This window comes from Callospermophilus lateralis, chromosome 1 (genome assembly GCF_048772815.1).
Source record: "Callospermophilus lateralis isolate mCalLat2 chromosome 1, mCalLat2.hap1, whole genome shotgun sequence".
In the NCBI taxonomy this organism is placed as follows: Eukaryota; Metazoa; Chordata; class Mammalia; order Rodentia; family Sciuridae; genus Callospermophilus; species Callospermophilus lateralis.
The window spans coordinates 102,613,780-102,685,312 of NC_135305.1; the positions used below are offsets into that span (position 1 = coordinate 102,613,780).

General features: G+C 42.0%; 2 protein-coding genes and 2 pseudogenes across 9 annotated transcripts; 2 read left to right on the forward strand and 2 right to left on the reverse strand.

Annotated features, from left to right (window-relative positions):
* The first annotated feature begins 1,127 nt into the window (after positions 1-1,127).
* Upp1 (uridine phosphorylase 1) lies at positions 1,128-26,346 on the forward strand. Of its 8 annotated transcripts, none has more exons than XM_076836880.2 (9): positions 1,128-1,386; positions 2,196-2,328; positions 11,160-11,226; positions 14,933-15,050; positions 17,421-17,579; positions 19,159-19,273; positions 22,718-22,927; positions 23,202-23,348; positions 24,070-26,346. In XM_076836880.2, the coding sequence occupies exons 3-9, from the start codon at positions 11,180-11,182 to the stop codon at positions 24,207-24,209; spliced, it is 936 nt and encodes a 311-aa protein (XP_076692995.1). In that variant the 5' UTR covers positions 1,128-1,386; positions 2,196-2,328; positions 11,160-11,179; the 3' UTR covers positions 24,210-26,346. The 8 variants fall into 8 exon arrangements, with proteins under 8 accessions (XP_076692995.1, XP_076693017.1, XP_076692997.1 ...); XM_076836902.2 differs by having other exon boundaries at positions 2,196-2,306; XM_076836882.2 differs by having other exon boundaries at positions 2,269-2,328.
* Positions 26,347-34,986: 8,640 nt separating this feature from the next.
* Positions 34,987-35,626, reverse strand: LOC143397776 (HUWE1-associated protein modifying stress responses 1 pseudogene; annotated as a pseudogene).
* A 4,197-nt stretch (positions 35,627-39,823) lies between these two features.
* LOC143397778 (tubulin beta-4B chain-like) lies at positions 39,824-43,310 on the reverse strand. The gene is made up of 4 exons (XM_076854266.2): positions 43,254-43,310; positions 42,426-42,534; positions 41,984-42,094; positions 39,824-40,887 (listed from the first exon to the last, which is right to left on the reverse strand). The coding sequence occupies exons 1-4, from the start codon at positions 43,308-43,310 to the stop codon at positions 39,824-39,826; spliced, it is 1,341 nt and encodes a 446-aa protein (XP_076710381.1).
* A 1,123-nt stretch (positions 43,311-44,433) lies between these two features.
* Positions 44,434-46,275, forward strand: LOC143397782 (trifunctional enzyme subunit alpha, mitochondrial pseudogene; annotated as a pseudogene).
* Positions 46,276-71,533: the final 25,258 nt, after the last annotated feature.

A 71,533-nucleotide genomic window follows, 5' to 3' on the forward strand; every position in this document is an offset into this window, starting at 1 on the left:
CAATAAAACTGCTGGGTGTGAACCACTCAGTGGTTTCATGATCTACTACTGAGGCCAGCAGGCTGTTTAAAAATAACTATTCTTTAGTCTGTACTCAAGGAGGAATGTTCTAGAAACCTTGGGGGTTTCTGCCCTCTCTGGGATGCAGAGGCCTTCTGGTAAACTAGGTTTGCTCTCTGCTATATGTGGCTGACATGGGGTTTTTGGGTGAGGCTTGGAAATGCTCAGATCTCGTCTACAAAGTTTTAACTTGGCAAACAAGTCTTCAGTACTTCTTTGATTTCTGAGTTCCTTGCAGCCTCTTGGAAATGAAATTAAAAAGAGCCCTTCATCTCGCCAAGAGGAAACTTTCAGATTCCAAGAAAATAATGGATGTGCTGGGCTGCTCTCAGCCCCTCTTCTTCCCCAGGCTCTTCATCCTCTTGCCTGTTAAGGAAGCAGATAAGGAAGTCGCCCAGTCTCTCTTTCTCTCTGTGTATGTGTGTTGGTGGAGGGTGTGTGTGTAGAGGGGCAGGCTGGCTTCCAGGGCAGGATAGAGTTTGAAGTACAACTTTGCCAGATTAGTTTGTTACTCTGAATCAATGAATCACTTCTCTTTTTGGACAAACTCTTTCCTGGCTTGCCCCCAACTACTGGGGAACTCTCAGGATCAGGAAAACTCCAGGGGGGCGGGGGGACGGGTATGAGTGTGTACACATAGCTAAAAATGACCCAGCCACACATTCCTGACCGCCAACCCAAGGCAGTTTCACACAGACATTTCTCTCTGGCATCTTCTCTCCGCTAGTACCGGCTGGAGGGGGGTCACCTCTGGATAGATAAGGTCCCTGGCACTAGCCTGTGACAATAGGTAAGCACAGAGCCAATTCCAGCCAAGTTTCCTACAGGCTGCAAAACAAGTAGAACAGCAGTTGGTAAGATTGTATCTGTAGTACATAAGTGACTTAATGAGTAATAAGAATGGCTCCTGGTTACCTAAAACTGCCCAAACGCCCCCTTCTTTGAAACAATAGCGGGCCGAGGTGCCAGAACAAACTTTCCGGTCCTGGCACGGGAGATGGGGAAGTCACTTAAGGTCCGGGCGGGGCATGTTTTGTAAGGCGGGCTCAGGGGCGCGGTCAGCCTAGCCCGCTGTCTGCAGGGGCGGACTGGGTCAGAACCCTACCGTGACCTCCAGGCGTCACTTGTGGGTGACTGCCGCGAAGAGGGGCTCTCGTGGGCTGTGAGCTGAGATTCATCTCGCTCATCATTCCCTCCTTTAAGGAGTCCGGCGCATAGCCTCTAGACCACCGTCTGAGAGCCTTAGTGCCATTGGAGCGAGGTCCTTGTCGCTCAAGTTGCTGTGCAAGGACAGCGCAGCTTGCGTAGCGGACCCAGGACAGACCCGTGAGTAGTCCGCCACTGGGTTCTGCATTCTGTTGCGGCTTTACCAGATACTTTCTTGTCCCCAGTCTTGGTAACGTTCCATTTACCTGTAGGCGAGGTGACTGAGGCTCGCGACGATTCCGGCGATCAGTTGCAAAGAATGTGAAGGGAGCCGGGCTGCTGGGGAGGGTGCACCGTCCCAATGTGCAGATGGGTGAGCGCGCGCAGAAGAGGGCGCGCCCAGTCCACCCTCTGTCTCTCTCGCGTCTGGGCCACCCGCCGCTCGATCAGAGCGTGTGAGTCTCCTGGCGAGGATTCCACCTGGTGTGGCCGCTGAGTGGGTGGACGCAGCGCTCGCAGGTTTGGGTCCCGGAGGGTGCCAAGAGGTGATTCTCCACAAACTGGAACATAGGCGGGAAGGGAGAGCGAGAAACCCCCAAACGGGGTTTCTTCCGGGCAGAAGAAAAAATGTTGGTGATTTCAGTCACGAAGTGATGTTTTGTTCCCCAACTGCCTTTTCGTGGGAAACAAAAGATAACTTTTCATTTTGTAGATTGAACCTTCATCGTTCAAATGGATTCAAGTATACATTTTTTTTCAACATTTACTAGCATGTCAACGCATAAATGTTGACATCGAGTTGTCTGGCGGCTCCACAGAGAAATTTTAGCCATACTTGTTAAATGACACCAATTAATTTGCATAGAGGAGTGCGTCCCTTTATAATTCTTTTACATGGCAACCTTTTCTAAGACCTGGCAGGGCCCAGAGTGGGGGAAAGGGTTCCACAAACCGGCTGGCCGTTAGCAGAGCTCCTCTTTCCACTTCAGGGTTTGATCTTGGGTAACGCATCCGAAGCCTTCCGCCTGGACCTGACCACCTGTTTCCTGCCTTCCATTACAGAGCTCCGTCTGCATCGAGCTGCTTGCTCCCTTCTAAAGGTGAGTTACAGAGAAACACCCTGTAAGTGTGTGGAAGGGGGCATTTCCCTTGAAGGCAGTGGAGGCTATCTTCAGGAGTCTGAATGACATTCATCTCTTCTCTCCTTTTGTTTCCTTTTTTCCACCTTCCCCCTTTCATCCTTTCCTCAGTTTCCTCTTGCTGATGCCTTCTGTATTATAAAGATCATTGGTCCCATTCTTAGGCTGTGACCTTGTCTTTTAAAAAACTTGGTGACTTCTTAAATAGAAGGAATGCCTTAAGCTGGGTATTTGCAAGCCCTGCTGGGTCATTCCCAGGGGGTGCCATTCTCTGTCCTGACTTTCAATTTGTTCAATTTGTGCTCCAACTGTGTTTTGGCCCAAGCCTCCCCCACTTCTCAGCCAATTTTCCATTATTTCTTTCCCTTCTTTTCTTCCACATAAGTCTCATTATTTCAGATATCTTTAGTTCGTTGCACATTTATTGATCTCAAATTGTATCCTTGGTTCTGGTACTTTCAGCTTTGGTGGGCATTAAAGTAATGTTTTAGCTAAACATAAATTCATTTTTGTATACATTGGCTTTTTGTCAAAGTGCACATTTTGGTTGGACTTACTGAACATGAATTAATACAACCTTATTGTAAAAAGAATAAAAACAAAACCTAAATGTGAAACTGAAAGTAAAACTTGGAATTTTCCTACTCCCTAGAAATAAACACTGAACACTTCTGCTTTTCTTTCCTCCCTCCCTCCTTCATTTCCTCCTCCTTCTCTTGCTCCTTTCTCTCTTTCTCACATACACTTTTAAAGTAAATCCATTTCAAAGAAGTATTATAAGTGTTTATGTACTAAGCTATTTACACAAATAGCCTACCAATCTGATCTTTGTTTAACGGATTAAAATTAAAAAGAACCTAAAAAAAAAAAAGTTTAATAAGTTGGGCCTGGCCACCAGTAGGGAAGTCCAGGTGGTCAAGGGGAAGGGTCCTCCCTGGGGAGACCAAGAGCCATGTGATTGAGTCTTTTACCTAAAGCTCCATCCTTGTTCCACATGCCAATCCAATAACGAGGACATGGTTTTGAGAAAAAGAAAAAGGAAGTTTTATTGCTTTGCTAGCAAAGGATAAGCACAGGGGGACAGGGGGACTTCTGACCCAGAAGCTGTGATTCTGCCATGAGGGAGAAGGGGAGGGGGCTTTTGAAGAGGTGATTCAGAGGGTACATTCCACGTGTTCTGTCTGAAGTTGTTAATTTGGGAGATAGTTGTTTATGAGATCTTTTGGTGCCATCTCCAAATTTCCTTCCTATAGTGAATGTGTGCTCAAGGACAGATAAGTGTGCATAGGATGGGAAAGAAAGGTAATCCTGTTTCCCCTGAGAATAGGGAGGAGCAGGTGGAAAAGAAGAGAAAGAAACATGTCTGTTCTTAAAATAAGTGGCAGTGGCAGAGCAGCAAAGCATAAAGTGGACCAACTGTGTTACAAGTCCTCTGGGGCCAGATTCTACAGGTCCAGTGAAATTGGCATAGGCTCTGCTTGTGTGGAGAACACATCTGGGGCCTGGATGGCTACAGACTTGTCTAGAAGAAATGGGAGGTTTCCCTCCCTCTGTGAAGTGGAAGTTGAGAGTATCGTGACATAATGTTAGAAGAAATGTTTCTGAAGTCCACCCAATGTGACATCTTCTTGAAGCACTAAGGTTAAATTTACCTACTGAGCAGTTTTGGGGTCTTTGGAGAAGTGACAGTTCTCTAGGTGTTTTGGATGAAGGATGGAGGTGCTGTCCGGACCTCGGATCAGATGACCTCGGACTGCTGTCAAGTTAGACTATATTTTTAAAATTGTTGCTCTGTGGTGTCAGGACTGTGCTCTGACCATTCTCTTCCCTTGGTGATCCTTTGTCCTGCCTTTCAATTTGTCCAACTTAGCCCTGGGCTTTCCTTAATTGTAGATTCCCTGGATCCATAATTTCTACCTGCACTGTTAATTGTAATCTAACAAATGCTTGCTGCCTGATATGCATTGAAGCCTCTACTATGACCTGGGTTTCTGTGAAAAGAAAAAATCTTTTTCACATGGTGACTGGCAAGGAGATCCATGATCAACCTCCTCCATGGGTTGATAATGGGGGAATTTATCTAAACGGAAGGAGGAAGGCTGCTTTTGGTTAGGCAAAAAGAGGGGTGCATATTTATTTTAGGTGCCCTTGTGTTCTATGCAGGGAATTTTGAGCTTGTGTCATCATTGACTGGAAGACCTGACGTCCACGGAAGACCTTCATGTCTATTCAAGAAAATTGGGGTCCAGTTTGTAAACATTATTAGTAAAAGACTGGAGGCTCTTCTGGAAGTGGGGCTGGGGGGACTTAATTTAAGGAATTTATATCTGGGTATGTCCAGACCTTAGCTGATTTCATGTTTTCCCATGGCCAAATTCTCTTCTGTTTCAAACCTACTTTTGTTAATTCCCCAGGCTTCAGTTCCTCCATGGGGTGATGCCCATAGGTACTTGTTCTAGAATCCTGGCACTTCAAATGAAGTTCTATGAGCATTTTACCTCAAAAGCAGCACTGTCCTTTTCAATCATCCCAACTAGGAATGAAAGTGACCTCCTCCTAATGCCTCCTCCATTCATCCCTCAGGATTTCGTCCCCTACCCCCCTGTCCTATTTGGATTTTCACTTCTCCTTTCAGCTGTTGGTCATTTTGACATCTCTGCTTATGCTCTGTGCCCCTCAAGTCCGATTGTGCTTTAATTATTTGTGGGGAAGAAAAGAACTTTCTGTACCCTCTAATATTCTGTTCCTAGAGGCCTGCAAATTAAACTGACAAAAAACAGATTAGCAGGAAAAAAAAACAGATTTTTATTTCACATTGGTATGCAGAGTTCATAGAAAAGAAGTGACTCATGGACGTGGTTAGAATTTGGGGCTCATGTACTATCTTAGTAGTGAAGAAGGTCGGAGGAGCACTTCTGGGAGAATAAATGACTTCTGAGTTGAAGAGAAGAGTGCTTTTAGAAAAACAAAAGGATTTTTTTTTGAGAAATAAAAGGGAACTCAGGAAAATAGATGGGAGATATTTTTCTGATAGGTTTTTTTTTTTTTCAATGTATGTTTGGACATTGTGTGAATTTTCTCTTAGAATTTCCCCCATGACAATTAAATTGGTTTTTTTTTGGAGGGGGGGGAGGTTGTTTTTAGGCAAATAAAGAGATTTTCAGAAACTCAGGTTTCTGCTGAAAATAATTTCTGTACCCTGTGTTAATAAGCTTTCTGTCACTGTGACAAATACCTTAGATAAATCAAGTTGAGAGAGAAAAGGTTTATTTCTGTCTGGTGTGTCAGAAGCTCCAGTCCATATGTTTCTTTGGGGCATAGCACACCATGGCTGGTGAGCCAGATGGAGGGGGCATGTTCACCTCATTGTATCTGGGGAGAAAAAAGAGAAAGAAAGGAGGGGTCCAGGATATCAATATTCCCTTCCAGAGCGTGCCCCGAGGATCCAATTGCCTTCCACTAAGCCCTGCCTCTTAAAAATTCCATTGCTTCCCTGTAGTGAGTGCCACAGGCCAGTGATCAAGTCCTCAACACGTAGGTCTTTGAGGGACATTTCCCAATTATAGCAGCCACAGTGGTTTACTCTGGACCCCTTCATATGGATCTAACATGCGAATCTTTGACTGTCATTTTCTGTTTAAAAATTTTCAGGGACCCACCATCACCTGAAGGGCAATGTTCAGGATTTTTATGGGGCTACACAACTTCCTGGGGACTTGGCCTTTGACCGTCTCTTGTTGCTTCTCTCCAAGCTGAGCTGTTGCTAGAGGATTTCTTTCCTCCCATCTCTTGCGTTCCCTGTCCTTGTGCCAATGTTGACACTCTTTTTCCCTGTCTGGGAGCATACTGACTCCCAGTCAGGAATCATTAAGAACTCTTGGCTGCCTCCTGGGAGCACACTGGGTTTGTGTTTGTTCTTTTCTGCTCTTTCCTTCATGGATAAAGTATGAACCTCTCATGGTGTTGGCACCTTCACTTGGCTCTCCCTCAAGTGGCCCTGTGTTGGAGTTAACTCCTGGCTTGCTGGGATTGTCAGACACACAGAGCACCAGATTTCGTGTCCTAGGTCTTTCTCATCCCTCTGTAGGTCACACATATTGTAACAGTGAAGGGAAATCTCCCTTAACACCTCTCAGCATTCACTGTAATAATTTAATTTTCACTGCTGAAAATTAAATAGGAGAAGTGCATTTCAAATGCCTCAAAGAAAGTACAGAACGGGGGAGTGATCCCAGGGGTGTATTTATACCTGCTTAACATTATTCACAAACATATACTCCTTTTTCTATGGGAGGGGCAGGAAGAAGGAGAATGTAGACAGTTTTGAGGGCTTATAAATGATTATTAGGGGAATGGATGGTCCTGGGAAGTCTCTTTGGAATTGGAATGAGCTCAAGAAACAGACATTATCTTGTAGAGGGAGTCGCTCCAGGTGTGGTTACATTTCTCAATTTCCTTAGCTAATGATGCAATCTCACTGTGGGTTTGGAAGGTAGCTCTGTTTCCTTTGCATTCCAGTCTTTATGTACTAAGGAAACTCCATAGAGCCTTTGCCTGCACTTGGGGTCAGAGGAGAAAGACCTTCTAATTTTGTCTAGAGCAAAATTGCCCATGCTAAAAAACACCTCTGAGAAACCTAACAGTATCAAAGGAGATGATTTTTTTAAAAAAAAAATTTTATATTTATTTTTTAGTTCTAGGTGGACTCAATATCTTTATTTTTATGTGGTGCTGAGGATGGACCCAGGGCCTCATGCGTGCTAGGCAAGCACTCTACCACTGAGTCACAACCCCATCCCAAAGGAGATGCTTTTATACCAGATATATCCTAAACGCTGCAGATACACAACAGGGGCCCAGGGCATGACCTGTCAACCTGTCAATCTCTCATTTATTTCGTAGGAGTTTTCAGATTCCTTCAGTGACTTCCCAAAGCAAGCAGGCAATGCTTAGTGCTTTCTGGTGTCTTACACTTAATAATGCCATTTCTAGTTATGCTACCAAAAGCACATGGTCACATGAAGTGGGCTGCCTATTCTGATCAGCACATATTATTCACTGCGAGAAGCTAGATTTGGGGGTCAGAGATTCAGAATCTTACCGGAATTCACTCTTGCTGGAATTTACACTGCTATTGAAATAATAGCTATAGCTTTTAGCAGAGTCAGGCAGAAAGCAGCAGAGCCAAATCACACTTTTCCTGTGCTTCAGGAAAGTAGCTGCAGCAGGCTAATTCAGTGAGGAGATTTGGCAAGATGGCTTTTGTCAGCCAAGCAACAAACAGGAAGTAGAAGATGGCCCAGGGATTAGCTCTGGGACAAGGAAGAAACTGAAAGTCTGTACTGTAAATGCTGACATAGCTCTTTGGGGAATAAATCATCCATATTATCTGTTGTTATCTGTTGGGGGATGAATGTCCAGGATACACAATAATTGTAATACAGTGAAACAATTTAAAAACAATTGTTAGAAATATTCCCCCAAATTGTGTAAATAAATTAAAACAAGATGCCAAGTTAATTCGTATAGAAGGTAGTACATGAAAACGCCTGTCAGCATATCCCCAGCTTGCAGAAGCCAGGCCATTTCCAGCCTGGATGGAGGTGTGATTGAAGCAAATTCCCAAAGGGTTTCTTCCTATTTCCCTAATTTGTCATTGCCTCATTTTCACTCAGCACAAAGGTCTCCTTGTGCCAAAGTATACCCTCTCCACCACTCACTGGGTGGCCTCTGGGACCAGAGGTGTAGTGTGTGCCCCTAAGGGCGTGTCAGCTCTTGGTTCTTGTCCTGTGCTGCTCCTGCTGGTCTAAGGGGAGACTAGGACTTCTTCCCTCACCTCCTCTGGTCTTTAACCTTTCCATGGATGGTGGGGTGACCATAGAGTCTTTCTTTCACACCTAGGACCTTTGGTGGTGAAACGGACATCTGATAACTAAGCTGGGTAAACCCTAACGCCCCCAGCAGACCTGCATTGTGGTCACCCAACCTCAGTTACTTAGCAGAGAACTTTCCAGGAGAGCATTGTAGAGACTTGCAGCTCTCCACCTGTGCAGCTCCTAAACAAAGCCTCCCTGAGCCACTGGGCTAAGGGGTGAGGAGATTAGTCTTTGGGGGAGTCAGAAGGAGGAGGCTGCAAATGCCAGGGTCTCCAAGGGATGCAAGAGGGCAGACAGCAGGTGCAGGAAAGAGCAGAGGCAAGAACTGGGTAAGGGAACTGACTCTTAGGCTGATTTGTTTTGTCTGAGAGAAACCGGCCCTGGGGATTCTGAATCTCTGCAGGACCTCCAAACCCAGCTTCTCTCAGTGAATAATATGGGCTGATCAGAATATTCAGCCCACTTCATGTGACCATGAATGGAGCCGTAGATTCCAGGGAGACGTCCAGGCCATCTGGCTGCTGTTGATGATTCCATTCCAATGGTGCTCTTTTCCAGAAGCCAGACAACTATGGAAGTCTGGTTGTTGGAAAATCTGTTTAATGGATGCTGCAGAAACTCTGAAATCATGACTAGACTTCTGTGACCCAGGATCTTATTCTGAGGGGCAGCCTGGTGGACCATTGCCGTCACTATACATGATATGGAAAGCCACCTATTCCTCACTTCTGATCATTCATAATGGTCCTTTCCTGCGCTGTGCTGGACCTTTGGTTCCTGGTGATACAGGGTGAGAGGTGGTACCTTTTTAAATACTCATTCCTGGGCTGGGGATGTAATTAGTGGTAGTGTTTGCCTAGCATGTTCAAGAGCAGAGCAGGGGTTTTATCCCCAGCAACACAAAAACAAATAATCAAAACCAAAAACATAAGAGAGAAGGAAAGAAAATCCAAACCCTGAACAACACATTCCTTTTTTTTTTAAGCTTCCCTTAGCTGGACTGCAGTAAGGTTGGAATTTCCAAAGAAGAGTTTGGCAAATGCCAAGGTAGAACAAAGCTAGATGGAGAAAAAAGACAGGTGGCAATTGCAGGGACTTGTTGTTGTTGTTGTTCCAGATTCAGCTACTAGAATTTTCTCATTTTTAAAATTTACTGAAAATGGTCAGTATCAATTGGGTCCTTTTGGGTTTTAGTTGGGGATAAGAAACTGGTGAGAATCAAGGGTTAGAACCATGTTGTGGGAACATCAGCCCTGGGCATAGGAAAATGGTTTTGCCCTGCAGACTTCTACTGGCCATCTTTATGAACCATGGCTCATTGAGGGCTTCGGTTTCCTTGTCTCTGAAGCAATCTGCCTTTCCTGCAAGGTTGTTGCAGGAGTTGAAGGGTATGGCAGGTGCAAGGCACTCAGATTTATTGCTTTGTGAGCTGAGTTCAACATGTGAGCCTCACCGTTCTCCAGAGTGCTCTGGCAAAACTGCCCTTGTCCACACAGTGAAATGTTTTGGGAGTGTTTCATACCTAGTGTGCTCCAGTAAAACAACTGCAATTCTGCATGTGCAACCCTCTCCTTTAGGCTTTGCAGGGGAGGCAGGCCAGTGCACTGAGGCACATCAGCTCAGGCCCCTTGCTCTCAGGGGGCCTTCGCTTGCTAATCACTTTTTTTTAATTGCTTTTATTTTTTAAATACATGACAATGTAATGCATCACAATTCTTATTACACATGTAGAACACAATTTTTCATATCTCTGTATATAAAGTATGTTCACACCAATTCATGTCTTCATACATGTAGTTTGGACAATAATGTCCATCACATTCCACCATCATTGCTAATCCCATGCCCCCTCCTTTACCCTCCCACCCCTCTGCCCTATCTAGAGTTTGTCTATTTCTCCCAAGCTCCCTCTCCCTACCCCACTATGAGTCAGTCACCTTATATCAAAGAAAACATTCACCATTTGTTTTTTGGGGTTTGGCTAACTTCACTTAGCATTATCTTCTCCAACTGCATCCATTTACCTGCAAATGTCATGATTTTATTCTCTTTTATTGCTGAGTAATATTCCATTGTGTATATATGCCACATTTTTAATCCATTCATCTACTGAGGGGCATCTAGGTTGGTTCCACGGTTTAGCTATTGTGAATTGTGCTGCTATAAACATTGATGTGGCTGTGTCCCTCTAGTATGCTGTTTTTAAGTCCTTTGGATATAGACCGAGGAGAGGGATAGCTGGGTCAAATGGTGGTTCCATTCCAGGTTTTCCAAGGGATATCCATACTGCTTTCCATATTGGCTGCACCAATTTGCAGTCCTACCAGCAATGTATGAGTGTGCCTTTTTCACCCACATCCTCGCCAACACTTATTGTTGTTTGTCTTCATAATAGCTGCCATTCTGACTGGAGTGAGATGGTATCTTAGAGTATTTGATTTGCATTTCTCTAATTGCTAGAGATGATGAACATTTTTTTTCATATATTTCTTGATTGATTGAATATCCTCTTCTGCAAAGTGTCTGTTTATGTCCTTGACTTGCCGATTACTTGATCCTTCTCTTCCCCCTGCTGCCTGTAAAACTTGGAAGAGGATAATAAGTGTTATAGAAGGGTAAGGCAGAGGGGTGTGGTCTGTAGTGCCAATGACTTTCTAACTACACCTGGGCTGGGAAAGCAGGAAGTGGGGACAGACTCTCTAAAAAGTGTGAGATCCATCTTTGGCCTGTTGGAACCTTTTTTGCCATCTCCTTTCTGAAATGAGTAACCCTTTAAACACACACACACAGGCACTGTACACATTTGCACCATCTACATGGTGTAAATGCATGAGGACATCCACTTCTTGGCACTGACTTTCCACATTCCAGAAATCTGCTCATGACCTTAATTCCTGTTGGGTACATTCACTTGTTTTGTGCAATGTTTTGTCCTTAGGGTCCTGCCACAGTGACAGCATGGCGGCTGCAAGGGCTGAAGCAAAGGAACATGAAAACTCTCACAAGTAAGGCTGACCCATGCAGGGTTGGGAAGGGTTGGGCTGGTTTTATCGTATGCTCTGAGCCACTCATCTTTCTAAGAGCTTGGCATATGTGAATGCATTTGATTCTCATGACACAGACTGAGAGCTGAGAGATTAAGGGCTTGAAAGTTTCTTAATTCAGATGATCAAGACCTTCAGCGTAGGTGCTGGGGTTTCTGCTATTAACCCTCTGGACATGTGGTCTCAGAAGTCCAGGCAGTTCAATGTTAACATTTGTGAATTTTGTTCTATATGCAGCCACTTTTCTTAAACAAAATTTCCTGCTCATCTCCTAGCTGTGGGATCTTAAATGTTTTCCTAATTTCCTTCTAATTTTTCATCTTTCTATCATATGCTTTTTCTTCTATGGATATTGGGGATTGAACTCAGGGGCACTAGACCACTGAGCAACATCCCCAGTCCTAAGTTGTATTTTATTTAGAGACAGGGTCTCACTGAGTTAATTAGTGCCTTGCTTTTGCTGAGGCTGGATTTGAACTCTTGATCCTTCTGCCTCAGCCTCCTGAGCTGCTGGGATCATAGGCGGGCACCGGGTGCTTGGCTATCCTGTGCTTTTAATGACACCTCTTTTAAGCCTTTAAGTTTGGGCATTGCTAACAAAGCAAAAATTTCTTATCTTTGCCTGATTTCTACATGGACTTTGTGTGTGTGTGTTTGGCATTGAACCAGGACCTTGAGCTTGCTAACAAGCACACATGCAGTCACTGAAATGTAACCCCAGGTCCTATTACGTGGACTTTAAATCAACTGACTTTCCTATTTTCCTCACCACCTGATTGTCTATTACTTTTGCTTGGGTTGCCTGGGGTGGCCTCCTGTCCTGCTTTTGTGGGCTCAATAGTAGGTTCTCAATTAATATTTTTTTCAATGAATAAAATAATAGAATAAATCAAGATAAATTCCCTTGGAGTTGCATATAGAGTAGAGAAATATCTTTTTAATTCTATGGCTCTGACATGTTACTTTAAAAATTCTTTAAAAAGTAAATTAGAGAATGTCCAATTCATTAAGGTACATGCCAAAAGTTATATATTTTTAAATCATTGGTAGTCTTTCAAAGTTACACCCTGTTTCCTTTTCCTGCTCTTTCTGGAACCAAGAATAAAAGAACATTTTCTATTTTGAAATAGGTGGCCAAGTTGTTATCATCACATCCTGTTGTGTCAAAGTTTGTGCTTTGTCCTTCTATTTTATGTACTGTGTTCATAACATCCTGAGGGAGAAAGGAACCATGGTTACATTAAACATAATTATCACTGAAAAAGTATGGAGACTCCTGTGATGGTCAGAAGTTTAGATTGCCCTATAGAAAAGAAAGGCTTTTGGGGGAAATCTAGGAATACTCTTGGATTTGGTTCCTTGAAAAATACCCGTTTCCCCAAGTAAAGTAAAACCTGTGTCTGAAGAAGCAGGAAGCCTTGTCAGGAAGAGGTGGACTCAGGGCAGGTGGATCTTGCATGCCCTTTCTGAGCAAGGTTCCCAGCACTTGTGCCCAGAGTGCCATCAGCACAGTCTCTGCATATGGTTGGCACATCAGGGGGGATCGACAGCTGAGATATCTACTCGCCATGGCTCTCTGATGTATTTCCTAACACTTGCCCATGAGACGGTCAACCATCCCCCATTCCCTTTATAAAGATCTTCCTCTCTCTTTAGTCTTTTATACTATCTTTTCTCTGTTAGCCTTTCAAAAATGTTCATGTGTTGAATTAAGCTGGACAGCACTCTCGGGGAATGGACAGGAGGGGAAATTTGAGAACATGAAAACAAGAAGCAAACTGATGTAGGTAGAGGTAGATGTGGGAACCCTTGGGGTTGTCGTTGATGCTGACTGCCAGAAAGAAATGGAACCAACAGGTAGAGAAAACAGAGAAGGTCTTTCAGCCTTGTTTTGCGTGTCTGCTCGAGCTATTGGGGATTCAGATAAGTAGGACATGGTCAGGGCCTCCAGAAGTTTTTGTTACTGGAGATAATTATAGTTCTTATGTTAAATATAAAAATATTTTTTTAAATAATGAAATATAGGTCAGGTACAATGGGCATCCTCTGGAGAGAGGGAGGATGGATGAGGTCTCAGGGGGGCCCCCCATGTTTAATGGTAAAGGTGTTCCTTGACTTACAATGGGTAATGACCTTTCAACCATTGTAGGCTGAAAATACTGCAAATTGAAAGACATTTAATACACATCACCTCCAGCTTAGTAACACAGCACACCATAGAGCATGGCTGACCAGGAGGAGAGGAAGCTGCCGCTGACCATTACAAGAGAGGATTGTGCTGTGTATTGTTACCTTGGGAAAAGACCCAAATTCATAACTCAAAGTGTGGTTTTACTGAATGTGTACCACTTTCACACCATCATAAAGTCAAACCATCTGCCTGTGATTTAGCAATATGAACCCCATCGTTCATATTGCCAAATCACAGGCCTGAGAACATTGCTCTCTCTTGCATCCTTTTTCTTTTCTCTTGAGTTAGATTGAAAATGAAACATATCAGTAAGGTCTGGGCAGGAAGTCAGATACAGAAGGGGGGAAAAAAAAACAGAAGGCCTGATTGCTCTGAGTTCAGAGCACCTTGGTTTCCTTCAGTCTCAGCACTAGCACATACGATTTCCCAGCTATGTTTGGGGATGTGATGGTAAAAAGCCAGGCTTTAAATTCTAGAATTTGTCATAGGATCAGACTATGACAGACTATCACAGATGCTAGAGAGGTGATGGTGACAGGCTCATGATATTATGTGTTTATCAAATTTTTGCAAAGGTGTTGCTTTTGAAGTGTATTCCCATGCCATCTCTGGGAATCAGAGGCAGGCATTGTGAAGGAGTCATATTGAAGGTTGGCTCTGAGGGACTTTGGCAGACAGTAGGTGGAGCTGTCGAGACCTGGGACACCTGTTTCTGTATGTAAAGCTTCACTGGAACACAAAGACACTCATTTGTGTGTTGTCCGTCTTGCTTTCACGAGACAGTGGCAGACTTGAGTCATGACAGAAACTTAGTGATCTGTAAAATTATATTTACCATCTGGCCAAAAAAGCTTGCTGACTCCTGTTCTACAGCAGCAGTGTACTGTCACAAAGAAATGTAATGTGAATCAACATACGTGTTCTCTAGAATGGCTTGTAAGCCATTCTGAAAATAAATAAATAAATAAAATGGATGGAAGTCTTCTCTCACTACTCGTAATAGGCACTACATGGGTGACGTGGTAGCTAGTGCATAAGAAAATGAAATTCAAGGCATTATCTTTGGGTGGTAAAAATAGAACTTCTTTTTTCTATCTCTGACAATCTTTCTTATGGTGAACATATTACTTTTAAAATAAAGTTATATTTATGTATCAATGAACTGTATTGGGATAGCAACTGGCTATACTCTTTGTATGGGGTGACTTAACATTTTGATCTTTATGCTATTGTGTATTTTTCTGAATTTTCCTCACTGTCTTCTAATAGTGGCCCTGGGAACAAAGAGGAATTATGAGGAAGGAGATAGGGAAGTGGGAACTTTGACAGTGTAGTGTTGTCTTATCCCCAGGGTCTGCCTGTGCTCCTTCCCCAACATGTGCCTCACACATCGCACTCACATGTGGCACTTCTGTGATGATGCGGGTCATTGGAACTGGTATTATATAAACCCTCTATTTTCTTGTTTTCTAACAGCAACCACCTCATCCAACTTGCAAATCCACATGTAGCAGCAATGAAGGAAGATATTCTCTATCATTTCAATCTCAGCACTAGCACATGTGATTTCCCAGCTATGTTTGGAGATGTGAAGGTAAAAAGCCAGGCTTTTAATTCTAAGAATTTGTCTTAAGATCAGCCTTCTCCTGTACGATATGCAGACTTATGTTGTACACAATGCACTCATGGGGGTGTTTCTTCTATGGTTACAGTTCGTGTATGTTGGTGGGAGCCCCTCCTGGATGAAGAACTTTATCAGATACATTGCCGTAGAGCTGGGCTACTCATAGGTGATTGAGAAGTGACTGGTCACAGGCTCATGATGTTATATTTTTCTCAAATTTTTACAAAGTGTGATTTCTCAATCACCATACAAATAGCAAGTGAAAAAGAAAACTAAATACTTTCATACTGGCTTTTAATTCATCTCTTAGAATATAATTGAAACAGTATATAAAATAAACTTAATGCCTGTGGTTCCAGGTACTTGGGAGGCTGAGATGGGAGGATCACTCAAGCCCAGGAGTTCAGAGCCAGCCTGAACACCATAGTGAGAACCCACATCAAAAAATAAGTAAATAGCTGGGTGTGATGGTGCATGCCTGTAATCCCAGTGGTTGGGGAGGCTGAGACGGTAGGGACACAAGTTCAACGACAGCTTCAGCAATTTAGGCCCTAAGCAACTTGGCGAGACCCTGTCTCAAAATAAATATTAAAAAAAAAAAAAACCTGGGGGATATGGTTCAGTGGTAGAGTCTTGCCTAGCATGTGTGAGGCACTGAATTCAATTCTCAGCACCACATATAAAATAAAGGTCCATCAACAACTAAAAATTTTTAAATAAACCACTTAAAACTTATTTATTTAATCTTCCTAATCCTTAAAACTGGCTTATTTGCTTTTTGTTTTTTTCAAAACAAATATTTTCTTTTTTCTTTTATTTTTAGTCCTGTTCTTTTATTTCTTTATTTATTGCTTCCTTTTAGTTATACATGATAGCATAATCCATGTTGATATAGTTATACAAGCATGGAATATATCTTATTCTAGTTAGGACCCAATTCTTGTGCATGGACATGATGGTGGAATTTATTTTGAAGTTTTCATAGATAACACAGAAAAATTATATCAAACTCATTCCACTGTCTTCCCTTTCTCTATCCCCCCTGCTATTCTCTTCCCTCCATTCCCCATTGTCTAATATACTGAACTTCCACTCCACCTGTTATTATGGGTAAGCTTCCACATATTAGAGTAAACATTCTATCTTTGGCTTTTGGGGACTGGTTTATTTTACTTAGCATAATAGTCTTCAGATCCATCTATTTGCTGGCAAATGTCATAAAGTCATTTTTCTTTATGGTTGAATAATACTCCATTGTGTGTGTGTGTGTGTGTGTGTGTGTGTGTGTGTGTGTGTATAACATTTTTCTCTTATCCATTCATCTGTCTCAGGACACGTAGGTTGCCTCCGTAGTTTAGCTATTGTGAATTGAACTGCTATAAATTTTGATGTGGTTGAGTCACTGCAGTATGCTGATTTTAAATCCTTCAGAGAGATAACTAGATCAAATGGTGGTTCCATTTCTACTTTTTTGAGGACCCTCCATATGCTTCCCTGAGTGGTTGCACCAATTTTTAATCCCACTTGTATTAGGATGCCTTTTTCCTGCATGTACACCAACATTTCTTGTTACTTGTATTCTTGATAATTGGCATTCTGACTGAAGTGAGATGAAATCTCAGTGTACTTGCTAGAGATGTTGAACATTTTTCATATATTTGTTAACCATTCATGTTTCTCCTGTGAAATGCCTGTTCAATTTCTTTAACCATTTATTGATTGGGTTTTTTTTTTCTGAAAAAAATAATAGATACAGCATTAACTTCCATGAGATATATATTAACTTCCATGAGTTAATGCTGTAACAAATATTTTCTTATGTGACAAAATAAAGTTTTTACTTCTCTGATACCAACCAACAATAGCTAAAGCTTCCTAAGTTCCTACAAGATCCCTGGCTCTTCATGCATTAGCCATTTGACTTTCAGGGGACCAGGTGAGAGGGAGTAATTTGTAGCCTATTTTCCAGGTGAGTTGTGGGACTCTGGTCACACGAAGAGGTGGAGGGACAGTGAGGAACTCACACCGTCTTAATCCAGCTCATTCCACACCTGGACTGCCTTCCACAGTGCAGGGAGCCTGAGCATGCATGATGTCTAGAATTGCCCTATCAAAGAGCAAGAGTCTGGGCCCTGCATTTGTGGATTAACTGTTTTGTGCTACAGGGCTGCCTGTGCTTAGACCCATACCATTGCTTGGATTTCTAAGTTCATGCATGGTTTGTTGGTGCTATCCTGGGTTTCTTGGATTTCTTGGGTTTCTAAGTTCCTAGATGACACCAACTTTGAGGACTTAGGTTGTACACAGTGCACTCATGGGGTCTTTCTTCTATGGTTACAGTTTGTGTGTGTTGGTGGGAGCCCCTCCCGGATGAAGAAATTTATCAGATACATTGCCGTAGAGCTGGGCCTTGACCATCCAGGAGAAGAGTACCCCAATATCTGTGTAGGCACTGACCGCTTCGCCATGTACAAAGTTGGACCGGTGCTGTCTGTGAGTGTGAGTATCTGGGGACTTAGTCACCTGAGTGAAATTTGGACTTTGTGCCTAGGCTCTGCAAGGCCTTGCCTCTGTGTACACATAGCAAGCTGGTCCCTAATACCTGCTTAGTGTAAAAGCTGGGAGCAAATTGAATCCTTAGCAGCTGGGATACACAGATAAACAGAAGGAATTCAGGCTCCTGCTCTTGAGGCTCAGTCCCTTGGAGAGATTATGTACGTAAATGTAAATATAAATGCAAATACACACAGCTGTCCATACAGTGTGTGGGTGGCAGGTGCAGGGAGTGTATGAGCAGAGTGTAGAAGGGGTATCCAGTCCTAACCAGGGTAGTAAGGAGAGCTACAAACACCAGGCCTTCTTATAGTGAGTTACTTTATAACAAATTTTTGCTTATCAATAAGAATGAACACAGAAATCTCTAGTATTCTACCAAAGAAATCTTCTCACTTTTCAGTTTTGATTTCCTTTGTCAGCGGCAATGTAAATGAAGAGCTACATAGTTAGCAAATGATAGCCCTCCTGTTGAGACATGCATTCCTAATGTTCTGGTTAGATGAGACCTCTAGCAATATCCTCTGTCTGGAACATATCATAGAGGCAAGACATCATTTAATTATAGAGAGTTTAGGAAAGCATTTCTTGTGTGTAGACACTGATAAATTCTCAAAGGGACCCTTCTCCCATAGGGCTGTGTCAGAGGAACAGCATCTGCTCCTGTGCTAAGTGCATCCCAGGGAGGGGTAGAAGGTATGGCTGTAGGAGTGTCTTGAAAAGTCGGGGGGAGGTATGCAGAGAGACCCTTAGAGGAGGAAACAACACCGTGCAGATTCAGCAAGTGATCTGATGTTGGGGACTGAGGCATCAGCCAGTTACCTAATCTGGCTGAAACAGAGAGGCTAAGGAGAAAAGCAAAAAGGTAAAACTTTTAACTGGTGTGTGGGTGGTAGGCAACTGTGCAGGCTTCAAATGCCAGAAGGAGCTATTTGTTACTCAGCAGTAGCAACTGTTATTTTCTGCTGAGCTTCTGGTTCTTCTACTGCTCCTGCTTAACAGGTTTTTACAGATCACTGGGCTCACATATAAAGAACTCTCTGTACACTTTAAGTTTCTTGAAGTGTTAATAGTGTTCATCTTATTGTCACTATGATGAGTTTATTAGATTGAAGTACCGAGACACAAAAGGTCAACCAGAATAAAGTAGTTCCCCCTAACTCACAGGAGATAAGTTTTAAGAGCTCCAACCCCAGCGGATGTCTAAAACCCAGGATAGCACCAACAAACCATGCATGTACTGTGTTTTCCTATGCATACACACCTATGATAAAATTTAGCTTATAAATTAGGTGCAGTAAGAGATTAACAACAATCACTAATAAAATAGGAAAATTATGATAATATTTTATAATAGAAGTTTCATCAATGTGGTCTCTGTTTCTCCAAATATCTCATAATACTCTACTTTTCTTGTCCTCTGAAACTGAAACTATGGAGTGCAAACCCTCCAATGGGGCGGGGGTGCTGCTGCAATAAGAAAAGTGCAGTCTGGCATTCATCTTTGGCTTCTCTCTGATTCCAGCATGGGATGGGCGTTCCTTCCATTGCAATCATGTTGCATGAGCTCATCAAGTTGCTGTACCATGCCAAGTGTTCCAACGTCAGTGTCATCCGTATCGGCACTTCTGGTGGCATAGGTAAGGGCTGTGGAGGGTCCTCTTGCTCTGTGAAGAGCAAGAGGCCAGAGCCCCTGTAGCAGCTCCAGCATGTGTGAGGTTTGGTACAACCTATCTGAGAATTGTTCAAGAATAGATTAATAGGAGGCAAAGGAAACTTTTTTTTTTGGTCTCACCCATTCTCCCAGCCTGAACCCCAGAGATCACAGCTGGGAGTCACCATGCCAGGAACCTGCAGAAGCTTGTCCTTCTGAAGCTACATAATTCCTGTATTTTTATTTGCTTGATTCTCTTTATTCTTTCTAATCCTTCCTCTCTGCCTCTCTCCTCTCCTGTGCTCACTCTTCCTCCTCCTATTCCTGAAAGAATTTGAAATACCTTATGAGAAAACCAGCAAAAACCCAAAGAGGGAAGGAAAAGTAGAATGCAAACCTCAGGTAAAAGTCCTTAAACTAGCCCCCAAAATTCTCAGTTCTTAACCTGTTTTAAAAAAACAAAAACAGGATTTAATGAGAAACCAAAATGACAAAATTGTTAAATTGTCTCTTAGTTCCTTTCTGTTGCTAATAACCGCACCACAGACTGGGCGGATTGTAAAGAGAAGTGATTAATTTGGGCTCATGGTTATTGTCCAAGGTAGTTGGTGATGCCTTCTTCTTTCAGAGTCCCAACATGGTGCAGGGCATCATCATGAGGTGAGACACAGGATAGGAGAGAGACCTAGCCAAACTAGGCCATGAGATGACTCATTGGTTTATTAATTGCCGTGAAGGAATCAATCTTTCATGAGGGCAGAGCACTAATCACCTCTTAAAGGCCCCACCTGAACCCATCTCTTAGTATCTCATAATGGGGTGTACATTTCAACATGAGTTTTGGAGTTTGGGAGGGGATACGACATACTCAAAGCAGAAGTCCATTAGGCTTTAAGTAAGCTGTCCCACTTTCTCAGGTCCCAACACTGTGCCAGTCTTCCTACTTTCTGGCACTTACCACTCCCAGTAAGGAGATAGAGCTAGTGGAAAGAAGCTGAATTCACTGCAAGGCAAGTTTAGTTCTTAGGTTAGCAACTAGGCCCCTGCAGATTGTTCCTGACTGTCTAGCTCTGGTTTCTCTTGGGTTTAATTTTTTTTTTTTTACTTAGATAAGAGACTTATTTTAGACCCTAGACCTTCTGAATATATAATTGTTTCTTGGTACATGAAAAAGATTGATTCCAGGATCCCTGACATATACCCAAATCTCCAGATGCGTCTCTTAAGTAAAATTTGCATATAATATAATCTACATTTATCCTCTCACATACTTTTTATCATCTCAGGTTACTTATACTACTGAATACAGTGTAAATGCTATGTAAATAGTTGTTTACGCTGTGCTATCTAGGGAATAATGACAAGAAAAAAGTCTGTAGGTGCTCAGTACAGGTGCAGTATTTTTTTCAAATATTTTTGATCTGCAGTTGATTGAATCCAAAGGTGTGGAACCTAGGGATATGGAGGGCTGATTGTGTTATTTTTTCTTTTCCTCAGATAAAGATATATGCAAAAATCTGTGTTTGCGTGGTTATAATTCCAAGTTTAAAGAAAAGCATACCAATGGCCGTGAGCCATCTCTGTCTTACAAACTTAATTTCTGGTACCACCAACCAGATATTTGGGACCATGCATCTCATAACAAACATCTACTAAGAGATTGTGCAAGTTATTTTTGAGTTTCTAATACAGAGGGACTGTTAAAGTTTATGACCAGAAATTTTTCTGTGGGAAGTAGTATAGAATGTTCCCTTAATTATCCCATAAAAATGGAAAATGCAATGAGAGAACAAGACCCAAAAGTATTGGACATCATTGATGATAAAATGTGAGGTGGTATTTTCACAAATCTCAAAATATGAATGGGTGGGGACAAATATCATCACCTGTTTAGGAAGAATCTCAGGGCTACAGACAACTGAAAAACCTGAGCACAGAGAAATTTCAAGACAGCCAACAGGAATATCTAGGAAAAATGTGGGTCTGATTGAAAAAAACTGCTGATAGAAGCTCAGCACTGACCACCATACATAGGAGGGGCAAAGGGAAGTTCTGATACCTACCATGGGGAAGCAGAACAGCCAGAGTTGGCCACATTTTAAATGTTTCACAAAAACAACCAGTGTGGGAGCTTGAGAAAAGTTATCCTGGTTCATTGATGCTTCCAGTGTCACTTCAAAATAAATATCAGGAAAGGATCATGTTTGTCTTAGTCCATTGTTACTATAACAAAAAATAACCAGAGTTGCATGGTTTAGACAAAAGAAATTTATTTCTCACAATTCTGAAGGCTAGAAGTCTAAGATCAAGGTTCTGGCAGGCTGACTGTCTGGTGAGGGCCTGCCTTCTTTTTCATAGATGGTGTGTCCTGTATGTGTCCTAACATGGTGGAAGGGCTGAGGCATCTCTCCAGGATCTCTTTTCTAAGAGTGCTAATCCCATTAATTAGGGCTTCACAGCCATGACCTAATCACTTCCCCAAAACCCTGCCTCCTAAGACCATTATTGCCTTGGGGGTGAGGATTTCATTATACAGATCATGGAGGGAGACAAACATTCACTCCACAACAGTGATCAGATCCCATGGAAAGCTAAATATGGTGGTGCACACTCGTAATCCTGGTGGCTTGGGAAGCTGAGGCAGTAGGAATGTAAGTTCAAAGCCAGCCTTAGCAACTTAACAAGGCCCTAAGCAACTTAGCGAGACCCTGTCTCAAAATTTAAGAAAAGGCGGGGGTGTGCTGGGGATATGGATCAATGGTCAAGGGCCTCTGGGTTCAACTTCTGGCACCTAAATAAATAAATAATCACATGGAAAGCTATTATAGGCCAAAAGAATAATGAGCAGAATATTGTTCTTACAAACAAGAAAATTTTCCAGGAAGGTATGCCCAGAAACAGACACAAAAATAGGACCTAATAATGCATCAATCACTGAGGAAAATCAAGTCGGTCAGGGACTGGTTATTACTGAAGCTAGGGATGTATGGAGAGGGGCGTCTCATACTATTATTTGCTTTTGTATTTCTTGAAAGCTTATATAATAAAATACTACAGAACATTAAGTTGTTAATGTTAAACATTCATTCATTAATTTAGGAATTAAATATATCACAATCACCTATATTATAGAGCCCAGACAATGGTAAAAAATAGCAATGTCTGGAAGATACAAATATTTGACAAAGGGCGTGGAGGTTCCTGGCAATGTCTATATTTTATTTTGTGCTTCTCCATATGATTATGTGTTAATTACTTATGTAGTCAGAAAAAAGCTTTTAGTGGGAAGCTGGTTGTAGTGTATTTTTGAGGACAGTTCCAGATCCTTTAGTACTTTCATGTGCCAATGGATCATATTCTTTTCTCCACATTTCTGCTGAGCACTGTCCCATCTGCCATGCGCAGCCATGTCATCTGCTTCTGTCCTTAGGTTTGGAGCCTGGCTCTGTGGTCATCACCCGGCAGGCAGTGGATGCCTGCTTCAAGCCAGAGTTTGAGCAGATTGTCCTGGGGAAGCGGGTTGTTCGAAACACGGACATGGATGAGCAGTTGGTGCAGGAATTGATGCAGTGTTCTGCAGACCTGAAGGAATTCACCACAGTGGTGGGGAACACCATATGTTCCTTGGACTTCTATGAGGGTAAGACGATGGGTGAGGTACCTCTGGTCCAGATAGCCCTAGTCTGTTCCCTGATCCTACCCTGGATGGTGGGCTGCTCTCTGGGTGAGGATGTCCATACGTGAGCTACTGTTCCAGCTGCAACCTTTTCATGTTGGCTACCATGGTTGATTTGAGTGGGCACATAGGTGGGCGATGGGTGGGCCCCATTCCCTATGTACTGGAGGTGGCACACTGCAAGAATGCAGTAGGAGCTAACACCTATATGTGGTTCTCATGTCTCTGTGTGCTGCAGGGCAAGGCCGTCTGGACGGCGCCATCTGTTTCTATACGGAGAAGGACAAGCAGGCCTATCTACAAGCGGCCCAGGCTGCAGGCATCCGGAACATCGAGATGGAATCTTCAGTCTTTGCCTCCATGTGCAGAACATGTGGTCTCCGAGGTAGGAGGGCAGGTTATGGCCTTGGTCTCTTCCTCTGTCTCTGCTCTGCTGGCTCATCCAGAAGCCCCACTAGGGCCCCTCCTCCCAAGACTCCCCAATACTACTTTCTGACTTCTTCTAACCTTGCCGCAAGGTAATTTCTCACCTAGGTGGCATTCCTGGACCCCTGTGTACAGTGTCCTTTGATTGTCACACACAGAATGCAAGGTTCCTCAGTGTATCTGCAGCAACTCCCCACATTACTGAGAGGGATAAGAAAGAGACCTGCCTTAGCTCAGACTGTGTTGCCATATAATATGATCCCTCCATGCCTACCAAGAGCTTGGCTCTTGAAACTCTTTAGCTTTCTGATTGTGGCTAATCCACCCTCACATTCCTAGTCATCTTCAAGTCCAACTCCACCTTCCAGAATGCCCTATATCCCTTTCACCTGAGATAACATGTGCTCTTTGGGGTGGTATAGGGCAGCCAGGATCTGGTCCTAGGATTGGACTGGGAATGCCTTTTGGAAACAATGGGAAGAGGCAGGAGGAGCACTTAAGGATCTTTACCCTCTCCTGCTGCATCTGCCAACACATCACTGTAGCTGGTGCTAGAATAGACCCAGCTTCTTGGCGGGTAGCACAGTCAGCTCCTCTGAGTTCCCTGGTCCTTCCTTCATGTCAGTGAACTAACCCAGAGAGTTGGTGCTCTGCCTTAATGTTACCTTTGCTCTTTGCAGCGGCCGTGGTGTGTGTCACCTACCTGGACCGCCTGAAAGGGGACCAGATCACCAGCCCCCACGAGGTGCTTGCTGAGTACGAGCAGAGGCCGCAGCGACTGGTGAGCCACTTCATCAAGAAAAGGCTGGGAAAGGTCTAAGGTCCTTCCCTTCCCCTCGAAGCACAAGCTCCTGCAATTATTGGACAATAAAACCGTTGTCCAAAATCCTCTTCTAACTTGGAGTATGCTTTACATAAGGATTAGGGAATTGGACTGCAGTTAGGAGGTAAGGAATCATGGATTAACTACACACAGATTTTATTAAAATTTTGTAACAGCATTTTTAAAGACGTTTTCCTGCTCTGGAGTTTCCCCCCACCCCCATTCTCATGAATGTTTGAGTTCTTTCTGGGGAACATTTTTAGACTTGTTAAAGTTTTTTATAATTGTAGATGGACAGAATGCCTTTATTTCATTTGTTATTTTTTATGTGGTGCTGAAGATTGAACCCCGTGCCTCACGCATGCTAGGCAAGTGCTTTGCCACTGAGCTACAGCTACAGCCCCTCTTATGTATTTTTAAACTTCAGTTCAGTTGTCTCTTGATACCTCATACCAAAATCCATGGATGCTCAAGTGCCTTATATAAAATGGTGTAGCATTTGCCTATAACCTGTGCAAACCTTCCATATACTTTAAATCATCTCTAGGTTACTACAACATAAATGCTATGTAAATAGTTATATTGTGTTGCTTAGGAAGTAATACCAGAAAATCATTTTCATTACAAAAATGTTTTTTCCTAAATTATTTTCCGTTCTTTGTTGGTTGAATCCTGGGGTGCAGAAGCAGGGATATGGAGGGGGGGGGTTGACTGCTCACCACTTGTAAGGAGAGACTACTGAAAACCAAAGAACAGATGCAAGGGGTTAAGAAATAAATGCATATATACATGTGTATAGATGCAGTTTCCAAGTTCCATTTAGGCAGATTTCTGGAAGCTTCTACATTGGCCTGGGCTGTGTCTGCTCCAGTGAAGGCTGATGCTCTCAACTTCCCACCCCAGCACAAGCCCAGGAGCTAGATTTACATCCTTTGTTCTCAGGCCACCCTCATGTGCTCCCCTGTCTTCCAATTACTAAGTGCCCCCAGATTTCAACTCGATATCACAATGCCCTTTGGGTGCAGAACAATGTGGCCAGAAAGCCAGGTAATGTCCACGTGGTGGCTCCCTGCAGTCTCAAATCACACTGACCCATTCTACTATGTAGCTCCTGCCACCTGCTGTCTGGGCTAGATTCCAGTGTCCTATAGATGGCCCTTATTCCTTTGTATTTCACCAGCCACCCTGGGCTGGGCTGAAGATGCAGATGGGGTAGAAACACCCCAACACTTAGGGGACCTGCAGGCTAGTCTTTTCACACCTCAGTCCATGCAGGTGTAGCCAGAGATCCCCTTTCCCATCTTCCACCACTTCCTGAGAGAATATCTTTGATAAAGCAGAAAAAAAAAATCTAAAAAAACAACAACAAAAAAATGCAAACAACTTGTTAATAGAGGTGATTTAAGACAAAAGAGGAAGTATTAGAAAGGGAAGGATTGGGGAGTCATTGAAGAACATGTTGACTGAGCACTTTCCTCTGGGATGGGGCCGATTTACAGTGACTTCTGTAATGAGGTTTCCTTCCTGGGTCAGCATGTCTCCCATTCCTAATATGTGTTAATGGCCCAAGGCAGAATGCTGAGATAGGGAGCCAACTCCCAGCACAGGGGAAAAGGCCACTGCACACCCTATCACTTGCTTTTATTCTTGTTTTGAAGATTCATTTCTTTTCTTTTCTTTTCTTTTTTGCATTGAAGATTCATTTCTAATAGTAGAAACAGTATTGAAAAATTGAAGTAGGTGCATTAACACAATACTATTTCAGCTTATCATGCTAAATGAAATAAGCCAATCCCACAAAACCAAAGGCCAAATGTTTTTCTCTAATATGCAGATGATAATTTACAATAAGGGGTCAGAGGCATTAGGGAAGAATAGCATTACCTTAGATTAAGTAGAGGAAAGTGATGGGAGAGGAGGTGAGGGGACTTGGCGTTAGGAAAGATAGTAGAATGAAACAGATATTATTACTATCTATATATATGTGACTGAATGACCAATATGATTCTGCAACATGTACACTCAGAAAAATGAGAAATTATATCCTATCTATGTATATCAAAGTACATAAATGCATTCTATTGTCATGTATAAGTAATTAAAATAAACAAATAAATATATTATTTATACCAAAGCTGGAACTTGTTACAAACTTTCTTTGTGGCTTCCATAGAGGTAAACTCATTAACAAAACCTTTTCTTTAGTTGATAATCTTACAGTTTCATTGGTAGTATGTTTGGGAGGGTACACAAAATACCATCCGATGTGTGAACATTGACATCTTGCATTAGATGCAATACCTCAATTATATCAAGTTTGGACATTTGTTATACTATAAAATGAATTGAAAAGTCTCCTTTTTTTTTTTTTCCTAGATCTTGACCATTTATATAAAATCAGAATTTGTTAAAGGCCCATCTATACCCAATTGTGAACTCCCAGAGTTCTGGGCTCTTTTTCAATAGGAGATCTCTAAGCATCATTTGGAGCTTTTCTACGCTGATTGGTCTATTTATGGTTTTCTTATTTTGTTAATGTGTATTTTTAATCAGGAACTATTCATTTCTTCTAGGTATCCAGTTTAGTTCAATAAGTTTCTACTGTTTCACTTTTAATTTCTTTTCCCTTTCTAGTTTTCTACAGATTTTTTTCTTTTCTTTTTTATTTTTTTTGGTACCAGGGATTGAACTGGAGGGCACTCGCTATTTTTTATTTTATTTAGAGACAGGGTCTCACTGAGTTTTTTAGTGACTTGCTTTTGCTGAGGCTGGCTTTGAACTCTTGATCCTCTAGCCTCTGCCTTCAGAGCCACTGGGATTCCAGGCACGTACGCCACCTCGGCCAGCCTCTACATAATTTTTATCACATGTACTTCAGCTATTTTTCATTAAGAAATTAAAAAAAATACTTCTTAGCTGATCTTTTTGATTGAGAGAAGTCATGTTGAGGATTTCTCATAATTTTAAATGATTCTATTTTGAAGATTCAACTCAGGGCCTCTTGCATGCCAGGCAAGTGCTCTACCATTGAGAGACACCCCCAGCCCTTTAAATGATTTTAACTTAGTTTATTTTAATAAGATATCTTTGGAGACTGGGGTTTTACCTCAGTGATGGAGTGCTTGCCTAGCATGCATGAGGTCCTGGGCTCAGTCTTCAGAATTGCTAAATAAATAAATGATAAAAATTTAAGGAGATGTCTTAGGAAGGAGCCAACTGTCAGTGGTATTGTTTAAAATAGATCATATGCACACACACACACACACACACACACACACACACACACAAATTTTTCAAATTTGATGAGATTGTTCTTTGCAAAATATGTGGATCAGTTTTAGAAGATAGAAAAAAGATGGTGATTTTTTAAAAAAATGTCAAGTATTGATATTTCATGATGCCTAAAACCATTTAAAATGAAATTTCATCAGGACTTAAATTATTAGAACACAAAAGAGACAAGTCAAAAGCTGTCTTTTGTAAATCATATATTACTAAGAATAAATTTTCTCTGTGTTAAAAAGACAGTCTTCCTTTTTTTGTCTTTCCAAATTTAGAAAGCATATTCATGTGTCTTATTAAAATTTGATATAGAAAGGTATTTGCTGTCCTTTCTTGCAAGTAAGAGTCTGGGCCTTTTAGTAAGCAGGATGCTTTATAAATTGTTAGGAATTGTTGGTGAACTCTATTAAAAAATTTCTTCTGTTCAAAATATCATTTTAAAAAGTACCAAAATGTTTCTTATTTATTATTTTAACAATTTGAATTTCTTCTTTTGAACTTGAATGTCATGTTATTATGGTTTGGATGTGAGGTGTCCCTCAATAGCTCACATGTGAGACAATGTAAGAAGGTTCAGAGGAGAAATGATGGGGTTGTAAGAGTGTTAACCCAATAAGTGAATTAATCCCTTGATAGGGATTAACTGAGTGGTAACTGAAGTGGTAAGGTGTGAATGGAGGTGGGATTTGGAGCATGGTTTGGAGGTATATATTTGTATCTGGTAAGTAGAGTCTCTCTGTGTCTTTCTGCTGCCTGATCACCATATGAAGGGCTTCCCTTCACCACACTCTTTGGGCATGATGTCCTGCCTCACCTTGAGACACGAGGAATGGAGCTGGCTGTTCATGGACCTCTGGGACTGGGAGCCCCTTTTCCACATGAGCAATCTAGCACAATCTAGCACAAGACCCTATTCTCTTCCTCAGGGCTGCTTCCATGTCCTCTAACTCACCAAATGTGAAGGACTATCGCTCTGAGAGGTGACTTAATTTAAATTACACTTTAAAGTCATTTCCAGAAGGCACTTCTATTTTTTGCAGGAGGGTTATGGACTTTACTTGTTATTGTGGGACCAAGTGAGGTCTCTGGAACTGACACAAAGTGGTCATCCAGGGCCCTGACCTGCCAGCCCATGTCTCACATGTGGCCGAGCTTTGGGGCATCCACTTGCTTTATGGGGCATTCCAAGGCCCAATGGCCTCTGGTACTGCCACCACCAAAAGGCGCCACGTCCTCAGCAGTAGCTTTGACCTAGTGGGACGAGACTGGGCAGTGGCAGCTTGTGGGGTCTGATGAGGTTGTCCAAGTGGTGTGAGAGATTTGCAGGTCCTTCCCAGCTGGTCCGGTCAGCAGGTGACATGCTGTTATAACACTGAGACAGCGGCCTTTCATACCAATGGAATATTCACATACTGGAATGTCAAATTCATATAATAATCACACAGTGACTTAATCTTAATATAACATCCACACAATGGCCTCTAGTGACTTTCAGATTCTTCTTAAGAGGTGTGATGGTTTCACAGTTTTGACTGAACTGAATTTGGGACTGTTAGCCTTTGTAATGAAGTTTGATGTTGTCTCCTTGTTTTCTGGCATGGTATTGACAAGGAGGTTTTAAAAAGTAATTCATTTTGTGATAGTTCCAAATTCAGAGGAAATCTGCACTAGTGGTATGAAGTACTCTTGATCCTTTCTCTCCCATTCCCCAGTGGTTATTGCCTTTCTAGATTTGCAACTTTGCATCAAATACTGCAGTGTATTTTACTCACAGCGGAAAAACACTCACAGGTGTCACCCCTAACCCCCAAATCATGAAAATATGATTATTTTTACTTTATATTCTGATCTGCAGGCCTGCTTCACTTTTACCACCTTCTGCAATGGAGGAAAATTATTTTTCATTCTGATCCAGTTTTCTTTTTCTGGAAGTCTTTTTGAGCCTGTCCTTCAGTTTCATGACCCTGACTGATGGCACAAACATTTCTGTTTTCAGTGCTTTGGGACACGTACCTAGGAATGGCATTGTTGCATGGTATGTTAAATCTTTTTTGGGGAGGAGAGTTAAATCTATTTTTTTAAAATTTTGAAGAAACACCAAACCATTCTAAACACAGACTGCACCGTTATATAATGTCACAGCAGTTTTTAAGAGTTTCAATTTCTCCATGTGCTTACCAACACTTGTTATATTTAATTATTTTGATGATTGCTCTTTTAGAGAAGCGGAGGTGAATCTCACTGTGGTTTCAATTTGCATTTTCATAATGACTGAGCTATTAATCATCTTTTCATGTATTTGTTGGTGTATTCAAGATCTTTGTTAATTTTTAATTGGGTTCTTTTGTCTTTCGTTGTTGAGTTATAAAACTGTTCATATATTCCAGATAACAAGCTGTTTTCAAGAGATATAAAGTATATATTTTTTCCATTTTGTGTATTGTCATTCCATAATAAGAAATACATACTTACATATCACCAGAAGAAAAAAGACAGAAAACTGTATGTAAAAATATGAGTCTGTCAAAGATCTACATGACAAAACAAGAATTTCTCATGAAAGGGATGGGGATGTAGCTTTGAAGCAGACTACTTACCTAGCATACATGAGGTCCTGGGTTCAATGCCGCAGTCTGGCTGGGCACAATTCAGGAGCCATTTGTCAAAAGAAACTAACTTTATTTTTAGAACCACGCAAGATAAACAAAAAGCTCCTCAGGAAAAAACCCTCAGAGCCCAACTGCCACCACCGGCTTCCCACAAGCCACACACCCCAACCCAGCCTCTTCCTCCCACAATCCTCCTGCTCTTGAGGCCGATTGGCTGGGTTGCATGGGAGGAGCCAAAAAAGTCCCCCAATGAGCAGCTCCGTGGTCTGAAAGGGCAGGGAAACAGCCCAATGAGCATCACCGCAGAGGAGCCAATCAGCTAGATGTTGCTGGGGCCGCTGTGAGCCAATCATCAGCTGGCAGTCTGAAAGTTTGCTGGGGCCCCTTCAGCTCATCAGCTGGCAGTCTGAAAGTTTGCTGGGGCCCCTTCGGCTGTGGCTCTCAACAGTTCAATCCCTGCCCCGCCCCAAAAAACATTCTGGTGAAAGATGGAAGAATATGTAAATAAATGAGATAATTCATATTTATGCATAAGAATCATCAAAGTTATTAAGATGTCAGTTCTTCCCAGTTTTAATAACTAGATTCAACACAATCCTGATTAAAAACCCTAGTAGTTGTTTTATCAATACCAAAGATTGAGTCTAATTTTTACATAGTGAGGCAAAAGACCCAAAATGGTCAACACAATACTGAAGAATAAATTCACAGGAATGACAGTATAAACTTTATGTTTTACTATAAAGCCATAATAATCAACACAAATTTGACCAATTATAGACAATTAGATCAATGGAATGGAACTTAAAAGCTAGAGATAAACTCACACAAATAGTTTGCTGATTATTCAAAAAGGAACAAAGGAAATTCAGTGGAAAATGTGTAGTCTTTTCAACAAATGTTGGAACTGATGGACATCCATAGGTAAAGAAATGAAATGAAGTAGATAAAGAACTTACAACTTTCTCAACATCAATTCAAAATGGATCACCAACCTGAATAGAAAATGCAAAATTTAGAACTTTTATAAGAAAACGTGACAAACTCAAGATAACTTTGTGTTTGGCCATGATGCTTCAGATGCAAAACCAAAAGCAGAATCAGTGAATGAGAACCTGAATAAACTGGACTTATTAAAATGAACTTTATGTTTTGTGAAATATAGTGGTAATTTAATGAAAAAGATAAGCAAAAGACTGGGATATTAGTTCTAAAATGTACTGTTACTGTTGACTTTATTGAAACCTGAGTGGCCTTGATTTCATTTTCAGTCTTTTTGTTGCTATATGGACATAAAATGTGTTTTCTGTATTGATAGCTTGCTTGTAACTTTGCTCAATTTGTTGAGTATCACTAATAATGATTTAAGGATGCCTCAGGATTTTTTTCTACACATTATGAGGTAACCTGTGACACATGAGCAGACAGATCTAGTCATCCTGTTTGTGTGTGTGTGTGATGCCTTTTATTTCTTTGTCTTGCCCAAGTGCTCTGGATAGAACTGTCAGTACACTGTTGGACACAGTGTGAAAGTGCACATCTGGGCCTGTTTTCATCTCAAGGGTAAAGCTTTCAGTGAGGACCATGGAGTATGATGTTTACTCTGGTATTGGCAGAAATGCTTTTTATCATGTTGAGGAAATTGCCTACTATTCCTGGTGTATAGGGTGTTTTGTCACGGAAAGGTATTGGGTTTTGTGTAAAGCTCTTTCTGTATTGAATGAAATGATCATGTGGTGTTTTCCTTCATTGTATTAATATGGTGTGTTGATGACATAACTGGCTTTTTAAATGATAAGCCCTCCTTTATTTGGGGGCATAAATCTTGTGGTCACTGCATATAATGCTTTCGGTATGCTGCCAGTTTCATTTTGCTATATCATTGCAAAAATGATTGTCCATTTATATTTAAAGGAGTCATATTCTGCAGTTTTTTGTTCTTGTGATATCATGTCTGGCTTGGTATTAGATTGGGGTTGGTTTGGGGGTGGAATTAGTATTAGGGGGACTGAGATATTAGGAATTTAGGGATGAGCACTTTAGGGATTGAAAAGTAGAGACAAGGGATTAGAATGTAGAAGATAGGACCTGAGTTAGGGTTAGGTCAGGGCTATGACTAGGGTTACAGTTAGGGATCAGAGCTGACAGTCAGAGGTTAACTTTAGGGCTGGAAGGAGTGTTAGAGTTAGGGTCACTGTTATTTTCTAATGCATAATGGTTAGAGTTAGGTTTGGGTTTGTTTTGGGATTATGATTAGGGTTGTGGGTTGGTGTTGGGGTTAGACTAGTGTTAAATATTAGGAATCATGTGAAGACGAGGGTTTAGTATACCATTGTTTTTTGTTATAAAACATACACTGTTGGTTAGGATTAGTGATTAGAGGTTATGGTTATAGTGCCGAGAATGGGTTCAGTTTTGGGTGAAGCTGCAGTCATGGTCATTGTTAACATTAGGAGTTAGTGGTTGGGTTGGGGTTTCTTTGGATTTAGGGGTTAAGGTCAGGGTTTGATTGGGGTTGAGTTACATTTATGTTTATAGTTAGGGGTTAGGTTTAGGTTAGGGTTAGTGTTAGGGTTACAGGTAGGGCCCTGGCTTGCTCTCAGAGAATTCATGTTGAACAGAATTGGCACCCACTGGATTCTGGGGTTAGGATAGATAGGGCATGGGAAGCTGCAGTGGTGGGATAGGATCCTGAGAGCTAAATTCCTAAAAGCTGAATGTATGTTTAAAGAAAGAGAAAGCAAAAGCAAAATGTACACAGAGTGGCTGATTCTGTAGATGGCAATGTCATTGATGATTCAAGTGCATGTACTGGGGCCAGGTCAGAAAGTCAGACCAGATAGGAGAGAAACAAGGAGTAAAGTGTATGTATGCAGTTGACACTCTGGGTTCATGTCAATGAAAAGGAGATGTGGGAAATGGAGCCTTGGCTGATGGCTAGAGTTGGTATTTTGGACTGCTGAGTGACATTCATGGCAATGGGAGCTAGGAGCAATAGCAGGGTACTCAGATGGACCCGGGTTTGTTTGCTGGCCTGGTCATTAACTGTGTGCGCTTGGCACTGCACATAACATTTCTATTCCTCTTTCCTTTTAAAATGAGATGATGAGACCTAGCATCACAAAATATTTTGGAGGGATTGTGTGTGTGTGTGTATGCGCGCGCGCACGCATTACATTACAAATTTATTGTAGGGAAAAATTACTTTCCTACACACAGTTTTACATTTCAGCTTTGTAAAACTCTAACAAGTTCCACATAGGTCAAAATTATGAACAGTCCTTTCTACAACCTTATCATCACTAAAAATTCCTAAAGTTCCCAAAGTAGTAAACCATAGGATGTGTGTAATGGGAGCAGGAGCATAGCATCTTTTCAAGGATGGCTAAGCTCATCCTTTGTGCCATGCACACTGATGCATTAAGGTTCTATAGCAAGAGTGGCTTATTTTTGTTAAAACTATCTTCTACAGGACAGTAGTATAATACAGAAAAGCATCCTTTAAGAATGAAATGAGTCATCAATCCACTTGATGAAAATCAGAATGCCAGGAGAGACAACTCCATCACATAGTATCTCATGCAATAAAATAAATCTGACAAACTATGTACAACTCAGTGCTGTTTTTTTTCCCAAACTTAAGGGGAAGTGTGAAACTAATTCTGTAGGAACAGGTCCATCTCATTTTTGCCTGAACTCTAAATGTTCTGAACAGCCTAACTGATCTAATATGTAAGCAATAGTGTCTGGTCTTAAGACTGCATCCATATGACATGGGATTTCCTGCAAGAAGTGGTTTTGATTTTAACTTACCATAAAGAAACTTGCAATCAGGAAAAAGTCAACAACTAAATACTTTTTCCAACTCTAGGTTCTGGTTAAGGATATAGGAAAGAATCAAGATTTGTCAAAGAGACTCTGTGCAGGAATTAAAGTTGCAATGCTCTACAAGACTCTGTACATATCCCATTCTTTTTATGAGCAGGTTAGTGTTGTCTTAGAAGACCTCCTCTATGGCCCAGGAATGTTAATTTTTAACAGGTCTCCTGATATAACTCACTAGTTACCTCTATCTGCTTAGTCATCCATTTGTGATTCAGGTTTTCATCTTGACTTCAACCAAGTCTTATTACTTTGCTGCTTGTTTGGGGGTAGTAGTTTTTAACCTGATATGGTACAGGTGGTAAGTCTCCAGTTGTCTATGGAAGTCTACATTAGACAGCAGTAAGCAATAGACTTATCTATCATTGACTGCATTGCTCAGGCTTCTCCAGTGACACTAAGCCCCTTAACCAAGAATGCCTTTTGATGATAGATCTGGTTGGGTGAGGTAATGATAGACCTGTCTACTAGTTGCACCTCTGGCAATCCTGACTATCAAAGCAAGGAGGACCTGAGGGACAACAGGCAGGAGGAAAATCAATGACTCTTCCATCTGTTCTCTCTCACTTGGGTCATCAACTTTCATCCTCTACAGCACCCTAGATAATGAAGGGTGTCAAAGGCAATTCTCCATTCCCAGGGGAACTAACCCAACAATTACCCGCTGTACTTGCTTGCATGGACCGGGCTTTCCAAGCAACTATAAACAGAACACAATCCTAAGACATAAGAACTTCCCCTGACTCAAGAGAGTAAGAAAACAGGTACAACATAAAAGTATCTAGCAAGAAATTCTAGTCAATGTTGAAAAAAGATTGTTATTACACCGGTAAGCTCAAACTCACTTTCTAAAAACAGTTTTAGGACAGGCAAGCTGACAGTCAAATATTTCTTGTTCAGTTCTTAACTTACCTTCTATTTCAACAGTTCTAGAGCAAGTGTTTACTCTAATAGACCAAAAAAAAAAAAATAAAAATAAAAATAAAAATCTGGATCTAAACCTAAATGTGAAAATGGGTCCACAGGCACACGCTTAACAATTTTTTTCCAAAGAAATATGTTGAATCAGCTTTACCATGTAGAGCTATGGGTTCCCAGAAGGGTTGCAAATGAGTCTCTAGAGATGAGCCAGTTTCCATTGAAGTAGCTTGGATAGGGCACACTCCAGACAGTCTTGGAGAAGTTCTTGAGTTTCATGAAGGAGGAACCTTTCCACATTAGGAAGCTGATCAAATCTCCTCTAGAAATAGTTGGGTATTTTTAAACCAAGCCAGCATATCCTACTGCTATGCTGATAGCCAATCTGAATTCCAGTATCAAAACTTCACTGAGGGTCTCCACACATTTCTTTGTAGAGGCTAGTGAGGGTGGCAGTTGCGTTTTGGAAGGGGACCCAGAAACAAAGTGCTGACTGCTAACACACTCAATCTTACTAGAGCTGGGCCACTGCAGTGGCCGAGTTTTGGAAGAGGTGCCACAGCTTGTGCTGCTTGTGCTCAGGCTGCAGGGTGGCCACTGCCTCCTCCTGCAGCTGCTAGCCTTGCTGGGCCAGGGCCAGGCACTGCTGCGCCCACTTGGAAAACCATGCTTGGGCCAGTGCTCCTGGGTCTCTGCCTTGCCCTCCTCCTTCTGCTCCTCCATCCTCTGGGGCCTCCCTGCCATGGCCTTGCTGTCGCTGCTGCCACATCCTCATGGAGTGGCCAGGTGGGGGGCCTAGTAACAAGCAGCAGCTTCTCATGAAGGCCCAGGCCTCCTGCATCCCAATGGCCTGTGACCCCGCCCCTCAGCCCACCAAAGCCAGGTGACCCCCCGCCCTGGACCTCCGGCCCTGCTGAGGCCCCGCTGAGGGCCCTTGCCTCACCTGCTGTGCCCACCTACCACCCTCACTCCTTGGCCCCGTGGCCTCCCTAAGTTGACCAATGGGGCATGAGCCACTGGAGCCCGCACCAAAGTCTCATTTTAGAGGCTTTCACAAAGAGGCATTGGTATATTGAAGACATAAAACAAAAACAAAAACAAAAACAAAAAAAGAAAAAAATGCCTCTTTGGGGGGATGGAATGCTGATGTGGGTACAGGTGACAGGTGCCTCAGGAGACATCAGTGTATTGTTTGACATTATTAGATCAGAGACAGGCTGTCCCTCTGTCCCAACCTTCAGAACCATTATTAGTGGAGGTAATTGAGGATGTTAGAGTTATCTAGGGAACCAGAACCAGTAGGTTGTGTGTGTATGTGGAAAGAGATTTATCATAAGCACTTGGCTCATGCAGTTAGGGAAGCTGACAAATCCCAAGTTTTACAGTGTGAATTATCGAGCTGGAGACCCAGGAGAGCCAATTGTGGAGTCTAGTCTGAGTTCAAAGGACAGAGGACCAGAAGAGGCAATTGTGTAGTTGACCCTGGAGCTGGCAAACTTAAGACCTAGGAAGACTCAATGTTTTAGACTAAGTTCAAAGGCAGAAAAAAGTTGATGTCCCAGGTGGATGGCCATCAGGCAGAAGGAATTCTTACTGGACCTTTTTATTCTATTCTGGCCTTCAACAGATTGGGTAAGGCCCACTCACATTAAGGAGAGTAATTTCTTTACTCAGTCTATGGATTCAAATACTAATATCATCCCCAAACACATTCAGACACAGCCAGAACAGTATTTGACCCAATATTTGGGCACTATGAGGCCCATTCAAATGGACACAAAGTTAACCATCACAGCAGGGGAGGGCTGATGGGGGCTTGTTCCTCTCCCCAAAGGTCTTGGACTTTTGGTGGGTTTACTGGAGGACATGTTGCCAGACTGGCAGTGAACTAGACATTGTCCTTTTTCTGGGTCACAAAAGGGAGGTAATGGCCTCTTTCTGCAGCTTCCTTGGCTCTTGAAGGCTGACCACTAGTGCTAAGATGGACCTTGCCTATTAGGTCAGGCCAATGTGAGAGCTATACCACTAGTTGAAGTGACATGAACGGATCCAGGCGAGAAAGGTCAAGGTGTCTTTTCATATGTGAAGAAAAGGGAAGCCAGGTGACTTGGAGGTAGGCAGTGAAGGAAGGATGACTCTTGCAGCTTCCACTTCTAGACCTCTTCCTGCCTGGGGGGCGGTGAGTTTGCCCTCCCCTTTCCTAATGCCCTGGTGACTTTTCCCACTGCTGGCCATCCTACTCCTCCAAGGAGCTGCTTTAAATCCCTTCTTTGAAAAGAAAGCAGTCACCACAAGACTTTGCTCAGGATGAACATCAAACAGAATTATGCAGCACTTATAAAAACAATTGCTTGATAAAGAATCAAAAAGAGTGGAGTCTGACCCTTTCTAGACAAATCTTACCCACATATTGCAAAACCTCTCTTAATAATCTACCAATTGGATTTTGTGTCAGTCAACAAGGGTAAATAAATTCTGCTCCTGAGTCAGAACACTTCTTCATTATGCTATAAGCAAGTAAAATCTTCATGAAGACTTTCATATTATTATAATATATAATAAAAATAGCTGATATTCATAAGGGCTTTCATAAGGTGCAATATAATAGGTGTTATGTGCCTACAGATAGACTGTATGGTGTACATCTTACATGTAACATCTCATTTAGTCCTCAGAATAATCCTGTGGGAAAGAATCATGAAGAAACTATTTTTGCCCCCATTTTGCAGATGAGTAAAAGTGGCTTAGCGAGATGATAGAAACTGCCAGGATAGTCCATCCTGGTGAGACCAGCCATGTCCTACCCCAACAGAACACAGAGATTTAACACACAGATGGCAGCACCGGTTTATATCCAGCTGTTATGGAAAGAAAGCTTTCACTTCAGTCAGAAGGCTCCAGCCAGATTCCTAGGATTGCAACAGATTGGAGAAGGCTTTGTTTTATAGACACCATGGTGAACAACAGTCCAGTGAGCCCAGAAGAAGCATTCCATGCCAAGCTGCATCACTTTTATTTCTACAGCTTGAGACATGATTGCATTTGAGAAAAGGAACTTCTCATTGAGATGTCCATCCCTCACCCCCAAATGCCTGGTTGTATAAAGCTTGGTCATGTCCTCTGCCAGCTTTACCAGCTGGAAGGAGCTTGCAGCTCACCTATAATCACCTTTTAGGGCTTTCTAAAAGGAGAATGAAAATTAAACTCCCCCCCCCATTAACATCTGATTAAAATTGGGGGGGTGTTAAAAGTGAACAGTTTTGCATGACCTTGGAAGGAAAAACTGGCAATTACAAGATCTCCCTGTAGGCAAGTGCTCCTCCCACATTCCTAGCTGAGCTGGATTTTTTTTTTTTTTTAAGTATCCACCAAATCAAAACTGAAGTTGTAGCTCAGTGGTACAGCACCTGCCTAGCCTATGTGAGGCACTGGGTTCGATTCTCAGCACCCTATATAAATAAATAAAGGTTCATCAACATGTAATAAAAATATTTCAGAAAAAGTATCCACCAAATTACCTCCCCTACTCTGTTTTCTGAATTGTTCCCTAATGTAGTTTCAAATGCAATATGTACCACTGTAAATGATTTACCTACCATCAACCTCCAGGGTGGTCAGAACCTCCAGGAGGTTCACCCTTATGTAAGGTAGCAGTATAAACTTTCCATGAACATAAACATGTCTCCCTAGTAGTAGTTCTGGGGAAAAATGTGGCAGTTTTCCACTTAGATTTTCATAAAATACTGGGGAGGGAAAGGAGTTTTCCAAAAGTGTGTCATTAATGAAGCTTTTTCGTTTAAGATAACTTAAAAATATTTTTAGTTGTAGATGGACACAATACCTTTATTTATTGACTGTTGTGGTGCTGAGAATTGAACATAGGGCCTCACATGTGCGAGGCAAGTGCTCTACCCACCAAGCCACAAACCCAGCCCCTAATTAAGCTTTTCTTTGAAAGGTTTCATCTGATGCCAGAAGGCAAACAACCTGCACTTACATTTTTGATTCAACAAGTTTGAAGAAAACTACCTACAATGAAATTGCCCATAAAATATTTCATGCCTTAGTGTTTCCTTAGCACAGTGTTATTATATTGCTGCCTATTACCATCAAAACCCTAGAGCTTCAGAATCTCCCTCCCTTACAGCATACCTCAGTTCACCTGCCTTCACAGCTTCCTACCTTCTCAAAAATGGGATCCTAGTCAATCAGGAATAATGACATATTGAAAGCAGCCTCTGGTTTTAATAGCTAGAAAGATGTTATTTTTTTTTAAATGTTAAATTGTTAGTTTCTATCACTGTCCTAAATTCCTGCCATAATTTTCAAACAAATTTTAGGTGGAACTCTGTCATGTCCCTGGCTGCTTTTTTAGAACATCTACAATTTATAGTATATCGTTTATCTGATGGGTAAAGTGGCGCTTTATTTTTATTTGTATTTATCACATTGTTCAAAGGGAAGTAGATAAATAGAAGTCCTTACCTAAGGCCTTGATTCTACAGACTCACAGTGATTCTGGAATGGCATCATTCCCCAATAACTTTTGAGAATTATCTTTATTTTAATAGTTTGGGAAAGAGAAGATAAAAAAAAAAAAAACAAACAAAACAAAACATGCACTTGCGTCTCTTTACTAAAGGAACAAGAATCTTCTCAAAGCATTGAGGCAGAAAACCTATACTGCTGAAAGATGAAATCCTAAAACTTCTATCTCAGGAAGAGTGAGAACAAAAATGTGGAGAGTGTGGACCACATGAATCATTAGTATAGATGGTTGAAGAAACAATACAGTCATACTGAGGGGAGATCCACATTCTCATCAACAGTGAACTTGTGACAGACCCACCTGAGAAGCTTAAGTTTCCAAGCAGAAAGGCGCAGGAGGATAAGAATTTTACCAAGGAAATTGAAAAGTTCCTAAACTGCCGCCTCCTCTTCTTCCTCCTCCTCAAACTCTCCCAGTTCCTCGGTGGTGGCCTCCTGATACTGCTGGTACTCGGAGACCAGGTCATTCAGGTTACTCTCGGCCTGGGTGAACTCCATCTCGTCCATGCCCTCACCCGTGTACCAGTGCAGGAAGGCCTTGCGCCGGAACATAGCGGTGAACTGCTCAGAGATGCGCTTGAAGAGCTCCTGGATGGCCGTGTTGTTGCCGATGAAGGTGGCTGACATCTTGAGGCCCCGCGGCGGGATGTCACACATGGCCGTCTTCACGTTGTGGGGGATCCAATCCACAAAGTAGCTGCTGTTCTTGTTCTGTACGTTGAACATCTGCTCGTCCACCTCCTTCATGGACATGCGGCCTCGGAAGATGGCAGCCACTGCCAGGTAGCGACCCTGGCGGGGGTCGCACGCGGCCATCATGTTCTTGGAGTCAAACATCTGCTGGGTGAGCTCGGGCACCGTCAGGGCGCGGTACTGCATGCTGCCCCGGCTGGTCAGGGGCGAGAAGCCGGGCATGAAGAAGTGCAGGCGTGGAAAGGGCACCATATTCACGGCCAGCTTGCGCAGGTCTGCGTTCAGCTGGCCCGGGAAGCGCAGGCACGTGGTGACCCCGCTCATGGTGGCCGACACCAGGTGATTGAGGTCCCCGTACGTGGGGGTGGGCAGTTTCAGGGTGCGGAAATGGATGTCATACAGGGCCTCGTTGTCGATGCAGAAGGTTTCATCTGTGTTTTCTACCAGTTGGTGGACAGAGAGGGTGGCATTGTAGGGCTCCACCACTGTGTCCGACACCTTGGGCGAAGGCATAACGCTGAAGGTGTTCATGATGCGGTCTGGGTACTCCTCTCGGATATTGCTGATGAGCAGGGTGCCCATGCCGGATCCAGTGCCACCCCCCAGTGAGTGGGTCAGCTGGAAGCCCTGGAGACAGTCACAGCTCTCTGCCTCCTTCCTCACCATGTCCAGCACGGAGTCCATCAGCTCGGCTCCCTCTGTGTAGTGGCCCTTGGCCCAGTTATTCCCTGCACCACTCTGGCCTACCAGAGGGAAAGAGAATATTAGACACAAATATACAAGGATTCTGAATGATGTCATTTGCACTGTGGAGAAGGTAGAACTAGGATTGGAAAATAAAACACCCCAAGATAGTGTGGCCATCCATTGATAGCTTTCATCTCTCCCAAAATAAATCCTTCCTAGATGCTGGAAGGGAGAAAGTGTCTCATTAAACCTAGAATGATAATCTCTAGGAAACACTATTGTCTTCCAAAATAACTCCTCTCCAGGTGCTGGCCACTGACCCCCACCCTGAAACTCAAATTCCTGAGTGCCCAGACTGACAAGCTCACCAAATCACCCACGACCTATATAAACCCAGTCCCCTCCTTTGTTCAGTGGCTCATTTTCCACCAGGAAAGTGGGTCCATTCCCATAGGTATAGTCCTGGTCCTGAACAAAAGGCTGATATGACCCATGAATTTGCATCCAGCCCGATCTCTTTGTGCTAACCACTAATCCTAAATAACCTTTTAGAGATGCTTTTGTTTCCTAAGACTGTCTGCACTCTCTCTGTCCACCAACTGGTAGAAAACACAGATGAAATCTTCTGTATCAGTGACCCTCAAAAATGCTGGGAATCATCTTAAAGTAAGAAAAGCAGGGAAGAGAAAATGTTTAACAAAATTCATCTGCTTCTCAAACTAGGGAAAATGGTTCAGTACTCTAATGAAGTACAAATAGACAGGAAAGGCACAGTGTGATCAGAGGGGCAAGGGGCTCTAGGCAGTTGTCTAAATCTTGCTCACATGCTGTGCTTTTGGCCTTCATTGCCTCACAGTAATTAAGTGAGTTCAACAGATGCTTTGAAGTTTAGCCTATTGAGCCTCATTAGAAGCTTTTTTTGCTCTTGAGACTTTTCCTTCAGAGGCTGCTGGAGTGGATTCTGGCATTAATCCCTGAGCTGTCCAGAGTGACCAGAAAAGTGCCCCCACCCCCATGGGCTGGAAGGGATTAGGCCAGGACTGGGGCCATCTGTGGACACAGTCTCTCCTGCACACTGATCACTGAGAACTGTGAAGTGTATGGCTGTTAGGAAGAAGGTGAGTCATGGTCCCATGGACCATGAGGACATACCAAACACAAAGTTGTCTGGCTTGAATATCTGGCCGAATGGTCCCGATCTCACCGAGTCCATTGTTCCTGGTTCTAGGTCCACTAGGATGGCCCGAGGAACATATTTGTTGCCTATAGGAACAAAAGCTGACTTACATTTGTGCTTGGCAAAGAATTGTGGGTAGGGTCATAATTCTGTATAGTTCTCACAGAAGGATTTATTACAGAAGATTCTAATATTTGAGACAAAAGGGAAAAAGAAAAAGAATGCTTAGCCTGCTTAATCATGTTTAAAAAAATACAAAAAACAAAAAACAGGACCATTCAGGAACTATAAAGTATATCTTTTTATGCTGGCATTTTATATTAATGGGCAAAAATGCATTTCTTTGTCATTTGTATGCTCCTAGAACATTTCCTCTGTCACAATTCGGAAAGCAAGTTTAATATCCAATACACTCACCAGCTGCTTCATTGTAGTACACATTGATTCTCTCCAGCTGTAAGTTACTATCTCCATGATAACTGCCAGTGGGGTCAATGCCATGTTCATCACTGATGACCTCCCAAAACTGAAAGGAAATAAAAGAATCACTCCATGTCCCAGCATCCTGTCACTGGAGTGCCTTGGAATGGTGGTCAGACAGTCAAGAATCCTAGACTAAGACCACAGAGCTGTGGCCTGTATTTCTCATATCAATTTCTTCCTGGTGGCTGGGAAGTCCGCAGAACAGGAGCCATATATGGTCACAGACTGAAGGGCTGGAATGACATTGGAAGAGAAGGGAGCAGCAATACAGATCCTCTTGTAGGAAGCAGTGGACACAGTGGGGCTGTCCCTCCAGGCAGGTTTGAATGTCCCTGAATCCCTACTGATGGATGAGTCCCTGGATGGGTTCTAGCAGGACCAAGGATCAAGTGGCCCCACTCCTGGCACAAACCCCAGGCAGCTTTTACCAGCAAAGGCTGATGCCAGCAATGTACATGTTGGCCTCTGCATCCTAACCCTGGCAGGCAACGGGTGAATGTGGGTAGGGATCGTGGGAGGGCATCTGAGTGGCAGGGGAAGAAACTGGCCACCATGAGGAAAACTGGGTAATTTAAAGGGCATTGATTTAAGGCACACATAGCTGCATCACCATATTCACGGTGGCAGGTTGTGTTGCCCTGTGGCCTCACCATGGCACCTGGCAGCTGGTGACCCCAGTTTTCTCCCGACTCCACTCTCATCCTTGGGGCCCCTGGCCCCGGCCTGTGTCACATAGGGTCCACGCCCCAGTAACGTGCCCACCTTGGCGCCGATCTGATTGCCGCATCGGCCTGCCTGGATGAGCACAATTTCACGCATGATGACAAAAGCAAGTGAAGGAGTGCAGTTGAAGGCCACTTTAGAGCTGGTGAAGGCCCCGACTTGGTTGAGCAGAGACGTGCCTGGGCCAGCAGCTCTGCTTTTATATCCTGGACTCACCCAGCCCTGGTGATGTAATGGTGGGCGGGGAAATGAGAAGTTACAGATGAAAGGGATTTGAGTTGAAGGAGCAAAAATGCCTCTGTATAGCCCAAGGTGATCCCCTCATCATGAATATGAATTCTACTTGCCATATTGATTTGGTCTATATCAGAGGTGGAAGTAAAAAATCCAGTTACCAGTGGGGAGTCTCTGGGCTCAGCTGGGTGTCTTGGTTATTCCTACTTTAGGAAGCCAGACCTGGGAGTACCCCCAGCATGTAGGCAGGTTCCTGGTGCCTCCTCTCAGGCTGGGATTGATCTCCTAGACTCTCTACCCTTTTTCCATTGAACAAACTTCTGGGCCCCCACTGGACAGCTTTTGTCACTGATACGCTTCTCCATGGCATCGCCTCCACCTTCAACCACCCCTGCATCCTATTCCACACTACAGCACAGTGCTTACTAATAAATGAGCTTTTAAGTTACTTGCCCTATGCTAAACACAGGTGCATCTAGTTCCAAAGATCATGTTTCCTTTCCCAAACAGTAGGCGTGTGAGGTGAAATTGTAAGATGGCCCCAAGATTCACCCTATCTAGGTGCACACATCTTTTCCCAATTGTTCAATCAACACTCATCTAGGAACTCCTGTTAAGGAATTTTACAGGTATAATTAAAGTTCCCAATCAGTTGACATCAAGGTAGAGAGATTATATGTGCCTTCTCTAATCAAATTAACCTATCTATTTATTTATTTGTTTTGGTACTAGGAGTTGAACCCAGGGCCACTTAACCACTGAGCCATATCCACAGCATTTTTTATCTTTTTATTGTGAGGCAGGGTCTCACTAAGTTGCTGAGGCTGATCCTCCTGTCTCAGCCACTTGAGTCGTCAGGAATACAGGCATGTGCCACTCTGATCTGCCAGATGAGCCCTTTTCAAGCAAAGAATTTTTTTTCCAGCTGGTGAGAGAAGAGTGTGTGTATTTTTATCCATAGAAACCTCTTCTGATGGCTTAAAGGATGGGCTACACTGTTGTGGAAGGGGCCATGTGCATACATTTCAGGTATCCCCGAAATCTTTCTGGAGATCCTAATAGAGCAGAAGGCACCCAAAGGCTGCCCAAAATGGTGGATGTACCTGCTGCATTTGACATGATGCTAACTCATAGAAATATTCATGCAGACAGAGCAAAGAAAATGGGACTGACCAATTGGTGGAACCCCTGGGACCAGGAGTAAAAGCTCCAGAAAAATGGACAATTGAATAACTAGAAGAGGTTATGGTTACTTTTGCCAATGGACTAGTTGATAAGAAGCTCTCTCCTAAGAGATACAAGGGTTTGGTGGAAAAACCAACAGCATATGCCATGACTATAACATTTGTTAGACCACACATTTACAAAATCATGGAAAAAGAAGTGTGAAAGCAGACCAAAGGCCTTTATCTTGCCCCTCTTAAAATAATTGATGTCATAAAAACTGGACTTGAACAAGGAAGTGATGCTGGTATCTTACTGAATCACCAGAAATTTGGAGAGTTGGCATTGACTAAAGAATCAAAGGCTTTGTTGGGACTTTATCATGGCCAAGTCCTATGCCAGAAAAATAAATTTGGAGCTCTACAGAAGTATGTTAAGCATTTAGCTATTCTTGGTGCAGTGTTCATGGGAGCTTCCATCACCCAATCTCCATGGACAAGGGGCTAAAGACCCTTCTTAAAGATACTACAATAGCTGGAGTGGGCCAAAGACAGCAACGAGTGTTCGAAGAATTGAACAACAAAGTGAAGAAGAAAACTATAACATCATTTGAAAGGATTCCATCTTCAGCAACTTGATTGGGCAGCTTGATTACCAGGGTTTTGAAAAGGCTGACGTGGTGACTGAAGCTGTTTTTGAGGACCTCGGTGTTAAGCACAAAGTGCTAAAGGAAGTAGCCCACTGTGTCTTTGCCAGTAACTCCTCTGCTCTCCCAATCAATGAAATTGTTGCTGTCAGCAAAAGACCTGAGAAAGTAATTGGCATGCACTACTTCTCTCCTGTGGTCAAGATGCAGCTACTAGAGATCATCACAACCAAGAAAACATCCAAGGAGACAACCACTTGTACTGTAGCAGCTGGTCTTAAGCAGGGGAAGTTCATCGTTGTGATTAAGGATGGATCTGGCTTAAGATTTTAAGGATACAAGACACCTTATATGTCTTATATCCATGTCTTATATCCATGTCTTATATCCATGATGTTCGAAATCATATGAATCCTCCAGGAAGGAGTTGATCTTAAGAAGCTGGATTCTCTGACCACAGGCTTTGGCTTTCCTATGGGTGCTGCCACCCTGGCAGATGAAGTTGGTGTGGTTATAGTGAAATATATGGCAGAAGATCAGGGCAAAGCCTTTGGGGAGCGGTTTGGAGGTAGAAGCCTAGAACTGCTGAAACAGATGGTGTCCAGGGCTTCCTGGGTTGCAAGTCTGGGAAGAACTTTTACATCCAGGAGGAGGGCTCGAAGAATAAGAGTTTGAATTCTGACATGAATAAGAATTTTACAAGTCTGAGGCTTCCTGCAAAGCCTGAGGCCTCCTCTGATGAAGATATCCAGTACCATTGGTGACAAGATTTATGAATGAGGTCGTCATGTGCCTACAGGAAGGGATGTTGCCAAACCTGCAGAGGGAGACATTGGAGCAGTCTTTGGCCTAGGCTTCCTCCCTTGTCTCGGAGGGTCCTTCTGTTTCATGGATCTATATGATGACCAGAAGATAGTGGACCAGCTTCAGAAGCATGAAGCTGCCTATGGAATACAGTTCATCCCATGCCAGCTGCTCACTGACCTTGCCAACAGCCCCAGCAAGAAGTTCTACTAGTGAGCTGTTCCTCCCACCTTGCTCCATCAATGCACTAGCCCAGATGCCAGCAGCGCTGCTTCTACAGTGCCATCTGGGTGTATCAGGAAGCAGAAGGAAGACCAAGTGTGACCTTGACTTCAGCTCTGACCATCTCCTTCCTGGTGAAATCTGACTATGAATGAGAATTTGTACTTCATATCAGAAAGTGGGACCCTCTATGCTGCTTTTATAAACCCTGAAGCCCAAATCAGTAGCTAAGAGCCATCTGGAGCCACCTTTGTTGCCTGTTCCTCCTGGGAAGCTAGCGAGCTAGCAATAGCCAATGGTGGTGACAGCGTTTCTGTACTGAGCCCAACACAGGACAACAATAAAAAACCAAACTATCACCCTAAAAAAAAAAAAGGTTCAGAGGAGAAATAAATTTTGGGGTAATGACAGCCTTAACCCAACCAGAAAAATTAATCACCTGATGGGATTCAGTGAGTGGTAACTGAAGGCAGGTGGGGCGTGGCTGGAGGAGGTGGGGCACTGGGGCGTGGCTTTGGTGTCTGTGTTTTGTATCTGGCAAGTGGAGTCTCTCTGATTTCTGATCATCATGTGAGCTGCTTTCTTCTGTCATGCTCTTCCATCATGATGTCGTGCCTCACCTTGAACCCTGAGGAATGGACTCAGCTGTCTATGGGCCAAGACCTCTGAAACTGTGAGCCCCCAAATACACTTTTTTCTCCCTAAAATTATTCTGGTCAAATCTTTTAATCACAGCAACAAAAAAGCTGACTAAAACACGATGTATATCCTCTTGTATACTTCAAATCATCCCTAGAATACTTAAAATACTTGGTACAAGAATAGGAGACACAGAGACAAACCCACATAAATACAGTTATCTCATACTAGACAAAGGCCCCAAAAACATATATTGGAGAAAAGATAGCCTCTTCAAAAAATGGTGCTGGCAAAACTAGAAATTTATATATAGCAAAATGTAATTAAACCTCACTCTCTCACCCTGCACAAAACTCAACTGAAAGTGGATCAAAGACTTAGGCACTAGAAAAGAAACCCTGTGTCAAATAGGAGAAAAGTTAGGCCCAAATCTTCACCTTGTCAGCTTAGGACATGACTTCCTTAGCAAGACTCCTAAAGCACAAGAAGTAAAATTAGAATCAATAAAAGAGAAAGATTCAAACTAAAAAGATTCTTCTCAGCAAAGGTAACAATACCGTGAAGAGCTTATAGAATGGGAGAAAAATCTTTAATCACATGCACCTCAGATACAGCACTAATCTCCAGGATATATAAAGAACTCAAAAAACTTAACACCAAAAAAAAAACAAATAAGCCAATCAATATATGCACTAGGGAACCAAACAGACAATTCACAGCAGAAGAAATACAATGGATCAAGAAATATATGAAAAAATGTTCAACGTGTCTAGCCTTCTCATTTTTCACACAGGGTTTTGTGCCTTATCACGAGATGTTTCCAGGAGACTACTCCTCATCTTGCGTACAGACGGGCCTCATTCCTCTTAAAGGGCTACAGGGCATGCTTCTGTGTGACAGACTTATTTATGAAACTGGTTCTCAGTGGAGACAGTCTCCGGCACCCATGGGTACGTGTCACAACAGAGGCATGAGCATCTCTTTGGAGTCATCTTCCTAAGCAGAAACCCTGCCAAAAGTGTGCATTTAGACTTCAGATAGATGTTTCCTATTTATCCCTGAATGGTTTTGACCAGAACACTCCCAGCCTTTGCTGAGAGGGCCCTCACCAGGGCCCTACCCCTGGCTTATCCCAGCCTCCTCCTGGTCTTTCCTGTGCCCAGCAGGGTCTGTGACACCCAGCAAGGAAGTACCTGTAAGGGAGCTGGTCACAGTCAGAGGCAAGGACTGCATGAGGAACTCCAGAGCATTTTGTTCTCTCCTATCCTGGACAGGAAGCAGGCTCAGTCCTGAAAGTTCTAGAACTGTGATTCGGCCTGCTGCATGATGCCCATTTTAGGGAAATTGAAAGAAAAAAAAAAAATCCCTGGAGTTGAGCCTGGGCTGGGACTGGACCTTCTGAGAAGGGGGCACCTCTGGAGTGGCCAGAAATCCTGTCTAGATGGAAGAGGAGGCCCCTCCTCATCCTCTCTCCACATAGCTCCTGTATGGATGGAGCCTCTGCCCTTGACGACCTGTCAAACAAACCCTTCCTTTTCCTCTCCCTTTTCTGGACTTGTCTTCTGGGTTTGCATTAGAAGAGAGGTGTGTCTCTCCCAACCTGTTCTACTCTCATCCCTAAAGGGCCAGCCTGGACCCAGTGGACACATGTGAGATGCCAAGTTCAGGTGGATAATCTTCTTTCTGAGCTTTCCTGTTGAGTTTAAAATGGACTTCTTTGCTCTTTAAAATTCTAAATGACTGGGAGGGGGTACAGAGGAGATGAGGGATGGGGTTTGTCCAGCCCAAGGCTTTCTGGGCTCTAGGATTATCAGGGTGGACTCTTAGTTACCAGCTCCAGGGATGATGACCTCTTATTCCTCCTTGTTCTCATCTCGCCACTGTCCTCAGGAAATTGAGGACTGAGTCTAGGAACGCCTTCTCCCCCAGCCTTCAGGCAGGAAGTGACCACCTGGCAGCAGCAATGACCTGTGAAGGATCCTACTTTACCTCCTCCCATCTCATGGATTGGGCTGGGGAAGGCAGCTGTGGCCTTGAATGGAATAGATGTGCTGGTATTATTCTCCCAGGGCTGCCATGACAAAGTACCCTGGCCTGGACGGATTATAACTGCAGAGATTTATTGTCTAAGAGCTCTGAGGTTCAGAGGTCTGGAGTCAAGGTGTCAGCAGGGCAGCAATGCACTGGAGGCACGAGGAAAGGGTCTGTTCCAGGCCTTGCTTCAAGCTCAGTAGCTTTTTGACTTGTGGCAGCAAAGCTCCCATCTCCACATGGTGTTTTCCCTGTGTACGTTTCTGTGTCTGAATCCTCCCTTTTATAAGGACACAAGGAAATATAGATTTTCTTCTATGACTTTTATAACTTTGCATTTGAAAATTTTAACTTTATGGACTCTCTTGAGTAAGTTTTTTGGGTAAGCCATATGTTTGTGTCTATGTTCCTTCCCCCCCCCCCCATCTGGGTTCCCCATGACTTATTTTTTCTATAATTCTTCTGTAAATATTTGTGAAACTTTTCTTTGCTCTGAATTCCCTTTCTCCCATTGACAAAATCAGTTGACTATATTTACGCAGGTGTATTTGGTGTTCTCTATTCTGTTCCATTGATCTGTTCATTAATTCTCTACCTAACAACACACTTTCTTTATCACTATAGATTTATGATCAGTGCCTAGAATCAGATGTGTGGTTCTTATATTCTTCTTCTTCAGTCTTATGCTGTCTTTTCTTGATTTGGAAACAGTTTGTTATCATCTTTTCTGCTGAATGTATAGACCAGGTTAGAAAGAATTATCACTTTAACAATAATGATTGGAATTACAGTAGAGGGGGTAGAGAGAGAAGAGGGGAGGGGAGGGGGGCAGGGGGGATAGTAGAGGATAGGAAAGGCAGCAGAATACAACAGACACTAGTATGGCAATATGAAAATCAATGGATGTGTAACTGATGTGATTCTGCAATCTGTATATGGGGTAAAAATGGGAGTTCATATCCCACTTGAATCAAAGTGTGAAATGTGATATATCAAGAACTATGTAATGTTTTGAACAACCAACAATAAAAATTAATAAAAAAAGAAAAAAAACCAATAATGATCGAATTGCTCCTGAAGAAGAAATATCTATGCAGTTACTTATGTTTCTTTTGATTTCTTTCAACCATCTTTCAAAGTTTGCTGAATGCCTATTTGTCTGTTTGTTCTATTTCTACTTCAGTACTTCAATGCTTGGACTGCTATTGTAAATGTCATTTTTTTAAAAAAAAATTTCAAATTCCAATTATTCTTATGTTGCTGATATCAATTTACTTTTGTGTATTGATCATCTGCTGTGCTTCTTATTTCCTCCACCCATCTTGGTTGCTTTCTGTTGCTATCACTAAATATCAGAGATTAAGTAATTTATAAAGTAAATAAATGTGTTCTCACAGTTCTGGAGAATAGGAAATTCAGAACCAGGGGTTCCAATTGTTGAGGACCTCCTTGCTAGTGGGGCCTCCTGCAGAATCCTGAGGTCAAAGCCTCTCCCTTGATAAACCGCTAACCTGTCAATTCATGGATGGATCTCTACACTGGCCTCGCTACACTTTGAGCATGTCCACCACTCTGGCCATTGGCCTGGTCTGTTGGGGCTCTCTTCCCACAACCTGAGTTCTGGTCCCTGCTACCCCTTACTCCATTCCAGCCATGACAATGAAGTCAAATGACCCCAAACTTTCACTTTCGGTGCTTTTAGCAAGTCAGAGAGAATTAGGACTATAATTGGGTTTGTTCTAATGGCACTAATTACCATGATTTTGAAACAGCTTCATTCTATATTTTCATCCTTATATGATTTATGCAGAAGGGCTTCCACTAATGGGGAAACCTAAACTGCAATAATTGCCAAGCACTTTGCAGATTGGAAGATAAGAATGCCACCAGTGAGTTGTTAAAGAGATCACTACCTGAAGTCAGGGACACTCTCATTTAAATTGAGAATTGTAGAGATGGCTCATGCCTCTTCCAGCCATCTCCTCTGGCCCACTGCCTACTTGTTGCCTGGTTCCTCCTGTCCAGGATGACACACTGACAACAATGCCACCCCAACGAACAATGAAAAGAATTTCAGTTTGTTTTTATAAGTGCCAATAGAGAAAATGAAACATTTAAAAAGATTAGCTATGGGTTATCTTCATCATTATTCTCAGCAATAACATGTTTTAAACTCATTTTTAAGTCCAAGTGTTAAAGCCTTTGCTCTAGTAATTCCACTCCTGCTCTTAGTCCTGCTGGCTCCATCAGCTGGAGAAAGCTCAGGGGGCCCAGAAGACAGGACAAGAATATTTATAGCAGCAATGTGCTCTGTAGAAAAAGCCAGAAGTCCCCACATATCCCTGTGCTAGAGAACAGATGCATCCAGTTTGTTGCACTCAATTTGCAATATGGTGATACTGAATGCAGACAGCTTTATCATCGATGCAAAATGATCTCACAGATACAATCTCAAGTGGAAGAAGCAAATTGCAAAACAGTGCATACATCATGATTCTACTTACGCAAAGTTTGGAAACAGGCAAAACCAAAATAATACCTTGTTTAGGAATAAACACATTGTGTGGTAAGACTAGAGAAAAGAAAATCCCACTAGGGATTGAGAAACTCCATTTTCAGGGCAGGAGTCTCCTCTGAGGGGAGATGGAGTGCATTTGGGAGGAGCAGGAGACTGCACTATTCTGTTTCCTAGTTAGGCTTTGCACATTTGGGATTTTTGTGTCCTTGGCACTCTGCTCATATTTATAAATTCCTTGGTGTTAATGAAGTATCATCTAATTAATCAAAATCTGGACTTAAGGCAGTATTTATAAAGAAACAGTGCTAAAGAATCCGTGTCAATCAATAATTCAGTTACCAAAGACGTGAGAGAATTCTGACCAATTCTCATGCAGTGGGTTCAACTCTGCAGATACGAGCTTTTAAATAATAATAGCTGATTTTTATCAAGCAATTGTATGGAACTTTCCTAAATGATCCTGTTGTACCCTCTCCCCAACTCTCACTATCCCCGAATACCAGATGAGGACCCTGAAGCTTAGGGCTAATGAAGGCTTTGTTCAGGGTCTGCATGGAGTTCAAATTGTGCCTAGTGGCATGTTCTTTACACAGGTACACAATATACCCACTCAGGTACATGTGTGTACACACTCATACAAACAAATGCATATACATCTTTGTTCACCTGTGTATACATACATAGATATGAAAACCTGTGTGTGCATGTCACATGCATACACACTTAAAGACATAAGTTTAATTAATAGGAGAATAGCACTTAGTTCCCCTGACTTCACAGGGAAAGGAGACTTTAGGCACAAATCTTAGTCCTTCAAACCATTCTTGCAGAGTCTATGCTCTCCTTTCATGGTGTTCTTTAGTGTGCTTTATTAAAAAGAAAACTTAAAAGGGGTAAAATCATGACTGTCAGAGAGATACACAATTGTGTGTTGTGGAAATAAAAGAATCCTGCCAACATGGGACCCTTCCACGCCAATAATAAGGAAACCTAAGTTGTACTGGAATGAGGGGAAAGCATGGACAGACTCTCTTGTTTACATAGTAAAGTGGAGGAAGAGCAGAGAGTATTTCTCCATCTCTCCCAGAGATGACTGCATACACCCTGTGAACATGTCCTGGATCCCCCTGAGGACTCCTGAGTTGTTTTGGAGTATGTGTTCCTGGTTCTGAAGTGCAGAGGCTCTGGACTTCACATTGTAAAACCAAAAAGTCAGGTCTCTACAGACTGATTCTGGAGTCACTGGAAGTGAGGAAGAGAGAAGCAGCTGCTTACTTGGAGGAAAGTTTGCCATTTTACCTTTATGCACGTTAAAGACTTATTTCACTCCCAGAAGGACAATGGCAGAGTTGGCACAGCATGGGGCTTTCCCTGACAAAAGTTCCTTCCAGTGTCCTGAGTCAGCTTCAGGATGTGCTAATGGAAGGTCAGGGATACAGTTTCCTTAGCTCACTCCACCTCATTTTCCTCAACAAAATTGCATTCCTTGAATAGGATCCTAATGACATCTGGATGAGGGACCGGGCAAGATACCTGTAGGTACAAAGAATTTGTGGTAAGATTCCAATTATTTCCCAAAGAACTGACCTCTCAGTCTGTATTTTAGTCAGCTTTTTCATCACTGTGACAAAAAGACCCGGGAAAGACAATTTAAAGAAGAAAAAGCTTATTTGGTTCACACCATAGGCTCAAGGCAAATGTATGGATGTTTTCTCCTATAGAGATCAAAAGCAAGTTACATATATCCAATATATAATGGCACAAAGTAAACATTTTCATTCCAATAGGGAGAAACAGGGGTATAGAAAAGGAAGGCTGGGACAAGGGCAAAACTGAAATCCAGCCGGGCAAACTAGTTGTATAACTCCTGGTTCAGCATCTAAGTCACATGGAATCAAGATGTTCTCTCCAGAAGACTTGTGTAGCTTTGTCCCTGTGACCTTGCGGATTGCAGCCTACATTATCTCTCTTGGCTTATTTTTGCTTGATTCTTGCAGTTTTCCTTGGCAGAAATCCCACATTACTAGCATTTTTTAGATTGGCAGGGGTGGGGGGGGTGGGAGGGGGGGCCGGGGCAGTCTCCACCTATAGCTTTAGATTCCTTCTCCTATCTTCATGAATCACCCTCTCATGGGCAGCCCTCAGGGACTCTGATCCTGTTAGAGTTTGCCTGGCCTCCCAGCCCTTCCTTTGAAATCTTGGTGGAAGCTTCTATGACCTTCTAACTCCAGTATTCTGCACTTCTACAGAACTACCACATGGGTGACGCCAAGTCTCCTGTGACCACAGCTGTAGTGGCCTCTGGGTGCCTGGGTGGCTGAGCATAGTGAAATAACTCCCTAGGTTCTCCTGTGCAAGCAGAGTCCCCCATGGTTTCTCTCAAAGAAAGTTTTACCCTTGAGCCTGAGATGGGTGTGGTCTTGCCAATTCCTGAGACTCCCTCAAGTCATCTTTCCTATTGTTTCTGGGTATTTAGTATTTCTTTAGTGGCTATAATCTCTTTAATAACCACAACTTTTACCCTCACTTTGTCCAAACTACAAGTTTTCAAATCTTTCTGCTTTACTTTCTAAATTGCCTGATTATTACAGTAAACTTAGCTAAGAGCCACCTGCAACATCCATGCTACCACCTGAATGCTGTGCTGTCTTGAAATTTCTTCCATCAGATTAATTAGTACATCATCTTTAAATTCAGCCTCACAAAGTCTCAGGACATGTGCAAAGTGTGATAACTTCTTTTTTTTTTTTTTTTTAAGGAGAGAGTGAGAGAGGGAGAGAGAGAGAGAAAGAATTTTAATATTTATTTTTTAGTTATCGGTGGACACAACATCTTTTGTTTGAATGTCGTGCTGAGGATCGAACCCGGGCCGCAAGCATGCCAGGCCAGCGCACTACCGCTTGAGCCACATCCCCAGCCCAAAGTGTGATAACGTCTGTGCCAGAACATAACACAGAGGCCTCTAATCCAATTTGCACTAGAGTTCTTCCTTCTGAAACCTCACGAGCCTAGTCTGTACTATCCACAGTCTTATCAGCATTCTGGTCTTTTGAGCTCCCACCAGAGTCCCCCATTAAGCTCCATTTACAACATTTTAAAGCTTGCATTTCTGAACTTTCTTTCCAGCTTGCATTTCCAAACTTTCTTTCCAGCTTGCATTTCTAAACTTTTCAAAGTTCCTCATCCTGCAAACCAGCTCTCGAGGCCTCTGAATCACTTCATCAGGTTAGTTACAGCAACAACTGGTTTAATCAGCTTTTGCATTGCCATGACCAAAAGACCTGACAAGAAAAGTCTGCTTTCTTGACGTCCTGTTTTTGGCTCCTACTGTCTTTCTGAGCAGTGCCCTTTTGGTCAGTGATCACCTCTCTTCTGAGGGCTGGTCTTCACGCTCTTACCATCCATGCTCTTGCCATCTAGGACACAGTTGCTGCCCTTTTTCCGTGCATATGAACTCAAGTGCAGAGTTCGTGTCTGGACTCTGGTTCATATGTTGCCCCACCAAGTCTTGCCTTTGGCAAATGAGCTCTCCCCAGGGATAGAATACAGAGCAGTGTGACTTGGGAGGGGCATTCAGTCCTTCAGGGAGGTATAGGTGGCAGGAGGGAGGCAGCCAGGATAGAAGTCCAAGAGGAGTCCCTGTGTGTCACAAGTGAATCAGTTGGGAAAAAGGTAGTTAGAGGAGAGAGAGAGAGAGATGGAGGTGCTGGTGTTAACATGATACTGTACAAATGGAAAGTCATGGGTAAGAATACCCTGGTTGCAGGGCAGTGCAAGATGATGCCCATTCCCACTGGGTACCTCTCAATGGGATTATTCATTATACAAACGGTCAAGGTGGAGAAAACCTGGACCTGTCAATCAAGGCTGCCTCTTGCTCATCCTTCCTCTTGGAAGAGGTGGGATTCATGAAACACACCTAGGATTTTTGCATGATCAGGACTGTGCTAGGCTCAGGAAGAAGGAGCCCCTGACACCCTACAGCTCCTTATGCACAGCCCAGCCATTTCCTGTTTCCTCCAGTGTTTCTCAAGTCACACCCCAATGCAGAAATTCTCCCACACATTATCTCTCTTTGTCAGTGCTGCTGTAACAAAGCACCACAGACTGAGTGACATAACACCAGAAACACCTCATAGTCCTGAAGACTCGAGTCTAAGATTAAGGGACATGAATGTTTGGTTCTTTCTACGGTGTCTCTCCCAGGCTTCTAGATGGTATTTTCTTCCAGAATTTTCTCCCTGTATCTTCAAAGAGTTATCCCTCTGTGTGTGGCTGTGTTCTAATCTCCTTTTCTTATGTGGAAATTAATCAGATTGGATGAAGACTGACCCTAATGACCCTATTTTAGTAAATCACCTCTTTAAAGACCTTTTCTCTAAATATAGTCACATTCTAAGGTAATAGGTATCAGGGCTTAAAAATTAAAATTTTTGAGGACAAAATTCAGTCCACAAACCCAAGGAATTGGCTTGAGGGCTTTATTAAAAGAATATGTCACTCAATAATCCTGATCTGCTATCTTTGAGGTATCCTACAGGTACATCTAACTCTGTTCCAAAACTTTCAATCAGAGGTAAATTTTTCAGTGGAAATTTCCATGAAAGCAACTACGTGTAAGAGCATATTGTTAAAATATATATATATTTTCTGCTTACCTCATTTTTCTCCTTGAATATTATCACCCTTCCATTTGTAACACTCGTGATGCTAATGTCACTTATTGGGCTCCTTGTATGGGCTGGTTACTTTAGCTGACATGGAACCTCAGCCCTAGTTATGAGAGACCATGAATAATCAAGTAGATACATAGAGAACTTCAGATCATGGTAAGGATTTGAAGAATGGCAATAAGGTGGATGAGAGAGGGGGTCCTTTGGGGGGATGTTATGGTTTAGATGTAAGGTGTCCCCTAAAAGCTCATGAGTGAGACAACACAAGAAAGTTTGGAGGAGAAATGAATGGATCACAGCCTTGACTTAATCGGTGGATTGATTCTTGATGGAATTAACTGCCGCAGTCTGGCTGGGCACAAAATTACGAGCCACTCATAGCCTTGTAGATTCAAACAGCAATTCTTTATTCCCGAACTCACACTGGCACTCTACAAACCCGTTCTGGGCAAAATCCACACTCTCCACCAGGCTCTGAATCCCAAATACTCTCTGAATCCCGCGAGAACTCAACGGGAACTCAAGGCGCCTGAGGCAGCAGGATACACCTATTCCCAGCAGGAATCACCTTAAACCTGGAACCGCTCTAAACCCAGAATGCCCTAAACCCCGATCAGCCCTAAACCCGGATCCGCCCTGGTCCTTGAGCAAGGTCACCTTTCATGCAAAGTCACTGCAAATGACCTGGGTCCACTATGCAGAGTCCTTCCTCTAAACAACATGGGGTAGGCTGACAAAGAAATTGCCATGCGTCATTCCTACTTGGCAATGGCTCTCAGCAATTAACTGAGTGGGAACTGGAGGCAGGGACCTGTGTTCCTGTTTTAGTCAGTCTTCCCACCACTGTGACTAAAAGACCTGACCAGCACAGTTGTAGAAGAAGAAAAGTTTATTTGGGGGCTCAGGGTTTCAGAGGTCTCTTAAAATTCAAGGTAAGGGAGGACACTATGACAGAAGAATGTGGCAGAGGGAAGCAGCTCACATAAATATCAAGAAGCAGAGAGATACTCCACTCACCAGATACAAATATATATTGCAAAGGCATGGCTCCCAGTAACCCACCTCCTTCAGCCACACCCTACTGGACTTCAGCCCACATTGAGTTAATCCCATCACAGGACAATTTAATGATTGGATCAAGGGTCTGGTGACTGATCGGTTATATATAAACCTTCTTGCATTGTCTCACACATGAACTTTTGGGGGACATTTCACATCCAAACCAGAACAGTGATCTATAAGGATCTGATGGGTCTCTAAGTAGTAACTCTGTCTGCTTACTGATCCTAATGTGAGCTGCTTCCCTCTGCCATACTCTTCCACCACGATGCTCTGCCTCACCTGGAGCCCTGAAGAGTGGACCTGGTTGTCTATGCACTGAGACCTCTGAAACCATAAACCTCCAAATAAACTTTTCCTCCTCTGCAATATTCTGGTCAGATCTTTTAGTCACAGTGGGGAAAAAGCTAATTAAAACAGGGGATGACTTCTTAATTGTGGGGGTGGTTTGTTGCCCAATTGATTCTGAGGACAGGAATGGGGGAAGGTGAAATGAGGAGGCATGTGGCTTGGGCAGAGGTAGTATCTAGATATATGCCAAAGGAATCATTTTGACATGTGAGAAGGCCTGATAAAGGGGACTCCAGTCTTGCAGTCCCAGGAGGTTCTGAGCTGCTGAGGGCAGACCACACAAGTCCCTGTAGACCACACAGGTCTCTACAGATCCCTATAGACCACATAGGTTCTTATAAACATTATAGGTTCCCATTGAATACACAGGTGCCTATAGACATCTCAGGTCTCTGCAGACCACACAGATTCCCATAGACAGCATAAGTTCTTATAGATCACACAAGTCCTTAGAGACCACAATAGGTCCCTGAAGACCACACAGGTTTCTGAAGACAGCTCAGGTCCCTGTAGACACGCAGGACCCTGTAGATAACATTAGTCCTTGCAGATGGCATAGGTCCTAAAAGAGCACATAGATTCCTAAAAACAGGAGAGGCTCCCATGGAACACAAAAGTTTCTAGAGATCACACATGTCCCTGTAGAGCACATGCCCAGTTCCTTTTTGACAGCATATGGCTCTGTAGACAGGTCAGGTGCACATATATTACACAGGTTTCCTAGGCAAAGTCTCTCTGGACATTTTGGGTCCCTATAGATGGCTCTGGTTCTTGTAGACCACATAGATCCTTATAGATCATTGCTCTGGTTTGGATGTGAGGTGTCCCCCAAAAGCTTCTGGGTAAGGCAATTGCAAGAAGGTTTAGAGATAACTGATCAGGTCACAAGACCCTTGATCCAATCAGTGGATCGATCTGTGATGGGATTAACTCGGTGGGGTTGCAGTCGGGTCGGGTGTGGGTGGAGGAGGTGGGTAATTGGGGGGCATGCCTTTGGGATATAAATATTTGTATCTGGTGAGTGGAGTCTCTCTCTGCTTTCTGATATTCATGTGAGCTGCTTCCCTCTGCCACACTTTTCGGCCTTAGTGTCCTATCTTACTGCGAATCCCGAAGAATGAAGCCAGCTGTCTATGGATAAGAGACCTCTGAAACCCTGAGCCCCAAATAAACTTTTCCTTCTCTACAACTGTGCTGGTCAGGTCTTTTATTCACAGTCATGGAAAAGCTGACTGAAACAGTGACACAGGTCTCTGTAGACCATACAGGTCCTTGGGGACCACTGTGGGGTGTAGATTTATCCCAGTTTTAAGTTTCCCGGGACTCTGCAAGGGAGGTATACCAGTTTACAGGTAAGAAAATAGAAGCTCTTCCTGATTAGGCTTAGAAGAGGTGGAGGTTTAGCAGTAAAATGAGTTTGGGAGGGAGTGTAGTGAGTGAGATGTAGGCTTCAGAATCACTGTAGATATTATTTACTTATCAAAGTCCACTTTGTTAAGTTTCATTTATTACTTTATATAGTTATAATACATTGAAAAATAGCTGTGTCTTATCTGGTTTCTTGTCAAACCCCCACTACTGGGACATGAAGGTAATGTGGAAACAATATAGGAATTTTGGAGAAGCCTGTTTAATTTCTTTTTAGCCCTAGACAGGAAGGGTAGTGTTGATTTTCATAATTAATGTTAGCATTTCTTATCCATCCACTTCAGGTGCAATTTAAATATACATATGTATGAGGATCCCCCTCTGTGTTGACCTTGGGCAGCTTATTTAATCAGAATTTACTCATCTTTAATATTAGGATAACAATTATTCTCCCCTTGATTGGTATAAGGAGTATAAGGATCAGGGAAAGGGAAAAGCTTTTTGCCTTAGCCCCAAATAGGAGGGACTCACTCTATTATTTATTTCTATCCCACCTCTCCTGAAATTTTATGATCCTTACAAAACACTTGCACATATGTAAATGAGAGGACCATGGGGGTCTTTCCTTTCACAGGGGTCCTAAGATCACTTGGCTTACTTAATTGAGTTTCGAAGGTTCATTTTGAGTTGTGGCTGCCTTCATCTCAGATTTGGGCTCTTCTCTGCTGGATCCCTTGAAACAAGGGAGTAGAACAGTGCTTCCAGTGTCAACAGCCCTGACCTTCCCAGGTCTGCTCCAGGAATTCTAGGAGCGAGGAATGTCTGTGATGATGCTGTCCCGCCTTCCCAGGCTCAGAGAGGTTTTGTGACTTGCCTAAAACACATGGTTTTAAAAAGTGACGGTGTAAAATGATGCATCCTCTGTGGAAAACAGTATAGTAGTTGAAAGGCCAAGGTTCGTCGTTGTAGATTAAAATGCACGCACACAGACAGCAGTGACAAAGATGAAGCACTTTACTGCAAGCTGGCGCTAGTTTATATAGAAAGTGAGAGTCAGCTATTTTAAACCAGGAAGCTCGGGGACCAATCATAGTAAAGGTCAGGTCATCATGTACGGTGCACGCATGTCTGCCCTGCATAAGATTCATGGGGGGCACGAACTGTCCACGAGTTCGGAAAACGGGAGGGCCAATTAGAAGGTTTTCAAAACAACTTGTTATCCGCCCACTGGAAACTTGCCCGCCGCCATGTTGCATTAGGGGCTCCTTATCTGAAAGGCCCGGGGAGTTCTAGCTGCCCAATGGCAATTTGCCCACCGCCAAGTTTGAAAGGTCCGGGGAGTTCTCAGGGAGACCCCCAACAGTAGTACCATAAAAAATTACACAGAATCACCACATGAACCAGAAACTGCTGGGTATATGCATTAAAGAATTGAAAGAAGGGACAGGTAAACATATTTGCACAACAGTGTTCATATCCACAACAGTCAAAAGATAGAATAATCCAAGGACCTTCAGCTGATAAATGAATATAAGCAAAATGTGGTCTATACATAAAATGGAATATTATTGAATATTAAAAAGGAAAGAAATTCTGAGACATGCAACAGTACAGATGAATCTTGAGGACATTGAGCTAAGTAAAATAAGTTGATCACAAAAGGACAAATACATGGCTCCATTTATATGAGGTCATATATTCGAGGTTTGAACACCTACAGTAGTTAAACCCATAGAGATAGAAAGTAGAATGGTGATTGCCTGGGGCTTGGATTTGGTCCTCAATGAGTTCAGAGCTTCAGCTTGGGATAATAAAAAAAATCTGGAGACAGATGGTGGTGATGCTTTTACAAAACATGTACTTAATACCACAGATGTGTACACTGAAAATGGTTAAAATGGTAAATTTTATGTGATGCACATTTTGCCACTGTAAAGCATATGTAAAAAAAAATCCCTAAAGATAAATATAAAGGTTCACAAAACTGACTTCCAGCTCTCTAGGTCTTCAAATTCTCAGAGCTTTGCTAGTCTAGAAGATGGAAGTCTAGAAGATGGAAGGTCCAGTTCTCTTTTTGAGTGATGGTCTAGGCTAAGTCAGGATCCTGCTTTACAACTGATGGACCTGCACTTTCATGGGCAGTTGGCAGAGTTAAGTAATCAAACCTAAATCCTGACTGTATATCCCTTCTTCAAAAAGATCACCTCCTCCAACCCAACCAAGGAAGGTCACTGATCCCCTGGATCATGTAGAAAGAGAATGAGGAAAAGTTAAAGAAAAATCATAATGTTGAATTTCAAATCTACCAATGACAAAATTAGTTAACACCCATCCTTTCCTTACTGTGCCCAAATTAAATCCTTACAACCATGTTATGAGGAAGCAAGGTTATTTACTAGGCTGATCCTCTGTTTTCTCATCTTTGAAGCTAGTGTAAGTGAATAGACTCTTCCTCACAGAGTTGGCTTGGGTCTCTGTGATGGTTAATGGTATGTGTCAATGTGGTTGGACTATGGAGCCCAGATGTGCAGTCAAACTCCAGTTTAGATGTTGATGTGAAAATGTGAATAGCAGCTACATGCAGTTGACTTATTTCACTGAGAAAATGGCAGAAGTAGGAAGGTCAGAGTGACCATGTAAAGTAGGTCACAAGACCTAGGAAAGATTTTCTGACCTTCTCCTGAAGCAGATCACAAGACCCTCATATGAGAGGTCCCCTCTTTATACCCAGAGGAAAGGAATATCCTTATCCCAAAGACACACAGATGCCAAGAAGAATCTGAACTTACTAATTCCCCCCCAGTTTAATACCATTGGATCCTTCTCTTTTTTTTTGCCCTAACACTTTTCCTTATGAGTCTAAATTCTTCATCAAACCTACTGTTTTCTGTTGCTATGACAAAATACCTGAGGAAAACATCTTAAAGGAGGAAAGATTTATTTGGGCTCAGGGTTTCAGTCCATGTTGGATCCCTTTTTTCTGGGCCCATGATGAGGCAGAACTTCATGGTTGGGAGCAATGGGTGGACCCAATTGTTCAATTCATAGCTTCTGGGAAGGAAAAGGAGGAGGAGAAGACTCCAAGAAAAGATATTCCTAGGAATAGCTGTTGCTTTCCTGTTTGTCTCTTTATGTGTCCTGGGAATTCTGCCTAGCTCTCCATCTGTCAGGGTGTACAAGTAATCATTTCTGTGTTTATAGGCAGCCAAATTCAGGCTGGGGCCCTAGTATATGGCCAATCATAGAAATCTGTTGTACACCATTTGCAGCTAATATGCTGACTATTCTCTACTCAAGGGGTGGGTATCTGTGCCTGTCATTATTAAGCTGAATTTGGGTGTGGCTCTGGGTCTTTTGAGGCCTACATCTTTTGTACTCTTTTTGAGGATACTTCATGTATCTGAAGTTAAGTAATAAAAGGCTTATTGGTTGGGGTTCTGGAGTCACTTGATAGGCAAATCTTTGACTTAAAAACAAAGTAAAAAGTATTAAAATAATTCAGTACTTTCAAGAATATTTATTATTTGTCTCAGCTAAAACTGATAAGATGTTTGAAAGAATTAAAAGAAAATAGTGGAGGGACCTCTCTGGTCAGAAGCTGGCCTAATTGGAATACAATATTCAGAGCTGGATATGAATTATTTTTAAAATCTTTTCTCCAAAGCTAAAATGGATCTATGAAAAAATAATCCTAAAGCCTTTGTGAAATGATATGTTAAAGCACTCCAAAGACATAGCCCTAAAACTAGAATATTGGAATCTCTACACTTCTATCTTTGTTGGAAATCTGCTCTCTGATATAAAGGAACAAATTGAAAATAATTTAATTAGATGGGGGAGATCAGCCTCTTGATATCACTTGGGATACAAACCATTTTTAAGGTATTAAAAATAAAAATTGCATCTGTATTATAAATAAAGTCTTCAGAAAATTGGAAGTATGACTCTAGAAGAAACTTATAGCTTATGCCTCCTTCATACTCATCTCCACACCTGCCTTATTCATCTCAAAATACATGCAGATGCTGTAAAAAATCAAGGACATGGGGAATGTAACTGTCCTAAACTTAAGAAAAAGACCTAGACCTAGAATAATAGGCAAGTACACCTCCAAAACCTTCTTGGGCAGAACTCATGTCCCTTCTCTGTGACTGAGACATCAATCTTCCACTTTGTCTTCTCTTGGACCTGAGAGCCATTTCTTGGGAACAACTAGGGAGATGACTTGACTCTCAAACTGTAGGTGAAAAAAAGTGGGGAACTATTAAGGAACAAACTGGCAAATGATATATATATATATATATATATATATATATATATATATATATATATATATATGTTAACCCAAGGGTTCTTAACTACTGAGTCACATCTCCTTCCCATTTTTATATTTTATTTTGAGACAGGGTCTCACTGATTTGCTCAGTACCTTGCTAAGATGCTGAGGCTGGCTTTGAACTTTCAATCCTCCTGCTTCAGACTGCCAAGCCGCTGGAATTACAGGTGTGCATCATCATACCCAGTGACAAATCTAAAAAGTTTCTTTTATGAATGTTAACAAAAAGCTTTAGACATCAGTGTTTGTTCTTAATTTATTCTATCTGCCCAAAACATAATCCAACTATATATTGTTTTATAAACTAGAGAGTTTGTATATTATATCTGACACATGGCTAAAATTTTAAAATCAAACCTGTAAGATTTCCGTGTACTTCTGTATGCCTGTTTATGCTGGGTGTATATTTATACTATGTATATATGGGTCTTTTCTAACTCTGGATGATATTAATTAATTTATAAAATCTCTCAAGGGAGTGATAAACCCAGCCTAATTTCATCTTAAGATTGGAAGCCATCTCATTATGAAGTCATGAAAAGTTAATTTTTGTTTTACTATAAATTATTGAGATTTCTAAACTTGTTTGGCATTCTTGCCCATGCCTTGAACTCACCCATGCCTGGTTTTCCTGACCAGATAACAACCCTCTCTGAAACCTCAGTGGTGCCTCATAAATTCTGATATTGGAATCTAAATTTATTCCCTACCTTGAAATGTTAAGCCATGTAGATTATTAACCTACTACCTGCCTTTGTATTATGCTTGTCAAAATTCTGTTAGCTGTAAGTTCTCAAGACACCCCGCCTTTGCAACATTTTGTGCTATCAAACCTTTTTCCTGGAAATCTGGGGTGCTGATCTCTAGCCCAGGTTTGGAAGAGATAGCTGCTGGCCAGCTCCAATACAAGCTTGCTTTAATTTGATTTAAAATTGGAGTTGGTGATCTTTTCTTTGCATCATTATTCAATGGGAGTTCTATTTTATTGGCTTGAAGAAAATAAGTGCTTATTTAAATTAAGTATTCTTAAAATTCTCAGAATTATACAAACCAACCCATTTTAAAAAATTTTGCATGACCTGGGATAATTTTTGGTAAAGAAAGCTAGTTTTAAGATTGTTGATTAAATCAAATCTGAGATGACTTCAGAGTTGTTAGCATTGAGTATAATACAGACACATTTTCTTTCTTCTTTAATTTACTAGTCAAAGTAGATTGTGTTATCTTCACTAGATGTTTAAGTGGATAAATTAAAAGTCCAACCTGAGAATTAAATGTACAGTAAAATCAAATTAAGCAAATTGCTTGATTCATGTCACACATGCCATAAGAAAAAAGAAAGAAAGAAAGAAAGAAAGAAAGAAAGAAAGAAAGAAAAGAAAAGAACCATGTTACCCTTTCAGTTTCTTTGTCCTGGCAATTGTTTAACACCTGATATGTCAACCTATGATAGATAGCTTTTTTATTGTCTCATAAACATTTCCTGCAGTTCAAGCAGATTGGTTAAGAACAAGTAAACTAAGAACATGGAAATAGGATGAAATTTACAAATGAACTTTTCAACAACAATTGTTTTATAATGTCAACTGAGAACAGTTCCTAGTCTTTTTTTTTTTTTTGTAACTTACAACATTAAAGTCATACTAAATTAAAGTACAAGATAGATATTCATTAAATAGGTCACTGCTAATGAGATAAACTATTTAGGTGTTAATTAGTAAGCATACGTGTAGATTTATAAATTTTAAGCATTTGTAGACTAGCTTTTATATGGTAGAGAGAAACTAAATATATTTGGGTCTGCTAATAAATGTGAAAAATGGTACAGCAAGGAAGTGGCTAATGTCAGATTGGTGGCGGTGACTTAGGACAAAGCAGCCCTCGTGGGAAAGAAACATCAATCAGGCACCCACAGAAACACCTGTCCATCAGCAGGATCTCCTGACTAATGCCTTTGAGTCACCTCTTTAAAAGCCCCCTGTTCCTGATGATGAGAAGAATCACAGCCTTTGGGACAGGAGTCCCCTGTGTTTCTCCTTTGCTAGCAAAGAAATAAACCTTCTTTTTTTTTCTCAAAACTATAACCTCATTATTGGATTGATATCAGGGACAAGGACCATGATTTCAGCAACAAATTTGGCAGCCCATATGGAACCTGAGAATAGCCTCACTCCAGCCTTCTTGAGCAGGCCTGGCTCTCTGAGGAACCCCACTTCCATGCTGAGGATCCGCTGTGTTGGTGAACTTGTTGAGAGCCAACTACAGGAGAGTTAGGGGACTAGTGAGTTTGCCTTGGGTTGAACTAGAAGAGCTAGGGAGGGACTGAAGGACAATCCCAGCAGCTGCTGAAGCTCCTTTTGCTTAGGGGAACTCCCAGTTTCTCTCCCTGAAGAGTACAGGTTGTTCCATCATGGTCCACTTGGAGAAAAAAGAAACTGAACTCAGAAAAGTTGTGCCAATTTTGTCCATTTGATAAGTCCCCCAGTGTGCACACCAAGACCCTTGATTTCATATACCTGGTTACTCTTTGTGGCAACATCTGGTCCCTCTTTCTGGGGACATCTGTGGTGCCACTGCTGTAGAAGTCACAGTAAAGCAAGACTCAAGAACCTAGGGATATGTATTCCCTTCTGATCTGTTCTAGGTTCTTATCTGTGTATTGGCCTTGGGCATGGGAATTCCCTCTGGTCAACTGTTTTGTTTGTATCTATTACTGCCCCTTTAAAGACATGGCCAGTAGTATGTTGATTTTATAGGTAGTCTCTTTGGAAGAATCTTGGATGCTCAATTTAAAGATTCCCATCTGTCAGCCATGTTTTTAGGGCTGGTTGTCTCTCTGTTTCTTTTTTGTACAATCTTGCAATTGAAGTTGGTCTGTCAGAGGAAAAGTAAGTTGAAGAAAGGGCCACCTATCAGTCTGTGGAAAATAATGTTTTACTATAGTGATCTGGCTTTTAAATAGCTTTCTAGATTATTGTACAATCTTGCAGTTGAAGTTGGTCTGTCACAGGTAAAGTAAGTGGAAGAAATTTGTACATGCAGGTCTGTGTGTTTTAAAAGTTCCCATCTGTCAGCCCTGGTTTTGATGATCCTCTGGTCTGTTTTATTTTTTTATTTTTTATTTTATTTTTCTCTGTTACTGGCCCTTTAAGACATGGGCCAAGCTGCCTTGACCTTATCAGTTTTTTTAAGCAGAGAGAACTTGGCTGCCTGGGCCACCTATGGAGATAAGCCTGTCTAAGATAAAGAGTGTTTACTGTAACATAATCTGGCCTTTAAGTGTTTTTTTTTTTTTTTCTAAATTATTATACAATCTTGACACTGAAGTTTGTCTGTCAGGGTTCAAGTACAGACATTTATGCAGTTGCATGATAAGGGATCTAAACTGTCAGTAACTAATTTGAAAGTGCCAAAGTCACTGCCTCTGGTGTGCAAGGATAGCAGGACACTGAAAAAAAAAAAATTTAAAAAAAGATTTCAAACTTTTAAACCCAGTGCTGGCACTCCAAGCACTGTCTCTCAGCCTGGCCTCAGGCATCTGCAGATCATCTCACTGTGGGTAAAGGACACCAGCCTTAAAGGGGGGGGGGGGCGGTAATCCAAGAAAAGTTGCCTGGGCTGTAGAAAGATGGCTAAAGAGAACCTGCCCTCTGCCCTGCCTTCCAGTCCCTTTTGCCCCTGGGTGGGTGGAGGCTGCTGGCCACAAAAAATGTGGTGGTAGCACTGTCAGTTTATGACCTGGGGACAGGAAGGGTCTCCCCTTTTAAGATCTATCAGGAGACCTCATTTGGCCTGGGGATATTTAATCACTGGGGCAAAGCAATTCTTGCTATATCAGTATCTCATCAAACAAAATGCCTGGGGAGACTGGCAGAATAAGTAACTACACCCAGAAAAGAAAAAGACAGCAATGTACAAGTGTGCCCTTTTCCCCACATCCTCGCCAGCACTTGTTGTTGTTTGACTTCATAATGGCTGCCATTCTTACTGGAGTGAGATGGTATCTTAGAGTGGTTTTAATTTGCATTTCTCTGACTGCTAGAGATGGTGAGCATTTTTTTGTGTAATTGTTGATTGATTGTATGTCCTCCTCTGAGAAGTGTCTGTTCAGATCCTTGGCCCATTTGTTGATTGGGTTATTTGTTTTCTTGTTGTTTAATTTCTTGAGTTCTTTGTATACTCTGGAGATTAGAGCTCTATCTGAATTGTGAGGGGTAAAAATTTGTTCCCAGGATGTAGGCTCCCTATTTACCTCATTTATTATTTCTCTTGCTGAGAAAAAACTTTTTAGTTTGAATACGTCCCATTTGTTGATTCTTGATTTTAACTCTTGTGCTATGGGTGTCCTATTAAGGAATTTGGAGTTGCTGGTGGGACTGAAAATTGGTTCAGCCAATTTGGAAAGCAGTGTGGAGATTACTTGGAAAGCTGGGAATGGAACCACCATTTGACCCAGCTATTCCCCTTCTCGGACTATACTAAAAAGACCTAAAAAGAGCATACTACAGGGACACAGCTACATTAATGTTCATAGCAGCACAATTCACAATAGCTATACTGTGGAACCAACCTAGATGCCCTTCAAAAGATGAATGGATAAAAAAAGTGGCATTTATACACAATGGAATATTACTCAGCACTAAAAAATAACAAAATCATGGCATTTGCAGGGAAATGGATGGCATTAGAGCAGATTATGCTAAGTGAAGTTAGCCAATCACTAAAAACAAATGCCAAATGTCTTCTTTGATATAAGGGAGTGACTCAAAACAGAGTAGGGAGGAAGAGCATGAGAAGAAGATTACCACTTAACAGGGACGAGAGGTGGGAGGGAATGGGAGGGAGAAGGGGAATTGCACAGAAGATGGAAGGAGATCCTCATTGTTATACAAAATTACATATATGATGGTGTGAGGGGGAAGGAAAAAAAGAGAAAGAAATGTGTCACAGTAAGAGAGAGATGATGGGAGGGGAGGGGAGGGGAGAGAGGGATAGGAAGGGCAGCAGAATACAACAGACACTAGTATTGCTGTATGTATAAATGTGGCTGTATAACCAATATGATCCTGAAATCTGTACACGTGGAAAATAAGAATTCATACACCATTTGAACCAAATGTATGATATGTCAAGATCATTGTAATGTCTTGAACAACCAATAAAAAAAAGAAAAGAAAAGAAAAGAAAAAGACAGAAACTAAGGCCAGCCTGTGTTTTGCACTCTCTGCAAAGGGATCTCAAGGAAACCTAAAGAAAAGGATGGAAAGGGCCTCTTCCATTACATATCAATAGACCTTGTGTAAGAAAAAGACCAAAAGGAGACTCTGGGTACAATTGACAGTGGGGAACCCACTTAAAGTTGATGGCATTGTGATAATGATAATGGAGACAGGTCAGGCTCAAAAGTATCCTGTGCTCCAACCTCTTAAATACAACCTGGGAAAAAAAGATTATGGTGTAGTTTTTGTATATGCTGGGATATAGTCTCCTGGGATAAAATATTATGTAAGTTAAATGCACAGATAAGATTCTTAAGGACTGTTTCAGAATATGACTTTTAACATATTTTGTATTTTATTTAGAGACAGGGTCTCACTGAGTGCTTAGTGCCTCACTTTTGCTGAGGCTAGCTTTGAACTCGTGATCCTCCTGCCTCAGCTTCCCAAGCCGATGGGATTACAGGTGCGAGCCACTGTGCCTGGCTGATCTGATCTTACATATTGATAATTTTCTTGTATTTGTTAGGTTTTATTACTTGGGTAAACTAAGTCTTAAAAGAATTAGAGTTTGTTATCTGTTTTAAAGTTTTAATGATTACTTTGTAACTGGTTAAACAAACAGGTATTATTCAGGTTATAACAATGTAGTTGACACCCTAAATATATGCAAATAAGTATATGTATGCATCTGAGAACTATATCTGTCTAAACCTTGTCTAAGTGCTATGTAAAAGATTATAAATTGAAAGTTTATGCAAGTTTACTGACAAGATAACTAATAAGTGCTTTCTTTTATACACTATATCTAACATCATTTGAAGACCTGTCTTATATCTGTTTGCTTTGACTAAGCCAATTTCTGATTATTAACACTGTTTTCTAAATATGTAAGAGATGTAAGGCTATCCTTTGATTTTTGTTAAACCATGCAGACCTGTGATTATTGTTACTGTACACTCTGGATTCTAATTGTACTTTAAAAGTTAAACTTAGTTAAAAGTAAAGCTTGAGAGCGCTTTTCCAAGTTGGTGTAATCTAAACTAAAATTATATGTAGCAAAAGGCTTGGATTTGTATATAAGTAATAAATTTGATTAGTATTTATTCATGTCATTTTATGTTTTATAGCTGGATAAAGTAACCTATTGTCAATAAGTTATATATAAAATCTTATACGTTACTCTTTACACTGGAATTGGAATTTAATTCAGTTTGAAAGATAATAAGTTGCTCTTTATCTGTTTAGAGGTGATACTATAAAACATGGAAGCATTCTACCACAGAAAGAAAGGTAAAAGCTCTCTTAGCCTTTCTTTGATTCATGTTTCAGATGTAATGTTGTAATGTTATTTGTGGAAAGTCACATCTTACCTGCGATAAGGCTCTGCCTCCCACCTTACTCCATATTAAAATGCCTCCAAAATAGGCTAGACTTCAGCTCATTGAAAGTTGTGTTCAAAAGATTGATTTTTGTTGTAAATATTACTGTGATCTCAAACAGGAAATGTAATATATACCTAAGTAAAGATTTAAGATTATAAAAGTCATTTTTCTTGGTTCATAGCTATTATACAAACTGAATATGTTTTTGCTCTGTTAATTTCATTTTGTGTTTTCCTTGTAAACTTTATAACTGCTGCTTGTTAGGATTTTGCAGAGGGACTGCTTCTAAACAAACAAATAAACAAGAACAACAACAACAACAAACCCTGGTTTAATTTGAGATAATAAGCCATCACCTACAGGACAGAGAGTAGATAATACTGACTTTCAGTACTAATACTAACCCCAACTAAATGAAAGAGGTATCTGTTAAATTATAGATATTGAAGTTATAAACCTCTTACTCCCTAAGACTGTTGAAACTGGCTTGCTGGACGTTTAAAATCAATAACTTGGAAACCAAAGTCAAGGAAGTAAAAGGGTCAAAGAAAAAGTAGCCAACCTTTTGGGGCTTTGAGCCACTGAGAGCCTTGCCCTCTACAGTCAGCCAGGACCAGGAGAATGATGGGACTCCTGTCTGGGCCCTGCAACTCTGGTGAATCAACTGATCTGCTGATCAGGGAGATTGAGCAAACCCTAGAGAACAGGAAGTCAACCAGTGCACATTCTGTAAATAGGAGGGTCATTGGATATGGAAATGTCCCTGATACTTCCAAGAGAATCCACATATAGTTAGCTAGACCCTGGCCCATCCTGGAAAGTGGAACCACTGGTAGAGGAAAGCTAAAGGAACCAGGAGACTTCATATATGTTCCCAAAAGTGATCTCTGAGGAATCTCAGCTGATTCTTAAGAATATTTAGAAACAAGGTCAGTTTTGACTAACTTTGTCTTAAACACCTGGCAGGAGAATATAGTTCTAAAAGCCCAGTCTCACATGGACATTTAAAAGGAAAAATATATTTTTTAAATGTAACTTAAGATGTACACTTGATTTTACTTCTTGCGCTTTAGGAGTCTTGTTAAGGAAGTCAGATCCTAGGCCAACATGGTGAAGATTTGGGCTTATTTTTTCTTCTATTAGGCGTAGGATCTCTGTTCGAATACCTAAGTCTTTGATCCACTTTGAGTTGATTTTTGTGCAGGATGAGAGATAGATTTCATTTTGCTACATATGGATTTCCAGTTTTGCCAGCACCACTTGTTGAAGAGGCTATCTTTTATATATATATTTTAAATTGTTGATGGACCTTTATTTTATTTATTTATATGTGGTGCTGAGAATCGAACCCAGTGCCTCACACATGCTAGGCAAGTGCGCTACCACTGAGCCACAGTCCCAGACCCGAAAAGGCTATCTTTTCTCTGGTGAATATCCATACTGCTTTTCACAGTGGTTGCACCAATTTGCAGTCCCATCAGCAATGTATAAGTGTACCTTTTTCCCAAAATCCTCACCAACATTTATTGTTTCCTGTATTCTTGATGATTGCCATTCTGACAGAAATGAGATGAAATCTTAGTGTAGTTTTGATTTGTATTTCTCTGAATTGCTAGAGATGTTGAACACTTTTGCGTATATTTGTTGATTGATCGTATTTCTTCTTCTGTGAA

What these genes read in the sequence shown, in the direction of transcription:
- Upp1 (XM_076836880.2), top strand. Translation starts at nt 11,180, where the DNA reads ATGGCGGCTGCAAGGGCTGAAGCAAAGGAACATGAAAACTCTCACAA. An exon ending in CTATGTTTGGAGATGTGAAG is followed by an intron (nt 15,051 to 17,420) that starts GTAAAAAGCCAG and finishes CTATGGTTACAG; the next exon opens with TTTGTGTGTGTTGGTGGGAG. An exon ending in TTCCTTGGACTTCTATGAGG is followed by an intron (nt 22,928 to 23,201) that starts GTAAGACGATGG and finishes TGTGTGCTGCAG; the next exon opens with GGCAAGGCCGTCTGGACGGC.
- LOC143397778 (XM_076854266.2), bottom strand. Translation starts at nt 43,310, where the DNA reads ATGCGTGAAATTGTGCTCATCCAGGCAGGCCGATGCGGCAATCAGATC. An exon ending in GTACTACAATGAAGCAGCTG is followed by an intron (nt 42,095 to 42,425) that starts GTGAGTGTATTG and finishes TTGTTCCTATAG; the next exon opens with GCAACAAATATGTTCCTCGG. An exon ending in GCCAGACAACTTTGTGTTTG is followed by an intron (nt 40,888 to 41,983) that starts GTATGTCCTCAT and finishes TCCCTCTGGTAG; the next exon opens with GCCAGAGTGGTGCAGGGAAT.